Below are 72,089 nucleotides of genomic sequence, written 5' to 3' on the forward strand. Positions count from 1 at the left end.
ATTGCGCCCACACACTTTTTCCATATAGCTAAGCCAACGAAGAGCTTTAATACTTTGATTGTCACGTTCCCTGTAGCCATATGGAGGTATGATGGCGATTTTCTTTTCCTGTAAATAATGAGTTCTGTAAACTCTAATTGCAAGACTTGCAATTGTGGGGGCTACAATGAAAGGTTTCAATCCGCTAGTTTCCTCTTCAATCAAATTGGAAAACTTAATAACTGCGGCTGTCAAAATTTCTACATCGTTTTTGCAATATTCCCTCAGTTCTTTTTGAAAATCGAACTCTTTGTTTTGTGAGACACACTCTTGGTGCCATTTAATAAGCTCTTCCCGATCATCGGGGCTTCGACTGTCAGGATCAAAATATTCAAGATCCGGGAACGCACCTACATAGTCTTCATGGTCGGGCGTATTAAAGAGATAAGGAAACTCGTCCTTCTTCATGCATTTTTTCAGGCCTAGGGTTTTTGGGAGTTTCGATAATTTGACCCCTAAAAATAAATAAGTATCTCTAAAAGTAATTTTTGGTGTAGCTTTCATCTCAACAATCTGATGTCCCTGTGTTATAACTGAGGGAATTATTTTCTGTTTCTCGAGCAACGCCCTAGCCGCAAATATATTGTCGAATTTCGACCCATTGTGAGAGAGAACAATAATTTTCTGAAACTTCTCTATCGGCCGTAAAACATATTCAATAAATCCCTCCATACTATTAAATTCATGGGTACGTTGCTTGCATTCTGTACAGAATGTAATGCCATCGGAATCCTTACAAGCATAACATCTTTGCATCGCTATGACCATGTTGACAACATGCTCACGTTCTCCTTTTTCATTGGGAGGTTGAAACATTGTCTGCACATCATATACAATATAAAGATATCTCTCAATGTGTTTTAAGTTTTCCTTTTGAACAAAACATTCGTGCTCTGGACCAACATGCACACAACACATTTTGCAAAAATGCTCATCACATCGGTGTTGAACATTCTTACGTTTTCTTTTGTCTACCAGAACAAAACAATCGGTGCAAAGTTTCAGTTGCTCACATAGAGATTTCCCACGCGAAGAAGCAGTCTTATGTTGATTGTAACATTTCAACAAAGGAAAATTTCTATTGCACTCGCTACAGTGGTTTTCTGTGGTTTCGACGGGTGGTTCGTGAATTTGTTCGCAATAAGTACAATTATACTTACACTTGTGCGATTCTTTGGAATTGTAACCATCCAAGCACATTGGACAATAATATCTAAAATTTAAAAATGACTTTATAGCCAGGATCGGAGAATAATGTTTACTCTCGAAAAAATAAACAACTGTTTTGGAGCATAGTTGTATCGACAACAGTATAAAATTAGATGATTGTCACCAACTGTCACATTTCCGAAAGAAGCTCAAGAAGACGCAAGCTGTATTTGCCGACTTGTATCTCTAAATTAATAACAGGTAAGACTGCAGTAAATTGTTATAATTTTTACTGATTAATATTGAATTGCGTATTTGAGATAAAAGTTTAATGTGAATTTTGTGCATTTTGTTAAATTTTTATTAGACTAATCGCGATGATGATGATGATTATGACAATTTTAAAAAATGGCTTATCGAGTTTATTTTATGTTCGGATAGGTTAATCAGGACTGTGTCTATATTTTAAATTAAGATCCGAACCAGTGCTGTTTCTAGACCGATATTTTAATATAAGACATCGGTCGCAGTGAGGGTCCACGAGTGGGAAACGCCACAAAGATGCGAACTTGGAACTTTTTGGCACTGTATTATGTTAACCAACCGCTACGATTCGGAGAATGGTAGCAAGACATCTGAATGTCTTTCAAAATAAAATTTGTTGTGATTTTTAGTTTAGAGCAAAGATGAATTGAAAAAATTACCGAAAACACTAATATTATTTTTTCTTTTCAGATTAACACTGCAGAATCGCCCTTCTATTTTGTGTGAAGCATATTTGAAAATAAAAAAAATCGGTAAGTAAATTTTAAAAGTACATTATTTTATTTTAATTAATGATTCAGTGAACATTGCAATGAATATATTTATATTATTTCTATGCATTGATTACTGCTAAGTTGAAAAAACGAGTCAGTGTGCAATATTTTTCTACACAGAGATTCCCTTGAATACATCGCGACGATGAGGCTGAATGTTGACAAGATGAAAACTGTTTTATCAAGTTTATTTTATGCTCGCATAGGATAATTGTGACTGGATCTATATATATATATTAAATGTAGATTGTATCTAGTATGTGCAATGTTTCTACGCCAAGACACACAACACAACTATCACTGTATCATCGAGTATCAAGAGTCAAACATAAAATAGGATTTGAACTTAGATTTTTTTGGCATTGTAGCACGCAAACTATTTTTAACGATTTTGATTTTCATTGGTTGATTGATTTGCTTTATTTTACTTTGTGTTTTGTGCTTTTTGGCTAATTTACGATGATGGGGATGAGTGATGATGGGATGAAAAATTGATGAATGGACACTCACAAACATTTATGCCCAAGCAGGACTCCTAGCGTCGGAGCGCGATGTGCTAACCACTCGACCACGGAGTCCGACATTTTAACGATCTTGAATTCTATGCTTTGTAGCTAACTTCCCCGCCTGGAAGAATGTTGGCAATGTATTGTATTGTATAAATTTGTTGTTTTAAGTCCATTTTATGCACAGTAAGGCTAATCGGGACTGGACCTACAGTTTAAAGTGGGATCCGAACCACTTGTGCCTCCACCGGGTATCGAACCCGCGACCCCTTGATTACAAAGCGACAACGCTACCACTGCGCCATCGGGGAGGCCCTGTTGGCAATGCATGTAAATAATTTTCAAATACAATTTGTTGCATACGATAATCTGTTTAAATTTATTAGAGTTTTGATTAATTGAACAATGTGTCGAAAACACTAATATTATTTTTTTCTTTTCAGATTACTCGTGCGGGTCCTGTTTTCTATTTTGTTTGATAATACGAAGCGGTAAGTAATTTTTAAACAAGAACAATATTTTTTTTTTAGTTTAGTTTAGTTTTTTTAGTTTGCAAGCAAATTGAAACCACAGCGCCACACACGCTTAGAAATACTCACGAAAATTTCCGCAGGGGGGCGCCCTCTTCGAAATTTCCGTGAAGGTACATACATTTACATGGTTGACACAATATTATATTCCGATGCACATAACCTTATGCCAGAAGACAAGATTCCCAAATATCTTACCGTTTGGTGAAATGATTAGCACAGGGATCCTGTGTTCAATTCACGGCTTTTGTATTGTTGTTCTTTCATCAATTGCATCATATCATCACTTATCCTCACCGTCGCGGTTACCCAACGGTAGAAAGAAGCGACATTAGATTACAAAAGTTATTTTTTAACAATGCTGGCGCGCCAAAGGGATCCCTTGTTCGAATCCTGAATTAGGTAAAAATAATAATTGTAAATATCCCTTCATCACATCATCACTCATCGTCGCGTTTAGCAAAGCTGGCAGAAAACTAACATGAAATTAAAAAAAAAATCTTGGTACACATCAAAATAAAAAATCTTAGGTTCGAATCGTAAATGTTCAATTTTCTTCAAATTTCTCTGTTTTGCTAAATACAAATATCTATCTCTTTCAAATAATGCTAGCTTCTTGGATAGTAAAGAAAAAATCCTCATTGTAATACAAACTGTTCTATTGTGAATGTAATTAACACATTTCATCTTCCACCGCACCTCAATACGCTCAGTAGTAAACTCCGAAGCAACATCACTAGTTTTCATAGTAATAAAATAATTATATGCACTACGCTGTAACTGAAACTATTAAAACTAAAAAAAAAATATTGTTCTTGTTTAAAAATTACTTACCGCTTCGTATTATCAAACAAAATAGAAAACAGGACCCGCACGAGTAATCTGAAAAGAAAAAAATAATATTAGTGTTTTCGACACATTGTTCAATTAATCAAAACTCTAATAAATTTAAACAGATTATCGTATGCAACAAATTGTATTTGAAAATTATTTACATGCATTGCCAACAGGGCCTCCCCGATGGCGCAGTGGTAGCGTTGTCGCTTTGTAATCAAGGGGTCGCGGGTTCGATACCCGGTGGAGGCACAAGTGGTTCGGATCCCACTTTAAACTGTAGGTCCAGTCCCGATTAGCCTTACTGTGCATAAAATGGACTTAAAACAACAAATTTATACAATACAATACATTGCCAACATTCTTCCAGGCGGGGAAGTTAGCTACAAAGCATAGAATTCAAGATCGTTAAAATGTCGGACTCCGTGGTCGAGTGGTTAGCACATCGCGCTCCGACGCTAGGAGTCCTGCTTGGGCATAAATGTTTGTGAGTGTCCATTCATCAATTTTTCATCCCATCATCACTCATCCCCATCATCGTAAATTAGCCAAAAAGCACAAAACACAAAGTAAAATAAAGCAAATCAATCAACCAATGAAAATCAAAATCGTTAAAAATAGTTTGCGTGCTACAATGCCAAAAAAATCTAAGTTCAAATCCTATTTTATGTTTGACTCTTGATACTCGATGATACAGTGATAGTTGTGTTGTGTGTCTTGGCGTAGAAACATTGCACATACTAGATACAATCTACATTTAATATATATATATAGATCCAGTCACAATTATCCTATGCGAGCATAAAATAAACTTGATAAAACAGTTTTCATCTTGTCAACATTCAGCCTCATCGTCGCGATGTATTCAAGGGAATCTCTGTGTAGAAAAATATTGCACACTGACTCGTTTTTTCAACTTAGCAGTAATCAATGCATAGAAATAATATAAATATATTCATTGCAATGTTCACTGAATCATTAATTAAAATAAAATAATGTACTTTTAAAATTTACTTACCGATTTTTTTTATTTTCAAATATGCTTCACACAAAATAGAAGGGCGATTCTGCAGTGTTAATCTGAAAAGAAAAAATAATATTAGTGTTTTCGGTAATTTTTTCAATTCATCTTTGCTCTAAACTAAAAATCACAACAAATTTTATTTTGAAAGACATTCAGATGTCTTGCTACCATTCTCCGAATCGTAGCGGTTGGTTAACATAATACAGTGCCAAAAAGTTCCAAGTTCGCATCTTTGTGGCGTTTCCCACTCGTGGACCCTCACTGCGACCGATGTCTTATATTAAAATATCGGTCTAGAAACAGCACTGGTTCGGATCTTAATTTAAAATATAGACACAGTCCTGATTAACCTATCCGAACATAAAATAAACTCGATAAGCCATTTTTTAAAATTGTCATAATCATCATCATCATCGCGATTAGTCTAATAAAAATTTAACAAAATGCACAAAATTCACATTAAACTTTTATCTCAAATACGCAATTCAATATTAATCAGTAAAAATTATAACAATTTACTGCAGTCTTACCTGTTATTAATTTAGAGATACAAGTCGGCAAATACAGCTTGCGTCTTCTTGAGCTTCTTTCGGAAATGTGACAGTTGGTGACAATCATCTAATTTTATACTGTTGTCGATACAGTGGCTACTTCAACGTCATCAGTGCACAAAATTTTCCGCAAACACATTGTCCATGTTTGTCCCCATTATTAATCAGACGACACCAAATTTGGGGAAGTCAATCTTCCGAAATAGTGCGTCTCCCGTTAACACTTCAGGATATTAACAGACAATCGCAATCAAAATACAAAATACACTTCTTGTCGATGAACGGTCATAGATCCAAGAAAGTGTGTCATTACGCTATCTTTGAAACACCTTCCTGTTAGAAACCAGTTAATGTACTGGAGAAAGGGTGTCACAGTCCTATTCTAGCATTTTGAAAACAACATCGGGCATTTCCTTGTTTGGAAAAATTCAGGACACAACAACAGTTCCACGGGGGGATCAACTTTCTTGCTGATTCTTCCTATATTCTCATTAATCATCTTTCGTTTCGTTCTCGCCTTCAAACTGACCATAGGGCTCGACTCCCGAACAAAGCATGTTTTGTGTGAGTATTCTTCCATCAATTACCGTTTACTCAACTCCCCCTCTCTCCCCCTCTTTCTCATTTTCTCTTTCTTTCTTTCTCTCCCTCTTTCTTATTTCCTCTCTCTCTGTGTGTCGTGTGAATATTCTTCTATCAACTACCACTTATTCAACTCGCTCTCGCTCTCTCTCTCTCTCTCTCTCTCACACACACACACACACACACACACTCTCTCTCTCTCTCCCTCTCTCTCTCTCTCTTTCTCATTCCCTTCATTCTCTTTCTCCTGTTCATCATCTATGATCTCTCACTCACTTTATCCTCTCTATCTCTCTATATCCACTTCTCTTTTTCTACTGTTCATCATCTATGATCTCTCACTGTCTTTATCCTCTCTATCTCTCTATATTCCCCTCTTTTATCGCTTTCTCTCTCTTTATCATCTTTCTTTGAGTGGCTTCCTTTGAGTGGCTGGTGACAAATAACTACTTAGGTCAGTTCTTCGCGGTCACTCGTAAGTACAGATACGTGACTTGGGCGATGAGACGAACATACGCGATGAGCCATTCGCGGTTTCACATGAATATCAAATGTTATTAACTTTTACTACTTTGGACGTTGTTTCGGACGATTGACACAGGTGTCTCACATAACCACACGTATGTGCACGGATGCGTTGACGGCGAGGGGGAGAAGGACCCCCTGGTTCTATTCTGCTCTACTCCATGGCTCTGAAACACTCACTCGAGGAAAACAAATCCAGACCTCGGGTCCGCTTGCAACTCGCAGCTCGGTCGCGCGTAGCTCACACTCCGGTGGCGATTGTAGACAAAACTGTGTAAAACTGTCTCTCGCTATTCCAAATCATCCCTTTTATTCCAGATTTGAACGTAGTGACGCTGTACCCTCTATGATCAGGTGCTTGTTTATTGTTTCTGGTGCTTTGACCGTTGTCCTCCTATCCTGGTCAATGCTCACTCCGGTCCTTAACCTCTGGTATCAGCCCCTCGCGCAGAGATTAGGTTAAATCTTCCTCTATTGTATTCAGTCACGGAAAGCAAGGGCAACTCAGTAGGGTAGCGTCTCCCTTTCAATTCAACGATGAATCTTTAATAATTCATAACTCCCGTATTTCTGTTCTGATTAGGCTCAAACCTTGGAATCAGTACTTTCATGATGTGTTCTTTCGCTGGTTGAAATCTCATCCAATTCGGTCCATTAGTTTAGAAGTTGCATTTTTCTTGTTATTCCCATAAGAATGTATGTAAATCCGAATTCGGGCGAAAAACGGTGGTTGAGCAAGCTAGTGTTGGCTAAGGCAGTTCGCTAGACACCTGTATTCGCGACGGATATTAATATTACCAATTGCAATTAATTCCTACTAACGGGCAATTAGATTAATTACTTGTCACTCAGTATTTGACCGTTATACAATATGCACTTTAATGAATAAGTTCATGCGTTTTGATGTATCTTGTTGCATCTTTTTCGAGGATGCACTTAAAGGTTTGGTCTGAGCTACAGACTTTATCTATTTGTTTTTTTCAAATGGTGCATTTGCTTTTATATTTACATACATTTTAATAATAATAATAATATCGTCTTTATTGAGAGGGCGTATTTCGGCTTCGCGGGCTGTTATTACAACCAACCCTTAAAAAAAAAAAAACACACAAAAACATATTACAATTGATACTTTGCACTTCTTGAAAATCACTGTTTGCAGTAGAAAAATAAAATAAAACAAAAAAATAAAAGAAAAATATAACAAAAATAAAACATAAAAATAAAACTTTTCTAACGGTTGGAAGCGGCACCGGCGCCCACCCAGCGTCGAATAACATGGGTAGAGCGCCACACACGTAAATTTGCCGTTGCGTACAAACGAATTTTCGTTTCGTCTCCCTCTCTCTTAGCATCATGTGTTCTACCCTGCTCGAAAACCTTCGCTATTGTTGCCATATTGTCATTCCATTCCTGGACACACTCGCGCAAACATCATTGAAAACAATTGAATAGTGCTCCAGCTCGCGGTTCCCACCGTTCGGCAGGGACGGTAATGTGGCAATATAGCACGGCGTAGTGCTTGCTTCTTTTATGCAGTGCATGTTCATTGGCTAGCTAGTAACTAGTGTTGCCAACTGTAATAATGAAGCACGAAAGGCAGGTAAAGTGGCGGTGAGTTTTGTTGGATTGGAAGCACCATATTTTTATTTTATACTAAGTATTTGACCGGTTTGACGTTGTGTGCGTGTATTGCGTGTGTGTATGTAAAAGTGTGTGTTTGCTAATGAACGTTAAATTCCATAATGCCTCCAGTTCTGTCGAAGTTGAAATCAAAAACCTTGCATAGTCAAGCTCGGGAAATTCTAAGCAACGTGCACGCGTTCATGAAAGCCGCGTAGCTTATCGTCTAGTGGCAGTATATGTACGTACGCCTGGGGCGTCCTTGTTGACACGAGCAGCGACACATCGTGAAGCACGCACTGTATCCTGATTCTAATTTGTGCGTATTTATCCTTTTCTAGTGATCTAAGAAGAGGGGGAGGGGTGCTCGTCACATGTTCACGTTTTATACTTGTTTACCTTGCCTGTAATTATCGTTATCAATTCTTAATTTGACTACTACTGGTATTGCGATGCATACAGTAGGGGAGACCGGAGTGAGTTGAGCATGTTTTTGTTTAAATTTCTGCAGCTCTTAAAAATTGCTATCTACTATTGATGAAATGCTACGAGCAATACCTGTAGTTTCCTTGACCACTGTGAATTTTTATTACACCATGATGCTAAAACTTGTAAAGTTATTGCTTGTTTTTTCGAAGCGTGTCAGTATTGTCAATTCACCCCGTATATAGGATAGGTTGACTATATGTGCGGGGTCAGTTGACAATATGTATAATTCTACCCCATACATGGTTTGGAATATTTTATTTCAAACAATATACTGCCTTAAAAATTACGAATTACAAAAATGTTTTCAAATGAACAGTATAGCATGAGACATAAATGTTCCAAGCTTTTAAAAAAGAAGTTTACAAGAGTCCTATAATCCTAATCTAATCTATATTATTACAAACAATGTGTCTATATGCTAAGATGTTTCTGATGAAACAATTAATTGAAGGACAATTTTCTCAATAGGCCTACAGTATTGTCAACTAGCCCCTTCCTTCCTATTGTCAACTCACCCCGATCGCCATATTGGACTTTCTGGTCATGCCGCTGCTAAACATTGCAGTTTCACAAAGTATCGGTAAAATTTACCATAGTCTTCTGGATAGCCTGAGCATAAACTATGTGCTTACTTACTTTGAAAACGTATAAGAAAGAATATAGAGTGAGAAAATTTACTTCGCAAGTAAGAATTGATGTTATTTGTCATGCACTAGAAACTTTGTGAACAAGACACTCAACTTCTTAGTTGTGAGTTGGTTCTGATGATGACACATATCCACAGTAACCTGCAATGTTGCCAACTCTTGACTGGTGGGAATGAAATGGACTTTGTCAACTCGCCCCTATGGGAAACTCTCCCCGGTCTCCCCTACTCCGGGTCACGCATGTTAGATTTTTTGTACCAGTCTGCAGCCTGTATGGTACATGCTAAATTGAAAATTTATCTATTTCCAATAATTTCCCCTCTTTCAATTTTTTGCTACATGCACTAATAACGGAATTACCTATGAACAGTACTTCTAAAAACTAAGAGTGTAAATATCAGATTCATGTACGCTAATTCAAACTGTTTCATTTTTTTTCTATCTTTTTCTTACTTGCTATACATTACATTATAGTAATTTGTTGATCAAATCATTGCATTCTGCATACCTTTGAGTGCAAATTTTTCTTTTTTTATAATTTAAGTGATCAGTTCCTTTGAGAATCATCGAGCAGGTTCGGCGGAAATGCCTACATATCGCTCGGTTGGTTGGTAGATTTGGTATTTTAAGTCTATTTTATGCACAGTAAAGCTAATCGGGACTGAACCTACAATTTAAAGTGGGATCCAAACCACTATGTGCTTCCACCGGGTATCGAACCCGGGACCCCTTGATTACAAGGCGACGACGCCCCTACTGCACCATCGGGGAGGCCACATATCGCTCGGGTCCCAAACTTTGTGTGGGTGTTTTTAGATCAATTGTCACCCAAACTTTCTAAATTCTAGCCTTTTTGGAATTTTGGACCATGCTATGGGATGCATGCATGCAGTTCAGTGTCAAACGCTTATGAAAATGGGCAGGGTATGACTTCCACTTTAAATGTAATAGTCCTACGCTTTACGATGTTTTCATGCATCTGATATCTGTTTTCCGAAAACTTGGGTTATTACTGTATAACTTGATTACCCCTGTCCCTTCATACACACACACCATTGCTTGTCTTACCCACACGTGACTGAGGGAGAAGAGGTAGCCAGCAACATTTCATCAAATTCTGTTGTAATTCTAATTATCCAGCAGTGCGATATTAGTTGTAGTTTTTTTAAATATAAATTTTTTACAATACAACCATCTGCTGGCACAACATTACTGTTACTTAAAAATTAGTGGTAAATGAGTAAATCCATCAACGAATGTGCATAAAATATAAAAAAGATAAGTGCATGCTCAGTATAATTACAATGTAACACATTTTTCAGAAGTGAATAATATAATTGTATCACTGAGCACAAAATTATTTTCAATAGTCTACACGACATTACGACATAAAGGATGAATGGTTTATTTTTATAATGTAGTATTCAACATTTGAAATTTTCAAATAAGGAAATACATTACGAGGGCCACTATTTATATTTTGAGCCTTGGCAACACTGATTGAAGTTAGGCGCGATTTGACGTTTGCACGGAATCGTCTGGCATTATTGACCATAACGTACTTCAAATGTTTTGTCAATAGCTTCATTTGTGTTGTTTATGTTGCCTTGGAGATTGCACGACAACAATAAAATGGAATTAACTTGTGAACATTTTCGTGCGATGATTTTTTACGATTTTCGACGTGGATTATCAAGACAAGAGTGCATCGATCAACTTACTTTCACATTTGGCGATGAAGCCCCATCCTTTGCCACTGTGAAACGCTGGTATAACGAATTTAGTCGTGGCCGCCATTCGCTCACCGACGAGACTCGCGAAGGTCGTCCAAATCGGTTGTTGTTCAAGAAAACATTGATGCTGTGCAAAACCTAATACTGCAAGATCGTCATGTGACATACTGTGAGATTGAGGCAACCATGGGCATTAGTTCCACCAGCATATATAAAATATTACATGATCATTTAGCTGTTAGAAAGGTATGTTCTCGTTGGATCCCACACAATTTGACAAAAAGTCAAAAAGACGCTCGCGTCAATTGGTGCAAACAAATGCTCAATAAATACAATCGTGGTGCTTCAAAAGACGTATATAAGATTGTAACAGGTGACGAATCATGGATATATGCACATGAGCCGGAACGTAAACAGCAATCGACTGTATGGGTGTTTCAAGATGAACCCAATCCAACAAAAGTTGTTCGCGCTCGAAGCACATCGAAACAAATGGTCGCCTGTTTTTTCGGGAAAACTGGTCATGTGGCAACTGTGCCTTTAGAGAAACGTAGAACGGTCAACTCTGAATGGTACACAACAATTTGTTTGCCAGAGGTCTTCGGTCAAATACGGAAAACAAACAAACGCCGTCGGATCATTCTTCATCAAGACAATGCCAGCTGTCACACATCTCGTCTAACAACCGACTTTATGAACATTCAAAAAATCGAATTGATGGGTCATCCGCCGTACAGTCCTGCTTTGGCACCCAATGACTTCTTCTTGTTCCCGAATGTCAAGAATAAATTGCGTGGACAACGATTTTCGTCAGCGGAAGACGCCGTTGATGCGTTCAAAAACCATATTATGGAGGTGTCTCAAGAAGATTGGAAAAACTACTTTGACAAATGGTTCGAACGAATGCAAAAGTGTATTGACCATAAAGGAGAATACTTCAAAAAACAATAAAGCAGTTTTCAATGCCAAATTCCTGTTTTTTCATTGTTAGGCTCAAAATATAAATAGTGACCCTAGTATTAACACAATCATATCTCTCTCTGTAGATGAAGATTTTAGTGTGAAAGACTGAAATTTTGAGTAATATATTGATATTCTATGAGAGTCCAAAATCTTTTTAACACTGCACAATAGATGCATCAATTAAAATTTACTCTTTAACCACATAAACAAAGAAAATAAATAAACTAGCATTTCTAACTTTGTTAGTTTCTTGCAGTAGAAAGAAAGTCACAGAAAAAAAGGAATTTATGTAAACAAGTATTTTACAAAAAATATTTTTTAAAACTACTTCAATTGAGCTATTTTAATGAATTTCCGGCATATAATATTTCACCACACTATATTTTTTCAATTTATTTTTTGTACTTTTAGTTACCTGTTTAATATTTGCCGTCTTATTTATTACATTCTTGTTTCAAAATGTGTATTTGTTTTCAAACATAGTAATACATCGTAGAAGCGAACATCTCTCAGCGCAATGTGCTCATTCTGACAACACTCCTTCCACAGCAAAAGTCTCTCATACTGCCGTTTGCGTCATCTCATTAGAATGTGAAAAGGTAACTTGTAACACTAAAAGTCAGCTAGCACAAGCCAATACTTTAAGTACTCTCAAAATGGCACTTCATTAAAAGTGAAAGTGAGAGCGAAGCTCATCCGCAACCGATCGCGGGTTATAAATGGTAGGTTCCTGAAGTTTACTGCAGAAAATGGACGTCGATGGACTGGGTGGCTCCACGCGCCGGCTTTGGACATGCTCTCTATCAAAAATTAGGAAGGGAGCTTTGGCAGGGCAAGAGTGGCAGCTTGCATAGAGAACATGACTGAGTTCAGTACCAGATTGCAGGCGGCGAGAGTGACGCCAATTTTCCAGGATAGGAGCCGCGGGTGGCAGTTGTCGGCGAGCATCGTGGGACTTCGGCGGCCACTTCGATCCCCACAGCGAACGTATGGGGGGGAGGGGGGAACGCGTCCGTGGATACCTAACGGTGACAACCAAGCGCACAGCTCGACACTAGTGTTGCCCAGGGGGTGCTATTCCGGCTTCCCGCGCTACGGCGGCACGTGAAGGTCTTCTGCGTCTTCTGCTAGAGTGACGTCAAAAAGGGGATCCCTCAGCTGCGGGCCGCTTAATAACATGTAAAATCATACAAGTTTATCGCCTCATAGAGGCGATTACAACTCTTGGGAAGCAATGTTTATAACATGTAGTTCTTCTTCACTGCTTTCCCGTACCTTCTCAAGTTAACTGAGGATGTCAAACGAACAAATTCATGCTGAATTCAGCAAAAAGGGAATCAATGTCTTTGGTTCTTTAACACTATTTGTCTACACTTCTACACGCAGTAATAAAGTTGGTTGATTGGTTGATTTGGTGTTTTAAGTCCACTTTATGCACAGTAAGGCTAATCGGGACGACCTACATGTTAAAGTGGAATCCGAACCACCGTGTGCCTTCACCGGGTATCGACCCCGGGACCCCTTGATTACGAGAGACAGCAATGAAGTTAAATGATTATTAGATGAGTCTCATCTTGAGACGAGAACAATAGAGAACACCCGAAAAATCGTAAAGTGAAACAATTTGAAATGCCTGTGTGTGCTGGAGGGGGTGGGAGTAGAGTCTCGTGCGCATATTTTCATGCAAATAGTTTACTAACTTAATTAATTATAGCGTGGACATAACTGCAACAGGATCGAGAGAGTAAGATTGAACAGAAAGGATTAAGTAAGTCCCTCTACATGTATATATAACGGGTCTCCATGACAGCATAACGCTTTAGGAAGCCAGAGGCCCCAGTTTGAACCTTAGTAAGCATATAGCAATGTTTGTCTCATTCTCCACTCATTAGTTCATCATTCATCCTCATAGTAGCTATCAACACAGTAGAAAGTCGTCTTTAAATGAACGACACATACATAGGTATTGATTTATTATTATTTCGTTTTTCTGCTACTTCTGGCTAATCGCGAAGATGAGGATGAATGGTGATAAAATGTTGCGGATGAAGGGATAATCATAAACATGTAAGGACAACACAATATGAGCCCCACCAAGGATTAAAATGGCCACGAGTCCAGACGCCAGAGCCTTGCTAGTCGCTAGTATGCAAAGTGCACTGGTATGAGTCCTGTCGAGTTGCATCCACGGGAAGCTCCAAAATTTCGGTGTTGTGTGCGTGTGAATAACTATTATTATTATGAAGTTACAGTTAGGCAATAATAAACGTCTAAGCCGTGTGAATGCAAATATTGCCATCATTTTCAATAATACGAATGTCTATAACAGTATCCTTCTTATTTAATTTTTATTTAACACGTAGTTGTTGTTTTTTTTGATACGGAAGAAACATGCATCAAATTATGTCAATATATTGTACATATATTCTGGTAGTGTTGTATTTTAAAAATTCCCAGCAGTAGAATTTCAGCAACTTCTTTGCAGGGGCGACTTATTGTTGACAAGAATTAATAATTAAGTTACTGCTGCATAACATAATAAGTACGAGTATATTGCAAAATCATAGACAAGATGCAGTGGGTGGAGGATGTCTATGCAATTTATCCTAGTGGGGAATTTTCTTTAAGAGGATTTTCTTAACTAGAGAGATAGCATTCCAAAGCCTTTCCCTCTTTGAGCACTGCTGCCTCTCCTGTGAAAAAATCTTGCGGTCGTTCTTGTCAAATTGCGTCATTACAAGGCAAATATTTTTTTCTTATTTTTGGGTTGCTTTCCTGTAACTTTTACCTAATTGGAAGGCGAGGATGAGTAACGAATAGATGAAATTGATGGACACCCGCAAAGGGACACAATGTCGGGACTCGAGCCTTAAACCTTCGCTGGGTAGCGAGATCGTTACTGAACCAATTAACGTTCTCATCTATTTCTATTTTGAGGGCCTCCCGGATGGCGTAGTGGTGGCGTCATCGCCTTATAATCGAGGGATCCCGGGTTCGGTACCCGGTGGAGGCACTTAGTGGTTCGGATCCCACTTTAAACTGTAGGTACAATTAGCCTCAATGTACATAAACTGGACTTAAAACGCCAATTCAATCAATCTGTTTTATTATTTCACTTCGCTTTTTGACATATAGAGCAAACTAGGGCAATGAAATGAAAATGAAAGATGAAATAGATAAGACACACAATGATACACACCCATGCCTCAACCAAGGTTCGCTTCTGAGTTCATAGAGCGTTACGCTAGCGATTCCTCCAGGTAAGGGATATACGATGGACGATTTGACGTACACCGAGGGTGTTCATACCTGCAGTTAGGAACATTCAAATGGAAAGTAATTTCTTCCAGTTTCCGAAAGCGACATGGCTTTCATTGTTCGGTATAAGCCAACTTCGAGGCACAGATTTCTCCCAGATGTCAGAAAAATCTGCAGGTCCAGTAGTAGCGATCCGGTATTCGTTTACAGAAGTGCTTGTGCTGTTTGTCTTGAATATTGAAAGCGAGTAATTTTAGGTCGTATTACATTTATTCGGTGTCTGTACCATGAATAAGAGTGCCAAAGGTAAACATTCTTGTGCTGTTGCAGAGTGTACCAATTGGGGCTTTAAGGAATCTGGCACCACATCTATTTCTATTTTGAGGGCCTCCCCGATGGCGTAGTGGTGGCGTCATCGCCTTATAATCGAGGGATTCCGGTTCGGTACCCGGTGGAGGCACGTAGTGGTTCGGATATGGAAAAAGTTATTCAATTTGAGATTGTGTTTGCATCCTTCCATGGGTCAACTGTTTCCAAGCAACATAAAGTTATGGACACTCTAAAGACAGTACTTCAGTCAAAATTTCCTGAAGTTAACGAAAAGATTATTTCCTTGTATGTCAGAACAAGAACATTTATTAGAATTCGACATTTGAATAAACTAATGAAACTCAAGTCCATGGAAGCAAGTGCAGCGAGAAAAAGACGACAGTGGGTAGCATCGTCTTCAAAATCATAAGTCTCCAGGAAGGGTAAGTTGTAATGAATTTTTATTCTTACTGATATTTATTTCCGCCTCGGCCTCCACCGTATAGTGATTAACAAATCACATTGCTAAACCAAGACAGAGGCCAGGCCTGTTGTTCATGTATTTGTTGTTTGACGTCGCTTTTCACCACTCTTGGTTAATCGCGGCGATGAGTGATGATCACATGAAATTGATGAAAGGGCAGGCACAAAGAACATCAATGCCCACGACGTGACTCGAAGTCAGGAACTTCAATGACGGGATTGAAAGTCGAACACGCGGTTGACCAAATTCGCCATCGAGCTGGCACGAGTTTTCTTGAATTTATTAAGGGATTACGCTTTCCCACGACATTGCATTTTATCCATTTATTATTTATTTATTAAGTTCTAAAAAACATATTTTGATGTTACGGTTTTTTAAGCACAAATCAGTTTAGATAGAATATTTCTGCAATTTTATCACTGCGACTGCTAGGGGTGGAAAGACCGCTCCCTCAAAATTTCGAGAAACAACGAAGTTCTAGGTTCCTACACTGACACCCACTATAGCTAGAACCAGGAAAACGAGAAAGAAATGTGGTTTTGGATTCGTCCCACTCAAGAACAGTGTTTGTAACTGAAAGAAAAAAATTACTGAAAAACTATTTTGCAATATTTGTCATAAAAGTAAAATTTTCAGCAAATGTAGAACAGTTTGCCGGGGCCACGTGAACGTTTCGAGGGGCCAGTGCCCCCCCGCCCCACCTAACGACGTCCCTGACTGCGAATGTAAAGTATGTTATAAATCAATTCATTTTATGGAGTGATACGGAAATGAAATGAGCAAGATATTTCGGTAATATATGTTTTGGTTTTTGAGAAATACGCATTCAAACATTGCTGAAATTCACACCCTACGTCACTAAAATAGAAACGTTCTATGATTGGCTTCACGTTACTGAGTACTCATGATGGTATGTACTGCTTTCTGCTCGACCCTTACACTTAGAGGAGCATGGACATAAGGAATTGCAACCCCAAGAATACGAGTGTCAACTTTTTTGACATATATAATCGCATATCATTCCCAGTAATTTATTTTAATTGTTATAAGGTCGTTGAAGGATCATGGTAACTTCAAACTTAAGGAGTATTTTTTAAAGTAATGTACAAGATGTCCGGAGTAGGATTGACAGTTTTTAAAACTGCGTTATTTTAATATGGTAAGGAGTAGCTAGAAACAAAAACATGTAATTTGAAGGCAAACTCACCAAGTTTTATTGGAAGCAGTTACAGCTCATTGTAGCTCCACGTGAACTCCGTTTGTTGCACGGACAATGACCAGCCTGTGTTCTGTAGTATCCGAGGGCTTACAGAAGCAAGAACATTCCGAATACTCTGCTACAGTTCTTGTAGATCATCTACAGTATCTTTTGGACAGAACACATCATATCTTTGATGTGCCCCCAAAGAAAGAAGTCTAGAGGAGTAACATCAATCTTCTGCAGCGAATGTCGATAGCAAATGAATGTCTTATTGGCTAGTCATGTGGCTACGACTTCGTGAACAGTGGACATTGGAATTCCTAGCTGCCTGCTCGCCTCCCGTATTGACTTCCGTGGGGTACGCGTGCTTTTTCCTGAACCGACGCAATTCTTATTTGAGAGACACTTGCGCCGCCATGTGTCATGTATGAAAATTTGCTGTACCAAACTCACAAATGTACTATTGCTTTTGGAAAGCTTTGTTAACAAAATGCTCAGTTTGTTGAAATGTAATAACTATTTAAAAGTCATCCAGACACCCTGTATTTTCATAAAAAATTGAGAAAACAGGGTTGGAATATATCAGAGGGTCGAGGTTTGGTAAATGATATTATTAATAAGCTCCCATTTGAGTTACACGTGCCTGGTTACCAATACTGTGGTCCTGGAACAAAAATTTGAGAAACGGTTTAAAAAAGGGGACAGGGGGATCAATCCTCTCCATGCAGCTTGTATAGAACATGACATTGCATACAATACACATAAAGATCTGGATGCTCATCATGTGGCTGATCAAAATTGGAAGAGACTGCATTTGGAAGATTAACCAGCAGAGATGCTTCTTTGGGTGAACGAATAACAGCATTGGGTACAACAATTGCTATGAATACAAAACAAAAATTAGGATGGGGGTCTGTAATATATATATATAAATATAAATACCCTGAAATAATAATAATAATAAACAACCGAAACCTAAAGGAATTGTATACTAAATTCCATATCATGATCTTAAAAATTTAAAAATTAATCCAATTTTAACTAAAAAAACAACATGAAAAGAAGAGTCAATGTATAGCCGAAGGAAATGGAATGAAATTATTACTTAGTACACCACAATTAAAACGCTTGCAAAATACAAGAAACAATCATATAGTGGTGGATTTATATTCAGCATTCCAGCCATCCTGGCGGCTTTAGGGGCAGTGGGGAGCTTAGCTGGTTGCAGTGCTGCTATTGCCAAAACTGTAATTGATTCAAAAAAGAATAACGCAGAACTATTAGAGCAGAAGCGTCATAATCTTGCAATGGATAGAAAATTAGGCAGAGGTGTGAAGTCCAGTGCACTCAGAAAATTTAAAGAAAAAAAGAAGCGCTCACAAACCAAGACATTGAATTTTTAGTTAAAATATTTAAAATTCGACATTTCAGGGGGGTTTTCATGTCTGATTCTCTCCCTAAAGATAGTCCCCCTTTCTCACGAGAAGGTGGCGTGGTGAATTTGGACATGTCGAAAAATATCAGTACCCACTCGATATGCTATTATAAACAAAATAACAATGCTTTTATTTTCGATTCTTTTGGAGGGGTACCGCCTACAGAATTAATTCATTATTTAAAACATGTTAAGATTTATCACAACGACGAACGTATTCAAGATTTCGATCAAATTATATGTGGTCATGTTTGCATTACGATGCTCAGAATATTAAATAAAATACATAACATCAACTTAAAAGATTTTCAAAAAGCAGTGTGTAATATTAAATATGGTTATTTTTCATCTCTCCAGCGAGACTTCGGTCTTGATATTATCTATCCAAAATCCATAGCTCTGAGAGCTTTCTACAGCATGTATCTGATTCCAAATGTAACTACCTACAACAATTCTATATTTGTAGGTAATGAAAACATTATTATTCCTCCTGGACAATATAATTTATCTACTCTACAATCTGAACTTCCTAACACTATATTGCTATCTCAAAACTCTGTAACACACAGAGTAGAGATCGAATCTACCAATGAAACAGTAGACCTATCTACCATGGGCGAACGTCTAGGTTTCCCCAACCATAGCAAATTACAAGCAGGTATTAGACACATAGGTACATTTATACCAAAATTCTTAGCTATAGAAACATTGAATATTCACTGCAACATTGCCAAAGGAATGATTATAAAAGCTGAAGAAAATTCAGTTGGTAGCCACAAGGAGACAGGTATCATTGCTACATTAAAGCCAATTTGAGAATTTATGGAACCTATCATCTATTCCCCAATCCCACCAGTCTATTTCCCTGTTTCTCTTGATAAAGTTAATTACATAGAGATAACAATTACAAATGAGAAAAAGGATATCCAAGGAAGGAGATCATCGATTTTTCCGGGGCTAATACCACGGTGATAATAGAAATTAATATATAAATATATACCAATAGAAAATATCGAGAGTTATGAGTTGCAGTCATTTTCTCCAAACAGAAGAACATTTGCTAATCTTAATGAACCGATAAAGGAAATTCAATTTGATATTACAGTAGGCGATGGTTTTATTCATCCACATAGATAGGATCTGTATATAAAATTTGATATTGTAAAAAAAAAATGATGAAGAATATCCAGCTACTGCTAATGTAAAACTTATAGATAATTTTGTTCCATTTTTATTCTCTCAAATTGAAATTAGGAAGCATAGAACAGTGATTGACAGAATTGATTATCCTGGAATTATATCCACTACAGTGGGAACATTAAAATTATCCAAATCAGAGAGTGTATATTATAAAGTTGGTGGATTCGAGGCTGGAGCAAAAATCATAACAAAAAGTCACACAGTATTGTACCCCATGAGATTGCTATTTGGCTTTTTCTCTGATTATAAAGAAATTATGTGGAAAGGTGGTTCAAATATCATATTTCGCAGATCACCCAATGATCACAATTCGATAATGAGCTGCAAAACTTTGAATCCAGATGGAACAGCCAATGATGCTAGTTTACCCGAAGCTGCAAAATGTGTGATTCAGTCTATGGAGTTACGCATGCTTATAGTTGAATATGAATCGAATTATGCTCTCAAATACAAAGCCAACATTTTGAAAAATCCTCAAATTCCGATACAATTTTATACATATCAATGCATACAGAGGCCAGTGGAGGGTAAATTCTTTGAATTCGATATTACTAATCAGTTTCAATCTCTACAATACGATATGCCAGAGTTTGTAGCTGTATTGTTTCAGACAGGAAGAGATGACAATCAGGAAAAAGATAACAGCCAGTTTGATAATTGCAAAATTAAAAATGTATATCTGAAGAATGGTCGAAATGAGGTATTCCCACGTGAAAATTACAATTTAAACAATGCAGATCAAGATTATTTGAAGTTATATGAAGCCTATAGTGTTTTTAAGAGGGTAACTGAAGGAAATAGCGATATGCATTATAATCCAAACGAGTTTATAATTTACAGACCAATGTTTTTAATAAATGCATCAAAAACAAATTGGTAGTTATTAATGATCGAACAAATATTAAGTTAATATGTGAGTTTCATGAAACTTTACCTGAAGACACCATATACAATGCAATTTTAATTGTAGAGAAATCTTATATATGTGATGTAAAGAATGAAAAGACAATAGAACAATTATAATTTTTTATACTATTTAAAACTAATTATTTTTAATAGATAATAGAACAATTTTAATACTATTTACTATTTATTACTATTTAATATAATATAATAAAATTAGAACAATTTTAATACTATTTAAAAATACTTTTAATTCATAAACATTTATCACATTGTTTATTTGTATTATAATGTCCATATTCTCTAGTATGGACATTGCAATTTAATATTTGCAATTTATTATCATCCCCATTCAGGGTTATTTTGTTTCTATTGATTGTATGCACACCAGCTAAATTGCTAGTGAGATAATATGCAGACATTTTTTTGTTTTCTTTTAAATAAACATTTTTTAAATTTTTTCATTGTAAGTTTTATTGTACATGCTCGACTCACAGCCTTAACTTTTGTTAATTTCTTCTTTGCTATCAATATTTAAGCAATACATTTTTGGTCTCAGACCAGCAAATTCTGTTATTGTAGACCCTGCTGCCTCATCTTTCATTTTCCCAGGGATCATGTGGTTTTCGAGATTGTGTAATCGATATTTTTCTGGATAATTACTAAAATCAAAATATTATTTCATAGAAAACAAAACACTGTATAAATCAGGTGTTTCTATTTCATATATAAAACTATCAGTATCCATGTACGCTATTTCAATTTTGTCTTTGTATCTAGGTTTCATATCATCGTAATAAGATTTATACATCTTCAATTTAGCTAATTCTAGGGTAACACCCACAGCTATTGGTGCATTACACATTACAATGTTACTAAATCTTTCAATAAGAGTCAGATCATTAGTAATTCTTGTACAACCTTTGTGTGTGGGATCGGCAATAAGTTTCTGGAGGGTTTTTTTTTGATCGGACACCAAACTACACCTTACTCGATTTCTTTTGTTCTCTAGACATTTTCCATATATGGAGTTACGCATTAATTTCTAAAGATTTTTTTTCAACTTTCGAATTTGTTTGTATTCGATTGTCTGTATTTTTCTCAATATATTGAGCTAACCATTTTTCTTGGTCAAATTTAAAAACCTTATGAATTTTTATTAACTTCATACCATGTTTCAAATAATATTGTAACAGTCGATAATGAAGCACATAATTATTTTTGTTCTCAAATGATAAAATCAATTTTGTTTCCTCCATACCTGGGACCTTCTGAGAAACTGGTGCCATAGCTAATCCGTGGTGATCGTCATGGAGATCATATGGATATTCCAAATCAACTTTCAAGAAACAACCCTCTGGATGATCTTCAGACCAATTTAGGAAATCCCTGTCTTCAAGTTATTTCTCGCTCATCCATTCGTAATTACCGATTGGCAGTGATAGAGTCATCACATAACCATATAAATTGTTTATATCAACGTAAAATATGTATTTAGATACTTCACAAGGATTTTAGCTAGATAAATATTTTTTGTTGGCTTTTGCATATCTTAAAGGTCACTAGACTGTACTACCACGTTTAGCAGATTCAACAAACATGAACTGGTCGATATCATCAATAAGACCAATTTCAACTTTTGTATTTAAAAGCATAGCCTGCCAGGATGAACCTGGTGTTGTATACATAAAAACAGGACCCAAATTATATTTCTTAAAACAACGATCTCGAAAAATCTCGAACACATCAGCCAACAAGAGAACATCTAGAATCAAGTACTTGTCATGATAATCTCCCATTGTTTTGCAATTTAGTGTTTTCCAGATTCTCTGTGCACACTGATAATCTAACTCGCTACATTCTTCATCCTGAAGATAGTTATAAAATTTATCTCTCGATGGTAACTGTGTCTCATTAAATTTATTAAAACTATCCATGTATTGATAGGGGTAGACTCCTTTTCTCCTTAGCAATTTTATGTTATCACTACCAAAATATTCTGTTGTATGAACAAATTCATAATCGGCTAATTGACTTACCAGAGTAGCTAAACGGGGTGTAAGGGGTAATCTTCCACGTAGTACACCCAAATGTCAACCTCACTTCCACGTTAGTACACCCTGGACTGAAGACTAACGAGGCTCTGGCGACTGGCCCTATGGCCAGTATAATTTTGTTTATGTTGTCCTGTTCTTTTGTCCTTATGCGTGCTGAGTGTTCTTTGCAGACTCAGCTTTTAACGAAAGTCAGAACATTTTAATATTTTATGATTTTAATTAAGCAACGCTAGAGTTGTTATGTGTAAAGATAAGGGGCTGGACCCCGTATAGTGTGACGGGTGCAAAATAGCCTTAGTGCTGACGCACCCAAAATTTTAAAATCAAATGAAACAAAAGAGTAGCTAAACTGCTGGAAAGAAACTGATATAAATCCAGGAATCTAAGAACAACTTTTTTCCATTTTCTAATTTGATAGTTTTCTCTATGGAAATATATTTATCTTTACTGCGTGGTATAATATTAATATTCTCTGCAGCATATCCCAATTCTTTGATAAATAAATGTGCATCAAAATTTTGCAAATTGTGAATAAATACTGGAATATAATTTGGTTTCTGTATTTTCAAGTTACATGAATTACAAATTGTATGAATATATTCTCCATTAAAATGGTTGTCGTGTTTATTTTTTTCAGTATCAGAAATAAAATATATATTACAGTATTTACAACTTAAGCTATTATCATGTTCCCATTGTTGTTGTGGTGTAAGGTCGTTTATTGGTTCTGTATTATGTAAAATTGTAGCAAGAATTTCAACCCATTCTCGAAGTGTTTGAATAAATTTTTGGGCTACATCTTTGCCTCGATAAATTTATAGAGGTGGATTATTTTTTCCATTAGTATTTACTAATTTTAGTCAAAGCTACAAGCTTCATGCTTAGCTGTATGTGTTGTACTTGATACATTCGAATCTGGGATACATGTTGGTATTGGTTCTTGTATTGTTTTGAAATCTGCATCAATTACAAATTGAGGTTGTACCAATGACTTATAATTACTAAATTTTATACTTTTGGATGAAAAATTATAAGTCCCAGGAGGGTAGAGAGAACAATTTTTAATATGTTCTTCTAATTGCTGTTCGCATAATTTGTTACCCCTTCCATAAAATATTGACAGGCATCGATCACATATTGTGTAATGTTCTTTGTTTTCTCACCAATCGTGGTAGATCCTGTATGAGACAATAGTGTTTCTTGTTTCCTTTTGTAACATATAATAATCTAATAATGTGTGCACCATCTGCTGGTAGATGGTGTCTGAGTACACAAATCTCATCTTTTTTATTAACACCATAAACATGCACAGCTATTGGTCGATTGTAGTATTGTTCATATTGTCTTTCAAATTGATTGATAGCTGAGATATCTACTGGAAAGTTTATGGTTGACATAGTTTTTTTTAAAACTTTGCTATTTATTCAGAATAATTGTAATGAGAGACACGATGTTTATTGTTAGATACTGGATGAAAATAGGCTATGAGACACCTTAAAAAACATTTATTTTCATTACTTTGAATATTTATTACAGCATTCTTGTTTTCCATCTGGTTGGGTAATTCAATATAACTAGATCCACCCCCAAGAGCGTCCCACAATCGGCAGAAGTGGGGTATGGTTGGTGGACTACAATGTGATCGATCCTCCCAGCTAGATCCGAGGGATCCGCTGACCAACGACAGGTGTCCTCCATTCATATTGGGGGTTAGGCGTAGAGCTGACAACTCTGCACTGTAAAAAGACATGTCAAGAAACAAAAATATGAGGCCATGGATGTTCCCAAGGTAAAATATTCCGGAGGTAAAATAGTCCCCCGTTCGGATCTCCGGGTGGGGACTACTTTGGGAGGTCCCTGGACTAAGGATAAGATCTACATTAGGTATAAGGATATTAAATTAGGCACCTTGAATATTCTGAGCCTTTACCGGCCTGGGGCATTTCAGTGTACAGTTAATGAGATAGTTAAGTATAAATTAGATGTAGAAGCTGTCCAGGAAGTTAGGTGGCCAGGAGAAGGGAATTTTAAAACTAAAAATTATACTTTTTTCTATGGTGGTACTGAAAATCATAATTTGGAACAGGCTTTTTCATAAATAATAGAATTATATCGGCTCTTAAAACAGTAGAATTTATTAATGATAGGATATCATATGCAGTTTTACAGGGTAGGTGGTGTAAAATTATTTTAATAAACATACATGCACCAACGAAAGATAAAGATGATAATACTAAAGATGATTTTTATGCAGAGTTAGAACAGGTCTTTGATAAATTTTCTCAGTATGATATGAAAATTCTGTTAGGTGACTGTAATGCACAGATTGGCAAAGAAGAGACATTTAAACCCACGATTGGTAAAGAAAGTCTTCATGAATTAAGTAATGATAATGGTATAAGATTGATTACTTTTGCAACCTCAAAGAATTTAATTGTGAAAAGTACCACTTTTAAACATAAATATATAGTAAATATACCTGGTCTTCTCTAGATGGTAAAACTCATAATCAGATAGATCATATTCTCATTGATAAGAGAAGGCATACTAGTATAATTGACGTTCGTACACATAGAGGTGCTGACTGTGCCAGTGACTATTATTTAGTAATTGCTAAATTAAGAGAAAGACCCTCAGTGATAAATCATAAGCAACAAAATCTAAAAGTTCTAAAATTTGATACAGGAAAGTTTACTGATGAAAGAATTAAGAAAGATTACCAAATTAAACTATCAAATAGATTTGATGTTTTGCAGGATTTAAATGATGATGAAAATATAAATGAAACAGACGTAAATAAGAATTGGGAGTACATACGTAATGCAATAGAATCAGCAGCTAAAGAAAGTATAGGATACCATAAACCAAGAAAAAGTAAGCCGTGGTTTGATAATGAATGTCATAATCTAATAGAAATAAGAAATCAGGCTAGACTTAGGTGGTTAAATAACTCTGATGATACAAATCTAAGCAATTATAATAGAATAAAGCGAGAAGTTAACGTTTAGAAGTAAAAAAAAGAGATTACTTGAAAAGCAAAATTAACGAAATTGAAACCAACAGCAAAATCAAAAATATCAGAGATTTATATAAAGGTGTAAATGAATTTAGAAAGGGGTGGCATCCTAAAGTAAACTTCATAAAAGATAAAGACGGTGATATTCTAACTGACCCACGCGATATTCTAAATAGATGGAAGAACTACTTTAATGACCTTTTAAATGTTCATGTAGGAGATAAATCAGAAGTAACTGAAGTGCACACAGAAGAACCTTTAGTTCCAGAACCTAACTTGACTGAAGTTAAAGCACCTGGCATTGATTTAATACCAGCTGAGTTAATTAAATATGGTGGAAATTCGTTAATATGTCAAATTCATAAATTAATTTGTTTAATATGGAATAAAGAAGAAACCCTCAACAGTGGAAAGAATCCATAATTGTTCCTGTGTTTTAAAAAGGTGATAAAATGAACTGCAATAATTACCGTGGAATTTCTCTACTCTCAACAACATATAAAATATTATCTAACATTATTTTAACAAGACTAACCCCATATCCTAATGAAATTATAGGTGATTATCAATGTGGATTTAAACATAACAGATCAACTACAGATCAAATTTTTCACATCAGACAGACACTTGAGAAAAAGTGGGAATATAATCAAAATGTCCATCAGCTATTCATTGATTTCAAAAAAGCATATGATTCGGTCAAAAGATATAAATTATATAATATATTAGTAGAGTTTGGAATACCTAAGAAGCTTGTTACTATGATAAAAGTATGCACCAGTGAAACAGAAAGTAAAATTCGTGTGGGTACTAATGTGTCTGACAAATTTACAATTCATGATGGGTTAAAACAAGGAGATGCATTATCTCCATTGCTCTTTAATTTTGCCTTAGAATATGCTAGTGGTTGCATGAGCTTGTAGTTGGTGGTGGGGCTTGCGTACTCTGATGATCCACTAGGCTATACCAGCGGTAGCATAGCTACTGGTAGGGCCTCCCATGCTGGGCAGGCTAGTGGTTAAGAGTCAGACTAAGAAGCAACCTACTGGTCAACGCCTCCAATGGCGGAAGAAGATGGATGGCCATCTCAACGGCGAAGGAGGCGGAAGAACTAGGAATCAGGAGGAGTAACACCTCTTTTTAAAAAAATCCTTGGGCCAGCTGGCACCGGCTGGTAGTACCTTGTAAGGGCCCCTTGCCAGGGTTACATTGAAGACCTCAACGGCAACTATGGCGGAGAAGGAGACCTTTGGAACGGCATAGCTGGCGGAAGAGGCACTCATTCTCATTGAGTATAAATATGAGAAAAAACCACTGTCTTGTGGAGGAGGGATCCTAAAAGACTAGGGGAAAATACCCCGACAGAAAATTAGCCTGCTTGGAGGCTCAGGTGGCAGCCCCATCACCAAGATCGGGTGCTGTGGGCCAATAACCCGCACACTTTAAATCACACTATTAAAGAAACATCAACAAGAGGAAGCCGAACTGATTCTAAGACGACATTTGGCCTGAAAAGGACAACGAGAATCGGAATATGGAATGTAAGAACCCTGCGGGAGAGTGGAAAACTACGGCAGGCAGTGGCCTGCATGAAGAGCTATTGTCTGAGCATCCTAGGTATAAGTGAAGTCAGATGGTCAGAGTTTGGAGAGATAAATACCCATGAAGGAGTTACATTCATATATTCCGGAAGACCTGAGGGTGAAGGTGTGAGCCGTGATGGTGTGGGTATATTGATGGACAAGGAAGCAAAAAGGAGCCTTATTCAATGGTATCCAGTGTCTGCGAGGATAATTGTGGCACATTTCAAAACCAATATCAGAAACATCGTTATGATACAGTGTTATGCACCCACAGAAGTAGCAGAGCCTGAAGATAAACAAGAGTTTTATAGGCAGCTCAATGAAACAATAAAGAAGCAAAAAAGGAAGGATATCATAATAATTGGAGTAGATTTAAACGCAAAGCTTGGGCAGGACAACGAAGGCCTTGAGCATGTCATGGGTAAGCATGGTTTAGGAGAGCGAAATGAGAATGGACAACTTTTTGTGGACTTTTGTGCTATCCATGAACTAGTTATTGGTGATACTATATTTCCTCACAAGAAATGCCATAAGGTAACGTGGGTATCACCAGACCATAGAACAGAAAACCAGATAGACCACGTGGCAATTGGACGGAGGTGGCGACGTTCGCTACAGGATGTAAGAAAAAAGAGAGGTGCGAACATTGGGAGTGATCATCATTTGGTAGTGGCTAACTTTAAAATGAAAATTCAAGCTCGGAAGAAGAGAATGGAACAGACAAGGAAGCGTTATGATGTTAGTAAATTGAAGGATAAGAATCTCCAGGAAACCTTCAGGATTGAACTGAGAAATCGGTTCCAAGTATTGACCGATGAAAGTGAGCAGAATGAAACAATTGAAAGAGAATGGACAAAAATTCGATCTGCCTTCGCAGAAGTAAGTGAAAAGGTTCTGGGCTTTAAGGATAGGAGGAAAAAAGATTGGATGTCTCTGCAGACCTGGGAAAGGATTAATGAGCGAAAAGTAATTAAGGAGGCAATGAACTCAAGCAGGACAAGGGCAAGGAAGGCAGAATTGCAAACAAAGTATACAGAGAAGGACCGAGAAGTAAAGAGTAGTGTTCGTAGGGATCAAGGAAATTGGGTAGACAATCTGTCTCAGCAGGCGGAGGAAGCAGCATAAAAGATTAATAATCTTAAGGAACTATACAACATCACAAAAGTTCTGTCAAGGAAACAGATGCAGAGAAATCGACCAGTGAGAAGTGCAACCCTTAATCGCCCTGTGGATGCTCAGATAGACCATGGGGAAGAGGAAGATGATAATGATGGTGATGTTGGCCCCAGTGTAAGAATTAGGACGGATGTTCCAACAGTAGGAGAGATTAAACAGGCTCTGAGAGAGGTACGTAATTGTAAAGCAGCTGGTGTCGACAACATACCACCGGAAGTGATGAAAAGTGATATAAACACCACAGCAAATATGTTGCAGCCCTTATTTGAGAAGATATGGATAGAGGGAGTGATGCCTAAGGACTGGAGGAGTGGCCTGTTGGTGAAGCTACCGAAAAAAGGGGATACATCAAAGTGTGACAACTGGAGAGGTATAGCACTTCTCTCCATTCCGAGTAAGATCTTCACTAGAGTTATCCTAAACAGAATTAAGGAGCATGTTAACTTGAGACTCAGAAGAGAACAGGCAGGGTTTCGACCAAATCGCTCCTGTATTGATCAAATTAACACCTTGCGGATAATTTTGGAGCAATGTATAGAAGTTATACATGAAGGCCGTGTATCTGAACCAATAGATGTGCAGTCTGGAGTGAGGCAAGGTTGTATATTATCACCTACAATGTTCGTGATCGTGATCGACGCAGTGATGCGGAATGTAATAGGAGGGAAAAGACGTGGTATCCAATGGGGATTGACTAACAGACTAGAAGACCTTGATTTTTCAGACGATTTGTGCTTTTTATCTGAAGCACATGGTGATATGCAAACAAAACTAGCAGATCTGATAGAAAGTGCAAAAAAAGCAGGACTTGAGATTAACTCCAAGAAGACAAAGGCACTGAGGATTAACTCCACAAAAACAGACCCGTTTAATATTGGTGAAGAGATTATTGAAAATGTGGATAGCTTTACTTACCTGGGTAGTGAGGTGGCAAAAGACGGAGGGGCTGCACAGGTCTCAACGAATCCAAAAAGCACATGGTACCTTTGTGAGGCTCTATCCAGTATGGAAAAACAAGAAGATATCTATGAAGACCAAAGTTCGTATTTTTCGAAGTAATGTTAAGCCTGTACTGTTGTATGGATCTGAGACATGGAAAGTAACAAAAACGATTACCTCTAAATTACAGACCTTCATCAATCGCTGCCTGAGAAAAATTTTGAATATCTTTTGGCCAGAAGTGATTCAAAACCAAGAACTTTGGAGAAAATCTGGAGAAACCGAGGTGTCCATACAAATAAAGCGGCGAAAATGGAATTGGATAGGGCATACGTTGAGGAAGGAAAATGAGGCTGTCGAGAGAGAGGCACTAGACTAGAACCCGCAGGGAAGAAGGAAAAGAGGGAGGCCTAGACAGACGTGGCGAAGATCTGTTCATGCTGAGGCCTTGGAGGAAGGAAAGAGCTGGAATGTAGTAAAGAGAATTGCCGTCAGTAGGACCAGGTGGAGATGCTTTGTTGATGCCCTAGTTCCACAGGGAACAACAGGAATTAAGTCAAGTCAAGTCAAGTAAACCAAGGAGATGCATTATCTCCATTGCTCTTTAATTTTGCCTTAGAATATGCTGTTAGGAAGGTAAAAGAAACTAACGAAGGACTAAAATTAAATGGTGTGACTCAGTTGTTAGCATATGCAGATGATGTAGACTTATTAGGGGATGATATAAATACAATTAAGAATAATGCTAAAATATTTTTCAAACCTGCTAAAGAGATAGGTTTGGAAGTTAACAAAGAGAAAACTAAATATATGCTTACAGGCCGAAACCAAGTGGTAGGTAATAATCAAATTATTGATAACAACTCGTTTGAGCCAGTTTCCAAATTCAAATACTTATACAAATACAAATATTAAAAGAGGAAATAAAAAGTAGGCTTAATTCAGGAAGTGCATGTTACTTCTCTCTTCATAAACTTTTGTCTTCTCGTTTAATATCTAAGAAACTAAAAGTTAAAATATACAAAACAGTAATTTTGCCTGTAGTATTATATGGGTGTGAAACTTCGTCCCTTACATTGAAAGAGGAACATAAATTGAGAGTATTTGAAAATAAGATCCTTAGGAAAATCTTTGGACCTAAAAGGGATGAGGAGACAGGTGAGTGGAGAAGGCTACATAATTTAGAACTACATATTTTGTATTCATGTCCAGATATTATTAGAATAATTAAATCAAGAAGACTTAGGTGGGCAGGCCATGTGGCGCGAAATAGAGAGGAAAGAGGAGTTTACAGGATTCTTGTTGGGAAACCTGATGGTAAGAGACCTGTAGGAAAGCCAAGACGAAGATGGATGGATAACGTTGAGATGGACCTAAAGGAAATCGGTAGGGATGGAAAAGTATATATAGATCTTGCTCAAGATAGGGACAGATGGAAGGCCTGTGTTGCTGCAGCCATGAACCTTCGAGTTTAAGAAGGCTGGAGAGTTAGTTAGTTTAGTTAGTTAGATCCACCCCCAAGAGGGACATATTTTGCTCTTTTTAATTCTAGTTTATAGTTTGTATCACAAAGTGACCAACCCGAACCTCTTCCTTGGAACTCTTGTTGTTTTAACCAAAGTTCTTCACAAATTTTATCATAAATATCATACAAACAAAGAATATGATCAAAATGTAAAATTAACACACGGGTACGATGAATATATTGTTCGTTTTTACTATGAGAATTTATTTATATACATTGAGAATAGATTAAAATATATTTTGAGAGAACATATTTTAAGTTTATTTTGAATTGCATCTATAATTTTTTGTTTCAGTTTAGCTAGAAAATTTGGAATATCTGAGGCTTCATCATTTATGTCTGATGTGGTATATTTTCTTATATACAACATTTTTTGTTTTTGTTTAATTTAATTTTTTTTGTTATTCATTTCTTTATGATTTGTATTATAATCCTCTACGTCTCTTGTTTCCCCTTTAATACCAAAGAAGTGAGACGAGGATTGTCTTATCGGCGCAGTGGATGATCATATATTAGGTACTTAAAGTATACAATTGGAACTTAATATTCGTTAACCCAATATTTATTACAAAACATATTAGTACTTATACTTTCCAAATACAATTAATTCAACAGAAATGTCTATGGATTATCTCCCAGTTAACCTAGTTTAATTTGTCCCATTTGATGGTCAGCAGTCAGTAAGTAAAGGCTACACGAGTCAGAGCAAATCGCAACCCAGCCCAAAACCCCCCACAGTCAACATGACCCGGAGCAATCCACCTAAAAAATCTAAACTTTTCTTGCACTTTTAAGAACTCAAAATAAATCAATGGACTTTAGGTAAATTACACCCGGCCATGAGGGCCTATAAAGGGCGATAGACTGTAATGCAATATACTCAGCCTGTCCAGCCAGTGTCCAGTACGTCAGAAGTCTCTCGTTGTCGGCAAGGATCTGCCACGCTAAACATCTTGCTCGACCAGCGCAGAAGCCCAGCCAATGGCAGAACCTTCCAGAGTCACCTGTCTGTTGAGTCTCCATCCGTCATTCATGAGCAATATTACACTATGGGCTTACAAAACAACCTCTCCCCCCAAAATACAATTTTCTAGCACATAGTGTACTCCTAGTTACACATATCTTTTCAGAATTCACATTTCAAACATTCAAACATTCTCTTCATACATAACCAAGATTCAAGCTTTAGAGCGAGGTTTCGTAATAGTTATAGGGGTTTGCGCATGTCATCCCTCCAACTCCATCGCCTGTAACTTTTCAAAAAGAAAAAGAAAACAAACTGGTACCAGAACAAGTTTACAAACAAACCATTCATTCATACGATAATACAGGCAACATACACGAAATCTACAATAATTTACCTTTATATAATGGGAGAATTCTTAATTAACCTTACATATTTTCTGAGATCTTGCCGATCCATGTATTAAAATTACCTATTATTGCCTCTCCTGGGCTCCAAATATCTTTTCAATTTATTCACATGTACTTTGGAACTTACATTTTCATCATCAACTTTCTTAACCAGAACTGAATTCTCTGTTAGAAATTTACTTATGAAATATGGACCCTCGTACTTAATAGAAAGACTTTTAGTTATCTTGTCCTTGTAACCTGCTGGTTGCGTGCGTGAAGAAAAAGAACAAATTAACCTCGTGGGAAGCGTAAAAAGGTCCGGGATCTATTCAATGCACGCGCTTAAAGTAAAGCTACAACCAACAGTTACAAATTCGAATTGTTGAAGGTTACGGCCAGCCTTTTGGGCTACCCCCTCTCAGTCTCAAAAGAGAACCAATGCCTATTATCGTGCGAACTCAAATATAACGCGAGGGTTAATTATTCACCAATCAAGAGACGAATTGTAGGCAAACATAAATGATCACAAATTTTCGTGGAAAATTACACTGCTGAAATTCAGAAAAATTATCACACTAACACAAAATAACTACATGTAACAAACTACATCCTTTACTATATGCTTCGACACTAGTTCTTTTTGTTACCAATAATAGATTCGTCATTTCAATGTTTTACTTTACGCAAAGTTTATAAACAAAAGGAGAGGCACAGAATTTTATGAAAGTTTCGAAGAATACTTTTGAGTAACAAATTTATTTATATCCAATCATGAACAAGATTTTACGCAAATTACAAAAAATTCTAACGAATGCTAGTACATGCACGAGTTCCAATTGGACTCCTTTAATTGATGCTTCTAAAAAGACTGAGCATATCAAGAAATTCAAACATTACAATTTATCGATATATTAACCACTTTTACCACATATCATTTCCATTTGCTTTTGACAATAAGCAATCTAATAATTCCTATAACTATTTGATGCTCCCAATATTTACTTGTTTATTAGTGCCAATCCCGACATGAATCTTATTTTTACGTTTTTTAGGAAATCGCAATTATAAATAGCAAGTAGCCCGCGTACGCCTTGGTTTACGCTAACAATTCAGGCAAAAATGCCCCGAGTTCATTCGCGTTATTATTAACAGACAATCAAAAAAGGTAGTTTGACGCTATGGGTGAGATAAAGTACTGTAATAACGATTTTGGAAACAACTAGTGTTTTCGTCGATTCGTCGTTTAATCCAATTACACTCTTCCTTTAGATTTTCGATTCGGTTAAATTAAACATATTCCAATCTATCACTGTCCACGAACTTGCATTTTTGCAATCACCAAGGAGGAAGAAAACAACACTGTACATACCTCCATTAGATTTCACATAGGGTACCAGACGGCAATCCCTCACTACCAGGGACGGTAAGTCACTAGAAATCGTGGCTTCCTTCACGTCTCGTCTTCAGGATATTGGCGTCGCTCATAGTAACCTCTCTGAATTCGTATCCAGTCAGCAACGTGGATACCGATTCGTGTTATGGGCAAAAACACCCAAATCAAACTGGGCAGCGATCAGCTTCGTACATTCGTCAAACGCAGCCTTCCATATAGCGTATAAAACTAATCAGAGATAGGAATGAATACTGCTTCGCGATATAATGTCCAATATTCGTAGAGAGAGAAAACCAATTTATGGTGCGCGCAAAAAGCAAGAAATCAAAAGGAGGTTAAGTCTCGCCAGCGAGGCAACTTGCACACTTAACCATGCGGCGCACGGAAAATTCTCTCTCACACTCGTGACGCAAAGTCACGTCGTTCTTATCGCGAAGGTTACAGGATCGGAACTGCTGTTGCTTTTTTGCTCGGGAAGTGAGCACGGAGCGAGGGGTCGGTGGAGACCTCTAGCGTGATAAATTATAAACCAAGGAAAACAAACAAGACGCAAGGCGTACGAATAAAATGAGAAATTGTGACGTTTTTTCACACGAAAATACAATGCGTAGAAAAAAAGTCACAAACTCCCCCTTGTGGCAAAAGAAAAAGGGCACCAATTATAGTACAATGAAGAATCCAAAATTTAGAGAAGGGCACATAACTTACACTCACATGCAAATACCACCTTCTGAGAGCATCAAGGATACCTCTAAAATAATAATAGATGGTCTATAAAAAGACCCAATTAAGAAAAACACTAAGATAGAATTTACCACATGTATCATATATGACAATGGACAACTGAGTAACAATAAATATATATATATAGTGGCATACAAAACCATAATTTAAAGAGTAGAATAGAATCTTTACTCTGACTATACACTTATATAAATAATTTACACAGGGTAAATAATGCAATAATAATATAACAAGCATTAATCATGTACAAAAATGAGGCATGAAAATGATGAATTGATTGCAATCAAATGATTTTATGAACAATATGAAACGAAAATTAATTTAACCCTCTTATAATGGTTAGAATACTATAGCCAAAAAGGGAGAAAGAGGGGAAACATTTACCTGAATTTGAAGCACACAATTTCACCATACACTAAGCATAGAAATACCTGATATAAATAACAATGGTATACAAAAAAAGGTCCATATGTAATATTGTGCGGCGAGAAAAACTTTTTTTTGTTTGTTGACTAACAATATAGAAGGCGTCGCAACTATTCCATGTGTAGTCCGAGATAGCAATATATGATGCACAAATAAAGGAATTTCCAGGATGGCACACTCGACACATAAGTTTCCTCGATAAAACATGCAAAATAAAGAAAAAAAAGAGAATTAGAAAAGAAGAAGAAATAGAAGAGAAAAAAAGGATAGGAAAGAGGGGAGGAAAACCTATTGGAGGGGAATAGAATAAATAATTAGGAGCATCAATTACAAAGGTAACTTCCATCACAAATTACATATCAAAAATACAGGCAAAAATATACTATAACACATGATAGTGAATGAAATGAAGCATCAACTTTTGTATGTAATAAAAAGGCAAAATTCAAATGATATATGACACCAAAACATGACACTAAACCCACAATACATGAATCAATGAATAAAAATGTGTATACACCATTAAATGTTAGCGAATAAATACTCTTAATTGTTGCTAGATTTGCAATAGTACAATACACAATAAAGGGAGAAAAAAATCAATCCTGTGTCAAGTATACACAATACTCTGTATTATCTGCGGCGAGCAGATTCATAAGATGTATGTTGGACAGAAAGAGGGCGCCGTCGACAATGTGAATCAGAATGTCCAGCTCGAAGACAAAAATTACAATAAAAGGACTGAAATGGACGTGAAGAATGTTGTGAATTCTGATCTCGGGTGGTAGGGTACAAAAGTGAAGCCAGGTGGGAGTCCGATAAGTCCACTTCTGATGAAGCTTCCTCTCGGAGATAATATGGTTTAATATGGGAGATGTGGACCTTCCGGAGGAAAACTTCAGTTTCCGGATCCACCAAGAGAACCGTTACGGGGCCCAAAACCTTAAAAACCTTAGCAGGACCTGCCCAACGGTGCTGGAGTTTCGCCGTAACCTTGTTGAAGGCGTTACTCTGGGGAAAGGTTTTGTAGAGAACTAAATCTCCCACCTTAAATGAGGAAGGTTGTCTGTTAGGTTCATATCTATTACGTCTTTTCACCCATGCCTTCTGCAAGTGTCGGTAGGCTTGTTCCCAACATTTAGCACGATCTGTGGAAGGAGGACCAGCCAATTCCCAATCGGATTTAAATTCCCAAAAGAAGTTCATAGGTCCATCGATGTCTCTTCCAAACAAAATCTGCGCTGGGGTGGTTTGTATACTATCCTGTACCGCAGTATTGAATGCGAAAGAAATTGCATTCAAATGAACATCCCATTTAGTGTGATCGTCAGAATGATATGCAATCAGGGAGGCCTTGAGATTACGAATAAAACGTTCTGCGAGTGAAGGATTAGGATAGTAGGCGCTGGTATAGATGTGTTTGACTCGAGACTCAAATAAAAAGGAATTGAAATAGCGAGATCGAAAATATGATGCGTTGTCAGATACCAATTCACACGGCGCTCCGAACACCAGGAACAAAGACCGAAGTTTTTCTACTATGTGGTTGGATGTGGGACCTCGAAGAGGGTAAAGGGAAACCCACTTAGAAAATGCATCAACAACCACCAATATATATGTATGCCCTTTTGATGAACGTACCAAAGGACCAACAAGGTCAATGTACAGTCGCCGCCAAGGGTGCTTGATGATTTCTGATGACAAAAAACCAGGAGGTTTACGTATAGCCAATTTGGCTTTTTGACACGTATCACAAGATTTAACATATGTCTTGATATCCTGTTTACATGATGGCCACCAAAATATATTCATTATTTTCTTGGTACCTTTTTGAACACCCAAGTGGGAACCTCCCACGGGGGTATCATGATAGTAACGGCAAATAAGATGTTGTAGGGTATGAGGAACGACTACTAATGAAGATTTTGAACGTGGAGGTTGCCAAACAAGTAAGTCGTTATAAAGAGCATAATGTGTATATGATTGACCCGTTTGTAATTTCTGAATGATGGGAAGTAAAGTAGAGTATTTATGCTGAAGGTCAAGGATATCAGAATTACTAAAAGGGATAATTTGAAATTTGGGAGCAGCACAAGCAAGAGAAGTGATGGGTTGAGGAGATACCTGGAATTCATCAGGTGAATACATTCGTGATAAGCAACCGCAACAGGATTCAAACGAGAAGCAATGTGCTCAACAGAGTAAGAAAAGCGTGACAAGTAAAGCAACCAGCGACCAAACTTGCCGTATTGCTCAGGGTGGCGTAAAAGCCATGAAAGTGCTTGGTTGTCCGTCTGAAGAGTGAAATGCTTCTCGGTTAAATATGTTTCAAACTTTTTGAACCCGTAAACAATGGCACAGCATTCAGCCTCGTATATAGATTGTCGACGTTCTAGGTCTGTCCGTTTTCGAGAGGCGAAAGCAAAAGGACGTAAGGACCCATCTGGCATACGTTGGTTCAGGGTAGCGCCAAGAGCCAATCCTGAAGCATCGCATTGCAGAACAAATTCCCGTGAAAAATCGGGCAAAGCTAAGACAGTATGTTTGAGAAAAACCTTTTTGAGATTATCAAATTGTTGTTGATCTTCGTCAGACCACGTGAAGGGGAGACCCTTTTTCTTTTTATCAGTTAGGAAGGAGGTAAGGTCCGAATAGGATGGAATAAAACGCGAATAATATCCCAATAGTCCCAAAACACGTTGAAAGGCTTTGACATTTCTAGGAGAGGACATATCTTGAATGGCGGAAATACGGTCGGGGTCTAGAACAAGTTGCCCCTCACGTAAAATATATCCTAAGTATTTAACTTCGGTTTGCATCCATTTAGATTTTACGGGGTTTACAGTGAGTCCAGCCTCGCGAAAGGCCTGCAAAACCAATTTGAGATGAATCAAATGAGTCTTTTCATCTGGGCTAAAGATCAAAACATCATCAGCATATGTCACAAGGAATTTGAATTTAAAGGGTCCCAAAATTTTGTCCAACGCACGAGTCAGTAATTGTGTGCCAAGATTGATACCAAAAGGAACCCTGGTATACCGGTATTGACCGAATGAGGTGACAAAGGCCGTTAAGTCCTTGCTAGGTTCATCTAGCCTTAGTTGGTGGAAACTTTTGCAAAGATCTAAGCAAGAAAATACTTTAGCAGCTTGTAAGTGTTGGAAAATCAAATCTATACGGCTTTGCGGGAAATTGTCATAAGCAATAAGACGATTAAGATGCTTGTAACTAGAGACAAGGCGATGGCCGCCGTCCTTCTTATCAACGAGGAAACATGGGGATGCGTAAGGAGAGGCGCATTCCTCTATGATGTCCTGGTCCAACAACTCCTGGATTTGTTGGCGTAAAATGTTTGTTTGGGTAGGGTTTAACTGAAATGGTTTAGAGCGAAAAGGAACATTAGTGATTAAGGGAATTGAAACAGGTTCCAGTGTACAAGTACCCACACGTTCTGTCACAACATCATTGTATTCCCGTAATAAACTGGTAATGTTGGTCGACAAGTTATTAGCTGGAGAGCAATCAACTTTGTCAACTAGGCGTACCTGATCTTGTTTCTCGACCGGAGGTGCAGAAGAGGCGAACGGAATGGAGTCCGTAGAATAAGGAAATGAAACCACTAAATGATCAAAGGAAATATTACCCTTTGAATGGGAAAAGAAATCAGAGCCAAGAATGACGGGAAACGGTAAAGTTTCGGAAATCCAAAAAGTCCATTTCCAGGACAAGCCCTGTAATTTCAACGTCAAAATCACACGTGAATTAAGGTGGATAGACTGATTATTAACAGTTTGCAACGTACGTACAGTATCTTGAAGAGTAGATGGTATGGGACGTAAGGTATCTAAAAATCCCCTCGCAATTAATGACAGAGCTGCCAGAGTCGACCAAAAGACGACTCGGTGTAGAATTTAAGGTGGCATGTATGATAGGCATAACCTTGTCAATAATTGTCAAAGGGTGTTCTATATCAGGTATAGTTGTAACCTCTGATGGCAAATGTCTTTCTCTGTCAACAGGAGGAGATTCAATGTGCGATAAGTTAGAATTTTGCTGTGGGACGACCTTAAAAGGTAAATCTTCAGAGATCTTTACATTAGTCAAAGAAGAGGAAGAGGAAGAAAGGACAGGTAAGATTGGTAATGATTGTGGAAGACAAGAATCAATAGAATGTAACGTACATTTTTCCTGTTGTTGTTCATAGCGACGTAACTCTAAGGGCCATATCTCCCTAGATAAACAAATAAAATTAGCGATAGAAGTCGGTCGATCAAAGCCCATTAAATGCAAACGTGTGCTCTCTTGTAAACTCAGTAACATAAATTCCAATAGACCAGATTCAGACCAGTTGGTGGGTAACAAATGATAAGCCTCATAGATGTCATTCAAATAAGTGGAGAGGAATTCACCACTTCGCTGAGGACGAAGAAAATGTTTATCTAACAACCCTTGCATCGTGGAATAAGGGACGAAGCGATACCATATGACACGTATAAACATAGGCCAGGGGAATTTCTCGTAAAGAGAATCATACCAAGTGTCCCGAAGGAGTCCTTGCGTGGATGTAAATGCCATCAGCAGTAAAGATTCTAAATCTATGAGGTTTAATTTGAAAATTTTATGGAGGTTCAACAAAAAATAAAACAACTTGTCAGGATCTGAACCGTCCGTCGGTTGTAATACCCGTAAAAGATCAACAACGGTTGTGTATCTAATATAATTTGTAATATATGAATAATCAGGAGGCAACAAAAGTTCTCTGGGTGTATGTAAGTTGGGGGTTTGTAAAAATGGTGACGGTTGTATATTTACAGGCGGGAAGGGAAAAGAAGCTGACCCAACGCCATGCGAATGGCCTTGAAAGGGAGAGGACATGATATTTATCCGTCGACAAAGATGTCTAGAATGTTCAATAGGTAATAGCCAAAACAAAAGAAAGGTGAATAATAACCAAGGTACGGAATAATTGCAAGAATGCAACATCAAAATATACCGTAAGATAAAAAAGCCAATTATCAAAAAAAGGGGTGGGTACAAAGAATTCTAAAAAAGGGGGGGTAACTATTATCAAAAAAATTTATTGAACACACAAAAAAAGGAGAGAGGAGAACAAAGGGGAAAGTTATTAAACAAGAAAAATTATGAAGCGAAATGATCGTAACTTCAATATCACCAAAAAAAAAAATATGAATGACAGTAAAGGAAAAAAATTTTGTGATATTAGGGGGTGTATAAATTAATATAACCTGCTCGGCTACCAGGAAATTTGTAACCTGCTGGTTGCGTGCGTGAAGAAAAAGAACAAATTAACCTCGTGGGAAGCGTAAAAAGGTCCGGGATCTATTCAATGCACGCGCTTAAAGTAAAGCTACAACCAACAGTTACAAATTCGAATTGTTGAAGGTTACGGCCAGCCTTTTGGGCTACCCCCTCTCAGTCTCAAAAGAGAACCAATGCCTATTATCGTGCGAACTCAAATATAACGCGAGGGTTAATTATTCACCAATCAAGAGACGAATTGTAGGCAAACATAAATGATCACAAAATATCGTGGAAAATTACACTGCTGAAATTCAGAAAAATTATCACACTAACACAAAATAACTACATGTAACAAACTACATCCTTTACTATATGCTTCGACACTAGTTCTTTTTGTTACCAATAATAGATTCGTCATTTCAATGTTTTACTTTACGCAAAGTTTATAAACAAAAGGAGAGGCACAGAATTGTATGAAAGTTTCGAAGAATACTTTTGAGTAACAAATTTATTTATATCCAATCATGAACAAGAAACAGTAAATTTCTCCAATAACAACAATATAAAAAGGATAGTTTTATGACGTACAATTCTAATTTTACGTATCCTTTTAGAACTTCCCTCAAACTACAACATTAACAATTCTTACTGTGGTTCTTTCTTTTGTCACTAGTCATGGCAGTAATATATACATGCATTTTACGCAAATTACAAAAACTTCTAACGAATGCTAGTACATGCACGAGTTCCAATTGGACTCCTTTAATTGATGCTTCTAAAAAGACTGAGCATATCAAGAAATTCAAACATTACAATTTATCGATATATTAACCACTTTTACCACATATCATTTCCATTTGCTTTTGACAATAAGCAATCTAATAATTCCTATAACTATTTGATGCTCCCAATATTTACTTGTTTATTAGTGCCAATCCCGACATGAATCTTATTTTTACGTTTTTTAGGAAATCGCAATTATAAATAGCAAGTAGCCCGCGTACGCCTTGGTTTACGCTAACAATTCAGGCAAAAATGCCCCGAGTTCATTCGCGTTATTATTAACAGGCAATCAAAAAAGGTAGTTTGACGCTATGGGTGAGATAAAGTACTGTAATAACGATTTTGGAAACAACTAGTGTTTTCGTCGATTCGTCGTTTAATCCAATTACACTCTTCCTTTAGATTTTCGATTCGGTTAAATTAAACATATTCCAATCTATCACTGTCCACGAACTTGCATTTTTGCAATCACCAAGGAGGAAGAAAACAACACTGTACATACCTCCATTAGATTTCACATAGGGTACCAGACGGCAATCCCTCACTACCAGGGACGGTAAGTCACTAGAAATCGTGGCTTCCTTCACGTCTCGTCTTCAGGATATTGGCGTCGCTCATAGTAACCTCTCTGAATTCGTATCCAGTCAGCAACGTGGATACCGATTCGTGTTATGGGCAAAAACACCCAAATCAAACTGGGCAGCGATCAGCTTCGTACATTCGTCAAACGCAGCCTTCCATATAGCGTATAAAACTAATCAGAGATAGGAATGAATACTGCTTCGCGATATAATGTCCAATATTCGTAGAGAGAGAAAACCAATTTATGGTGCGCGCAAAAAGCAAGAAATCAAAAGGAGGTTAAGTCTCGCCAGCGAGGCAACTTGCACACTTAACCATGCGGCGCACGGAAAATTCTCTCTCACACTCGTGACGCAAAGTCACGTCGTTCTTATCGCGAAGGTTACAGGATCGGAACTGCTGTTGCTTTTTTGCTCGGGAAGTGAGCACGGAGCGAGGGGTCGGTGGAGACCTCTAGCGTGATAAATTATAAACCAAGGAAAACAAACAAGACGCAAGGCGTACGAATAAAATGAGAAATTGTGACGTTTTTTCACACGAAAATACAATGCGTAGAAAAAAAACGTCACATCCTCTAAGGAAGATTTAATCTTAGTCCTAACCAATACTTTGTCATTGACTTGAAACGTTATGGGTGCATATCGCTTCTTATACAATTGTTTTCTCTTTTCCCATTCCCTTTGCATATTTCTGATAGCGTTTTTCCATTTATCTTGCAAATTACCATGTGCTACATTAAAATCCATATCAGAAAATTTGCCATTGGACTTCCAATGGATCCCACAATTGTCGTCCCAAAAACAATTCCGATGGAGTATACTTCAATGTATGATGGTATGAATAATTTAAACTATACTGTATCTTTTTCAAACCTTCATGCCATTTAGTTTGATCTGCTGAATAATAACATCTCAATGCAGTTTTCAAGGTACGTATGTATCTTGCACTTAAATTGGCCTGAGGATTGCCAACAGATAATCTAATATGCTGAATTCCATGGTTAAATAAATAACTGGTAAATGCATCTGATACAAAATATGACTCATTGTCTGATACAATCTCATAACAATAGCCATAAGTCATAAAAATATGATCTAATTTATCAATCAATACCTTTGAACTCAATTTCCTAATAGGCTCAAATATACAAAATTTTGATGCTCCATCTACCAAAACAAAAATATATTTATAACCATTAGATACAGGTAATGGTCCACAAATATCTATGTACAACCTTTTCATAGGAATTGTTACAATTTCAGACGTTAATATATTTTCAGGGGTTGTGTTTTTACACTTAGCTCGTTGACATACATCACAAGATTGAACTAAATCCTTAACATCCTGAGACATATGTTCCCAAGTAACGTGTCTCTGCAGACGCTTAAGTGTTTTCAACCAATTACCATGAGATCCTGTTCGCATATTAGTGTGATAATATAATATTAAAGGATGTTTCAAATTATCTGGTACACATATCCTATATGGAAAATTCGTGGCTTTAGTTCTTTTGTATAAGAAACCTCGATGCAATCTATAATTTGGGAAATTTATACCTTGCTCCATTTGTCTCATAATATTGGCCAATTCCTGATCGTTCAACATTTCTTTCTTCAAGGTATCGGCATGAAATGGGTTTACCAACATGGCCAAATTAACATTACTAACATAATCAGAATCTAATTCTTCCGTTTGATAATCTCTCCAATCATACATACGAGATAATAAATCAGAACTCACATTTTGCTTAGAGGGTATGTGCACCACTTCAAACTTCTATCAAGAGAGTTTCTCCATCCATCTCGCATATTTGGAATATTTCCGAGATTGTTTAACCATATAACTAAGGCTCATATTATCTAATTGAATAATAAAAGGCTGAATTTTCAAACAGTATTCAAAACGTGATATGGCTTGCATTAAACTTATAAGTTCAATCTCATAAATTGTTCGTTTTCTATCAACTTCCTTTAATCTTTTAGAAAAGAACGCCACTGGTCTCAGATTATTATTTTCATCAGCTTGCAAAAGACAAGAGCCGAATCCTCTCAAGGACCCATCACATTGAATAACAAACTGTTTATTTAAGTCAGGCAATTTCAAAATTACATGTTCTCTAAATAGAGTTTTAATTTTTTCTAGTGCCTCTTGTTGCCTAGAACCCCAATAAAATTTTATTTTGGGTGTTCGGATTTCATTTAAGGGAGCTACTACAGTAGAATATTCTGGAATAAATTTAGAATAAAAATTTAAGGTACCCAATAATCTTAATAATCCTTTTAAATTTTTCGGAGAAGGGAGATTTTGAATAGCTTCAATTCTGTCTGGATCCATTTCACAATTTCCTTGCCCCACAATAAGTCCCAAGAATTTTATTCTCCTTTTCAAAAAAACAACTTTTATTGGGGGAAATTGTTAACCCATATTCTCGTAATCTCTGCAATACTAAACGTAAATGTTCCAGATGTTCTTTCTCATTAGCACTATGAACAATTATGTCATCACAAAATAAATGTAAAAACCTTCCCTTATAATCATGAAAAACTTGGTTCATAACTCGTGACATGCAACTTGACCCAATACTAATGCCAAAATGGAATGACCTTATATCTATACTGATTATTAGGAGTTACAAAGGCTGTTACATCTCTACTAGATTTACTTGGTTGAACGCTCTTTTCAAATCAATAACAGAAAATACTCTCCCCTGACTCAATTGAGCCATAGTTTCTTCCATATTAGCCACTGGGTGCGCATCATAGATTATTTTCTTATTCACTGCAGAATAATCACAAATAAGTCTTTTAGTCCCCCCTGAAGAAGGAATTACAAAGCAAGGTGCTGCGTACGGTGACGAAGATGCTTCAATAATGTTTTGTTCTAATAATTCAGTAATCACTCCATCTAGTTCCTGTTGTTTAGATGGTGGAACAAAATATGGACTCCGATGTACAGGAACATTATCATATAATTCAATTTTATACGAAAAGTTCTTTAAACGTCCTAGCTTAGAAGTAATAACATCAGAAAATTCACTTTTCAACTTACATAACTGTTGTTCAGTATCCTCTAATGCAAACTGTCCAAAAGATGCGCCAAAAACATCAGAAGATCTGGATTCGAGTCCACGCCTTCTCTCTTGTGGCCTCCACGAAGTCCTGGACTGGCTCCGAAAGGAGTTCTCACCAATGTTTACATTTCTGACGAAGTTTTCCTGGTTCGCACCTGCTGCCTGCTGGAAAGCTACATGTTGACCTTGGTCAGTTCTCGTGCGCTGATAAGACCGAGCTCCGACACCTCGGCCTGTGCTGGCTGAACCCTGGGCAGGAGAACGTACAGGAAATGAAGGACGATCTTGTCTGTCTTTGACCTATATTCTGTAAAACACGAAAATTTTTGCATAAGCTTTCAGATGTCCATTTAATAGGGATTTTCTCATCACTTCCGAAAAAACCAACAATTTGTTCTAAATAGTTAATCACCATGTGGCACTGTTTCTGAAATCTCACACCAAGCACTAAGTCTAGAGGCATGTTTTTGCAAACATGAAAAGTTGTGGTCCACGATAAATTTCCAAGACCAACATTTAACATAACTCCTTTATTAATATTCATAAGGTTGTTGTTACCAACTATCACTTGCATATCAAGATCCCATTCTCGAACAGTTCCCCTAGTCTTTATTCGATCTAAGAGACTTTCACTAACTAAACTATATGTTGACGCAGAATCTAAACAGGCCAAAAAATTCAGATTATTGATTTTACAGTCAACAAACACAGCAGTCACTTTAGTTTCACCACCTTGTCTGGGTCCTATGTCACTACGTGATCCTTGCAAAGCAAGTTGAGCACCTCTCACCTGCATCGGACACCATTGCTCAAAATGATCACTTGCTGAACATTTACGACAATATTTGGGCGTATAGTCTTTGAATGCATGACCTTTAGCCTTGAATTGTCGCTCAATTTTATGCAACCCCAAAAATCCTTGGACAAATAAGAAAGTTTTTCTAAAACTTTCAACTCTTTCTGCAATTCATTTAAAGTATTAGGTATCCCCTTTAGATACAATTTTTGGGAATACTGAGGTTTAAGTCTATCCACAAGATAACTTACAAATGTACTTTCATCAATATCATACTGCAAAATCTTAGCAGCTCGAATTCTACTTTCTAAATACTCTAATGGAGTTTCATTGTCTCTTTGAATACCCATTACATGCTTATTACATAAATACTGCCTCCCAATAGAAGTTGCATACTTATTTAAGATCATTTGAACTACATCATTGCAAGGGATATTTTCAATTATACATTTCATCCATAATTTACCCATTTCAGTATTTAATTTTGGTAAAACTGCGAGCATAATCTCGTGAGAAGGAAACATTTTTCTGTCTTTAATACCCTGCAATACATACAGAAATCTATACAGGCTTTCAGCATTAATTTCCTTAACTATAGGTACAGTAGCTATTAATTAAGTCAAATTTTCTTTGCCCATTTCCATATTTAACTTTCTCAAATCGGACCTATTATATAATACTCGTTCGTCTTCATCAGACGACGACGAACTTTCCAAAGGCTTACTTCGGCGTTTATTCACCCACCGGGGTTTACAAGGTACCTTTACGTACGTTTCTACATCTTCCCCCTCCCTTTGTCGTCCTTGGGCATTTTCAGGAGTGTGTTGAAAGGGTCCAACAAATTCATTTAACAACTGCGAAGCAGAATGTTCTCTACGAGTTGAAGAAAGTGGGGGAAAAGGCGGACCAAAATTCCTCCCATCCACTGTTCCCGTAATATCTACACTATAATAATTCCGGGAGGTAGCCATAGTACCGCACCATTTACAGTCTAACCAAACTAGAAATATTGATATATTGATAGCCAATTGTACATAAGTACCAGAGACAGAACCAACATGGAACCATGCTCTGCTCTTATAATCCTCTACGTCTCTTGTTTCTGTCTTATCGGCGCAGTGGATGATCATATATTAGGTACTTAAAGTATACAATTGGAACTTAATATTCGTTAACCCAATATTTATTACAAAACATATTAGTACTTATACTTTCCAAATACAATTAATTCAACAGAAATGTCTATGGATTATCTCCCAGTTAACCTAGTTTAATTTGTCCCATTTGATAGTCAGCAGTCAGTAAGTAAAGGCTACACGAGTCAGAGCAAATCGCAACCCAGCCCAAAACCCCACACAGTCAACACGACCCGGAGCAATCCATCTAAAAAATCTAAACTAAAACAATTTCCTTTTCTTGCACTTTTAAGAACTCAAAATAAATCAATGGACTTTAGGTAAATTACACCCGGCCATGAGGGCCTATAAAGGGCGATAGACTGTAATGCAATATACTCAGCCTGTCCAGCCAGTGTCCAGTACGTCAGAAGTCTCTCGTTGTCGGCAAGGATCTGCCACGCTAAACATCTTGCTCGACCAGCGCAGAAGCCCAGCCAATGGCAGAACCTTCCAGAGTCACCTGTCTGTTGAGTCTCCATCCGTCATTCATGAGCAATATTACACTATGGGCTTACAGTATGTATATATAATTATATATATATATTTGAAATGTTAGGTTTTATATATTTAATTTTTTTCTTTCAAAAAATGTTAGAACAATTCATACTTAATAAAAATTAATTATAAATTTATATGTTATTAGTATTCTACACACCAAGGTGCGTACATATATATTTCCATATAGCTTTTCTTCTAAAAATATTATATACATTTCAGACGTAAATTAATCAGAATATATATTTGGGAAATATTTATATATACTGCACTGCTAATAACTCAAATCAGTATCTACATGTGTATTTTTTCTTTAAAAATATACATATACATGTCAGACGTAAATTATCAGAATACATTTGAGAAATAATTATATATACTGCACTGCAAATAACTCAAATCACTATCAACACATCTATTTCTCTTAAAAAATCTGGATAATTGTAAATGTATGCTTAAAAATATACTGATTTAAGCTCGTTGGGTGAATTTTGACCTATAGAATTGAGTAATTAAACTTGGATAAAAAAACATAATTATTTTTTATGCTATATAAAAAGTAAAATTTGGATTTTTGGATATTTTCCCCTTGGAAAATTAGCTAAAATCGGGGCAAAATAAATAAATACAAAATAAATGTTTTTAAACATACCTTTCTCCCTATTGTAATTTATGTTAATTATTATATGGGCTTCGGAAGGGACCTGATAATTTCAGACTGAGGGATGTTTTTTTTGAGGAGGTATCGCAATTATGGGAGAAAATATGCCTCTTTTGCGCCCCCCCCCCTCTGGAAAAAATCACCTTGTTTGCCTCTCCCTGGAAAGAATCCTGCGGACGTCTATTGCTTCATTGACTCCTATTTCATTTCCTCTTTTCCTTGGCATGTCGAGTTGCTGATCGGAGTTTCATTTCAGTTCTGATACTGTCGCTTGAAGTTTACATATCACTTCGTTTGGTCCTGGAAGTGGCTACATCCTGCTGTCGGTGTGTCAGGTGAGTAACCCGTGAAATTACCGCTATGCCTACATGCTTCTGGGTGCAGCGTTAGACTCGCTTTAGATGGGAGCATTTTCTTTAACATTTTTGCTAGCATAAATGGCTATGTAAATGCTCTCCAAAAACTTGCTGCAGACAGTACTTTAGATGGAAGAATTTATTGTTCCGAAGCGACGATGTATTTCTGTATAAATTGAAAAATCACAGTTATTAGCGAAAAGCATGCAGCCATGTTTGTTATCATTGAGATCGCTTCTTAGTTGTCAGTGCTAATATGGCAGTAGTTACATTCTGTCAACGCACCAACTTTCACGTTCTCCGTAAAATTATTACCTTTCCGCGTTTCAAAATCGTGAGTGCTGTCTAAAGTAAATACTTTGATACTTGTGTTTGCATGTTCGAATCCAAAGTAATACAATTTTTTTCCCCAGCAAATGACATTGAAACCACTAGTAACTGTTTTTGCAATGTGATATTGATATCATATATTGAAAGATTAAAAATGGAGAATTTCGCTTAAACCATTTTTAAAATGATCATACCCTGATGTGAAGCCTAAGATGCACGATAAGAAAGCCTAAGTGTCGCATTGAAAACTGCAGACAACAATGACTGACTTATGAACAGTGAAAGGTTTTTCTATGCTTCAATGGGCTTTTAGTTATTACTATAAATAAACAAGGGAGAAGAACGCAGGTTGGTTTGATGAACTAAATTGTAAACTAAAACTTTTAATTAAAGAAAGAAGACACGTTCACGATTTAAAATATGGCATTCAATTTCAGGCACATTCCACCAACTGAAAGAGTATTTTCAAATTTAATAATATTTGGATAACCGACTAATCCAAAATTGACGTTGAGTCCGTAAAGCACTTGATAATTACAGAAATATAATTTTACTTGAGAATGCCCTTAATTTTGTTTCTTGATTGTGGAAATATGGTGTTTCAACGAGCAGCAATATGTTTTAGAGAATGTGTACTGCATGAGAATACTGATGTCTTTTTTAGTTTCCTAAGCAAATAAAGATTATTCATTGTAATCTATAAAAAGGAAAGGCTTTATTTCTTTGCAGCTGTTCATGATAGAAATTCAATTGCAAAACAATTATCAAATTAACAAATATTTCTCTTAAATATTTTTGGTATGTGCTTGCATGCTTTATACTCTGTATGTCTAGTGTGGTTTGCCTATCCCAAAATAGTAAGCTGAAGACAAACCTCTCTCGGTTGTAGCTCGTGGAACTTTTTGTTCAAGCTTACAAATCACATGAAATACCTTCGCTCGGTTCAGTGTGCTGGTCTGTATGCATAAGGTTATGTTTGACTGATAAGCAGATATCACGTGACTCCGCGGCCAACCGTCAGAACTACAGAGAACCTTTTGTAACTTTGCGAGGTTCCTTCGCATCCCTGATGAAGCGCATGCTCCGTGTGGTCCTGGCACGTTTTGCATAACTGCATAACTAGCAAGTGAGTTTGGACTCTGGATATTTTTTGATCTCAGAGAAAAGTAATGGTGTGCAGAAAAAACATTTTTTCTGTATTTTTCGATTGTGTGCTCAAATGTTGCAATAAACATAACTCCGTGACACACAAAACAACAATTACATTACCCAGTCATTTCCGAGAAAAAAAGCGCTTCAAAGATTGGAAACTTAGCAAGCGTTACTCATGAGACGAATATATTGCCCGACTGTCAGAAGACCCGGTGATGTGGTGGTAGCGTGTTAGCTTCACACGTAGAAGGTACTTGGTTCGATTCCCGTTTGATTGCCTCCAATTATTTTTCTTAACTCTAGCAACTATTTATTTCATTTAATTTATTATTATTATTCCTATTTTATTTGCTGTGCGAATTGTTGAATTTTGATTGAATTTTGTTTTCCAAACTTTTACGATAATTACTTGTGAATAGTATTATATTTATTTATGGATCATTTTCTAGAAAGAAATGTATACTTTTTGCCAGGCATAACATTTTTTGAATAAAACACGTGAGCAATTTAAGATGTAAATGTTTGTAAAATGAGAAAAGTGGAAAACTATCGTAAAAATTCATTTTCATAAACAAAATTGAAAACGGTAAAATAGAGATTTCTACCAAAAAATAAAATAAAATTTCACCTTTATTTAAATAAATTATTAAATAGAATGCAAAAATGAGTTGCTCGAGATATTTAAAAAAACTGTGCAGTAGAACGGGAATGGAACCCAAAACCTTCAGGATGTGGAAGTTATTCGCTACCATGGGGCCACCTGGCCGCTTGAATGTCGTACAATAGCTTTGCGTCATCAAGACACTTGGAAAGCATCGAATCCTTCAAGCGCTTTTTCTTGGATTTTTTCTTCTTTAAAGTCCACTTTATACACAGTAAGAAAGCTAATACCGGACTGGACCTACAGTTTAAAGTGGGATCGATCACAAGCACTTGCGTCTAAACCAGGTATCAAATTTTCCTCGGTAATTGTTGACTAGCGTGCGATATTATCAATTCTCCTTTCGAGCATGGATATTTGTGTTTGTCCCAAAGAGAATAAAGAGAACATAGAGAAAATTGACATGTGTGACAACTGAGGAAAAGTGTGAAAAACTGAGGATACTGACGAGTAGGTTTATTCCTTTAATTTAATAATAAAAAACTGCAGGGTACCCTACCACTATAAAAAGTCCCGTTCCAAACTGTAGCCTCTTATTCTTAGATGAAATGAACAAATATTCGCAGTTTGTGACTTGTGTGCCTTTTCTTGAAAAAATTACATATTTTATATTAGTTGACAATTTTAGTTCACCATTAATATCTCTCTTTCTCTTGTTTATTTATATTAATAACTAAATTCCCATTATAGTATGAAAATACATTTCACGGTTCATAACTCATGCATTGTAAACTGTTAAAAAAATAATACATTGTTAAACTGTTGAAAAATAATGCATTGTTCTCTGCAGTTTTCAATGCAACAAAAATTTGGTTTAAGCAAAATTATCCATTAATATATTTTTTTCAATATATGATATCAATATCATATTACAAAAACAGTTATTAATGGTTTCAATGTCATTTACTAGAAAAAAATCGCATTACTTTGGATTCGAACATGCAAACACAAGTACCAAAGTATTTACTTTAGACAGCATGTACGGTTTTGAAACGTGGAAAGGTAATAATTTTACGGAGAACGTGAAAGTTGGTGTGTTGATAGAATGTAACTACTGCCATATTAGCACTGACAACTAGGAACCGATCTTAATGACAACATGGATGAATGCTTTTCGCTAATAACTGTGATTTTTCAACATATACACAAATACATCGTCGCTTCGGAACAATACATTTTCATCTTTGCTGCTTTCAGATTACCGACATACGAAGTGGCATGTAATTCAAAAGGTTTTGGAAAAACCTCAGTTTTATAAATAATGTTGGATGAAATTAGACAAAAAAAAATGTTACCTTCCAGTGGGCTCGAACTTAGGTTGCCCGCATGCTAGTCCGACACGATAGCCAACACTCCAAAAGAGACAACACGAAACGTTTTTGTAAGTAGTCGACTAAACCGAAAGTTTATTTTCAGTTTGCTAATTCCCAAAGTATAACATGGCCTGGCAGGTGTGTCTTGCATTTTCTGTACTTTTGTTATTTGAGTAGCTTTGGTCTCTCCCTAAGTTAATCACGGGAATAGTGAGGAATGTTTTTTAGACGAGGATGATAAATAGACACCCAGAAATAATCACCCTCGCAAAAAAAATCCAGAGCTCGAGCCTGGAACCTTCGATGAAAGGTGTGTATCTTGTTCTAACTATATCTGTGTGCTTTCGTTAGATTCATGGTATTTCGTGAGTAGATATGAAGAAAGTAAATCAATAAGAAGAGTGGGTGAAATGGACTAGAGAATCGTAGCTACGGAACCATTGAGAAGATATCCTTCGCCAAGATAGAGAATCTCTATATCCCTTGTGATAGAGAACCTATTAGAAGAATGAAAGGACAGATTAAAATATTAACTTTGATGTTTATCCTTTCGTCAAAATGCCTAGAAAACAATATAATATAGTTGTTCAAAAAAAAAATTGCCCATGGTGGGGATCGAACCCAGGCGTCGCTGATGAAAGGTCTGCACGCTAACCAACACACTATCAATAACACTTCATTTTCTCTTCTCCAGTCAGTTTGTTTCTTCCTCAACACCTGAATAAGCAAATCCATCTTAATTTCACTGATAATTGTTTCATTATCTATTGATAGAAACCACGTATGTCAAAAATAGACGCATTCTTTCTGTTAAATATCCCATGTTTCACACATAATGCTTCTCCGTTTACTGTTATTTGGACATTCACTTGGAAGTTAAAATTTAGCTTTGTCTGTGTGTTTTCACGTGCATGTATGTGACAAGAGTGGTGTGAACGTGTGTTTGATGTTGTTCTAGGTATAATTTTCGTTCAAAGCATTAATATAATTGTGAAATATAGAACTTAGTGTAATGCAAGGAGTGAAAATATAAACCCAGTCAGTAGTGTATTTTTAGCGGTTCAAACCAATACTTGGTACCAGGCCTATTGTTTTTATTAATTTAAGCACAATGGAAAACCTATTTTGATGATGTTTTTGTCGATTTCATACTATTGCAAATCTGTGATTTTTTTCATATCATACTTCGTACGAGTGTCATAATTTCTTTCGAGTTAAAGTACGTAACACCAACACCCACCCACACCTACACTTACACCCACACATATTTACTTCCGGTCTACTTCTGGTTTACTTCACAGACACCTGTGGGTTTTTCCAGTTTTTTATAAGTTTTTATAAGTAGTGGTGATAAGGTATCTTCAAAATAATACTTGGTACGAGGCCTATTATTTTTATTAATTTAAGCACAGTGGTAAACCTATTTTGACGATGTTTTTGTCGATTTTATAGTATTGCAACTCTGTGATCTTTTACCTCGTACTTGGTACGAGTGTCATAATTTCTTACGAGTTAAATTATGTAACATTACGTAACATTGTGATGACCCATATTAAGCTCCCTTTATTGTATTTTTATAAGGTTAAACTATTGCATCATGCTTATGAAACAGGTTATTACGTACATAACATTATGCAACATTACAATGGCACAGAAGGTAACCTGTTGCATCATATTTATGCAACAGGTTATTACGCAATATTATGATGACTTGTATCTGACATGGTGTCTTCTGTTTTTCAACATGGTTTTGAGCTTAGGCTACTTAAAGAGTTTTCGCATTACAGATCAGTCAGTATCGTGAGAATAGTTAAAGAGTACGGAGGTGGTGTTGCAGTGCTCTTCATTTTTTGATAAAAGCTAAGTTTTTTAACTTATTGTAAAGCTACATACTATTTATTATTTCAAGTTTAAAGGTGTCTCAAGTGGGTTTTCTTTCATAGTAATTTTGATCAGATTTAGTTTTGATGTGATTGGATGTTATTTGTTGTCTCCGGAAAAATTCTATATAAATAACGTAGCTAAAAATTGTATCGTAATTATTAATTATTTTTTTATACTTAGTACAAATATTTATTTTATTTTGAAGGTGAGCTAAGTGGTTTTTTCACATAGATTGAATTTTGACTTAATTGTGCGTTTTTTTGTATTTTCCCGAGAAAATTTATATATAAATACCTGAGCTGAAAAATTCTATTATAAATATAACTATTGCTTTTTTAAGTTACATTCTATCAATTATTGTAATTATCTCATTGAATTTTGAGTCGATTGTGCGTCTTATTGTTATTTACTTATTTTTTTCGATTTGTGTTTTCTCTAGAAAAGTATATTTAAAAAATTGCTATCTACCAAGTTCATCAAATGTGCTATTTTTGGGAAATTAATCTCCAAAACTAATATTAGCAAGGATAGGGAAAGATGTAGCGAAACAGGTTCAACAATAACTCGTTCGTTAACTACTAAGCCTTGTCCTCAATGCGAAAAAATAATTAGCATTGCAAATTTAAGTAAACACCTGAAAATTTGCAAGGCATCAACCGGATATGGAACATTGAAAAGAAAAATTGATCATCCTGAAGCTTCTACTTCCAAACAAATTAAGTTGCCTAATCAAAAGCAACGATAGTCCAGAAAGTGGCACAAAAAGCGAGTAGAGACAATTCCGGACCCTCACCCTCGAACTCGTCGTGTTTCTTAACCAGTTCTTTGGAAATTTTAGAATAAAAGTCGTTCTAGAAGTAAATTAGTGCAATTAAAAGTGGCATGTCTTATCCCCAGGCGCAAAGGCAAAGTTCATAGCACACATATTTACCAGCATTTGAATATTATAGGTATGTCCTGCAGATTTGTTGGCAAAGCTTCCTCGCTTTTCCAATTAGAAAATAATTGAATATATCTAAACCATTTGTACGTTTTGAGCTTTTCGTGCGTGTATTGCTCGTGGTGTATGTCTGCATATACAACTGGTGGCCACAAAAACAAGTGCTTATTTCTTACTTCGTATGCTGGTGAATCTGTACTTGAAACAACGAGGACTGGTGTAAAACGGAAGTTCAGGTGGAACTGGGCGAAAAAGTCACAGCGTGGGTTCGAAGTAAGAAAGAAATCCTGAAGCGACATTGGTATTTCAAACCGACAAGCGACACAGAAGCATTCAATGTGAAGCAAACCGTTCACCAGACATGAGCAAGCAACAGACTGAGGCCAAACGACACTTGCAACTTGTCATGTCGCTTTGGTTCGGAAGGTTTCGTTTATTTCTGAAGATTGGTTTACATTAGACATGTAGCTTGAACTGGGCCGTTTTCCCAATACCTCGGTTTGTTGTTGCATGCGTGATGAGTTGCTTGCTTTACAATAAAGGGAGCTTGTGTTGCTTGTCGCTTCGGTGTGAAATCTCCGTGTCGCTTCATAGCGAACTCTCATTAATCAATGCAATCTTTCGAACCAAAGCGCTAAGGCAATCTGCACGTGTCGCTCGGATTTGTAAGTTTTCTCCATCAATCAATTATTAAGGCAGAACCATCTATCACACAATACACGTCAACCAACAACATTTTCACCTGTATTGTGTGATAGATGGTTCTGCCTTAATAATTGATTGAATGATTTGCATTTATTTTACTTCGCTTTTGTGCCACTTTTGGTTAACTTACGAAGATGTGGATGAGTGATGATATGATGAAACTGATGAATGCACACTCGCAAACATCCATGCCCAGGCCGGGATTCGAACCCGGAACACCTGGTCCTGAGATTTCGGCCTGTGTATGGGACCGGTGGCCATTCACAGTCGTGAGGAAATTGGGGAGCTACAAATGAGTAGCGTGACGACGCGGTCACGGAAACCTACAACGACTGAAGGCTTGCCTGACCACACGTCACCCCATAATTCCCACCTCAGCAGGTGAAAGTGAGGCCGGTAGTCGGTAGGTAGGACCTGGCCCTCACCAACTGTTGTGCCACGGGTTATTACACCACTCTGCAATTTGAAATATTTTTTTTGATGTTTTGGTTTCGAATGTCGTTTCCCCCTAATTTTGGGGCGCTGATTTCAAATATGTAAGCAGTAAAAACAGGACCTCAGATAAGCTTTCAGCTTATCTAGCTAGGGTCATTCTCTGATAAACACTACATATGTACTTAAAACACTCACTGTCCGTATCTAGGGCACGTACAAACTGACTCATGATACCCAATTTAATGTGTAGAGGAGGTAGAAGAACTTTTGTGGGTTCCACAAGGGGCACATGCATAACATTCTTTGTTCCGGGTATCAAGGGTCCTCTGGTTGGCCACTCCCGCCTTTGCCAGTGAATTTGTCTGTCTCGACTACCCAACTCGCACAGGAAATGGCATTTTTGTGTATCCCATTTGTAGTCCCAGTAAAAGGTTGATAACTTTGAAGTCACCACATACAACCCACCCATACTCGGAGTACTTCACACACTGCAATAGAAACTGCAAACTTTCATATGATTATTTCAAAGTAATAGAATAAGCAACTGGTACAGATACAAAAACATTGCCATTGTGGAGTAACACACCTTTCAGGCTGGTTACAGAAGAATCTATGAAAAGCTTTCATTCCGAAGTTCCATACTTTACACCAAGCCACGTTACAAGTTTCGGTATGTCATTGCAGAAGATCATAGACCTTTCTTCTGAAAATAAAGAAACTATTTCTTGTTCCCGGGATCTGTAACATGAAATTTTAGTGCCAGGTAACAATAAATGTCTGTCTTTCAGTACAGAAGCTAACAGTTCAGAACTTTCCTTTGGTAACGCAAGATCACGTACCAAGTCATTCAGTGCGGTCTGACTAAATAAGTGTGGGGTATTATCACTTGTACTGATCCACTGATGTCCGTTGTATCGCTTACAACTTCCTTTCGAGGCGATGTACAGCTTGAAGATGGACGAGAAGGAATAGGTAGACTTTCGTCATGTTTGATTGGTCTCATTGCAGATCGCAAATGTGGATACACTATGTCACTTTTGTTCTTGGCACTAAAACCTTGCACTTGAACTTGACAAAAATAACAGTCATCCGTATGGTTTAATTGTTCCCTCCATACCATTGGCAGAGCAAAATAGAATTTCTCTCTTTGTCTGTTCATCCAGAACCTCAAACCTTCAACACAAGTCTTACATACTTTCTGGGGTGCCCATGGTTTGTTTTCATCGCCAAGCAGAAGTCCAAAATACGCAAGGTTGGCTTCTTTGACGCATGGCATTATCTTTAGTCTTTGTTTACACAACATGTACTTCCCACATACTTAAGAGGAAGTGTTCGGGTCGTTTTTGCAGCCACGTGAAGACATTGTTGTCCGAATATACACAATTTGTCACTTCATGCAACCGTTCAGCACTAGGAATACAACACACTCGACCACCTGTTGCCAGACCACATACAAAGGTGTAATCACAATTTAACTCTAAATACTCTACATGCCCTCCTATGGTATATAAACGGGACTTTTAAGAAACACAAATTCCTGATTTTCTCGAAAACCTGACGTGCTAGGAAAAAACGGATTGCACCGTTGAACTCAGCGTGAAAATTCCATTTAGGAACACTCATTCATTTAAAAACCTCATTTTTGCTGCAGAGCAGTGTTATTATTATCATCATCTTCAAATAAAGCTCTATCGTTATATATTACCCGTATTTCATCGCATAATCGTTGCACCCTGTTTTTCAATCCAAGGAGACAGAGGGAGGGGGGTAGGAACACAAAATCCTTCCACAAACTACCAAGGCTCCAACAGATCGCTTGCCGGAAACAAGTTTGCGTGATGGCCTTGTCTGCTACTGCCCTCCCCCCACTTTCTTATCTATTGTAGAGATATGATGATTAAAAATACGAGAAAACCTCGTCAAGAGATTATTCTATGCTTGTTTATTCACTGGAATTGTCCGAACAGCGAGCAATCTCAAGAATGCGCAAACTTCGTAAATTCCTCGGCAATGACTGAGAGGCAAATACGTGGATCTAACATGATCCAGCGTGTTCGAAAGGTGTAATAACCTTTCGAAGCAAAATATTATAAAATCAAGCTCAGCCTGGAGCTCGCTCTCATTTCTCTTATTTTACTAGTACACATTACAACGAAATAAACTACAACGACGGTGTACGAAGCTTACGGTTGCATAAGCCTGCAGCCATTCGCGCGGGATTGATCGGAATAGTGACTCAAGGGTCACAGTATCGAACCTTGGCATCAGTCACGATTCGGTCTGCTAGAAGCATCTGGACAAGAACATAATTCGCCTACCAGGTATGAACAAGCATAAATAACCTTAAATTCAATCTTCCATATCTCCTTTCTCTTAGTCGGAGCAGGTTCAACTCACAAGTATATTTAAGCACTACCTAAATGTGTTATTGAAGCATCCCTGTGACCTCAGATCCCTGGTAAAGATGGGATTACAACATGGTGGAAGTGCTTCAGGCTCCTTTTGCAATTGAGTACCCTTCTGTACAAATTGCTTTAAATTAAATTAGTCCCAACTCCCGCTTTGGAGCATCTCACAAAATAACTTTTACAACTCTTTAATTAATTTAATACTCCCACAGTACGCTTAAGATGCGTCAGGTCCAGTAACAATTTTGTATATTACCATATGGATTACAACCCTTCTTTTCTTTTTGTGCCGTCTCCCCCCCCACAAAATCTAGTTCTTTTCCATAATATTCATTCTGTATGTGCTTAAGCATTATTCACACGGGAATGAGAACAATTGCTTGTATTTATTTGAAAAACAACATATTAATGAATTAACTAAATGCATATCCCTACTTTCATTTGTTCTTTGGTCAGCACGACGAACTTCAGTCTATGAATACGTCACAGATAACATTTCACGAACACCTAGATGCCTCCCTCGACCAAATCATAGAGTTAGCTACTGCAATTACGGCGGGCCCTGGACAATCACAACCCCTATAACCGGCCCCCTCCTCTCGACTAACACGGTTAAGATCTGCTAACAGAAACTACCCCCAATTCTTACTAGGATTAGAAACAACCAGCAGAACCCGACACCAACCCTTAGCAAGCACCCCAACTAAAATTCCTACTACCTCTAACACTACTAATAGCCCCGATAGCGAAACAGCAGAAATTTCCACCACTAACATGGCCACTCCAATCCCAACTGCGTTATATCCGACGCCTTTCAACGGAAACGACCCCAAAGAAGTCGCACCCTTTTTCCTGAGGATAGAGAATGTAGCTCACACCGCTGGATGGTAGGAAGCTAAGCGGAAAGAGATGTTGCCTTTATTTTTAACTGACACAGCTTTGACTTACTTTCACGATATACAGAAAAGATCTAACTTCACGGACTTGACATATACCCAAATCATAAATGAGCTAAGTGCCCTGTTCAAAGGTGGTTTCCTCCCCGCAGAGCCGGTCCAGATTGTTTTAGCTCGAAAACAGTTGATTATGCTAAGAAGGCATTGGTCCAACAGTATTTCCCGAACGCCACTGAAGAACAGAGTTTATCCTATATAATCACAGGACTGCGAGCTAAATACATTGGTTGTTTAACTAACAAACATTTTGCCAAAACAGAGTAATTAATAGCCCACCTACAAAATTTTGAACGCCAACAATTATTGATTAATCCAGCATGATGGAGGAGAATTATGAAATTGATCAGGCTATAGCGCAAGCAAGCTTGCATCAGACGTGGACCTCCGGGCCACTTCACAGCTGCTCGCATGCACAGGTTTGCTCTCCCCCACAAGTAATACGCCAACTCCGGCTCAGCAATTTGTAGCGTACAACCAGAATCCAACTCTCCCCCCCCCCACACCCCGCTTATCAAATCCAAAGTCTGCAATCAACTCCTGTCTTTCCCTCGTAGACAGTTCATGAAGGACACAATTTCTCCTCTCAATTATCCGTTCCACAGCCTGTTACGGCTTCCCAACCAAGTTCCCAAATTCCACACTACGCGGCGCTACCAGTTGTGGCCAGCGCTCAACCCACTGATAACACCGCCTCTAGTGACGATGTAATTAAGCTTTCCACGCAGCTTGGAAATTTGTGTCTGCACTCTCAAGAACAAATAAATCCAACCTCATTACTTAATTTTTGTGCTAATGTCTTTGAATTCGCAAAGAATGCAAATCAAAACACGCATAATAGGGATAATAGAGTTGAAAACAAGGTGAATAATAACTCCTCTTCCTACAGAGGTAATTATAGGGCTAATCAAAGAGGTAACTATAGGTTGAACTCTAGACGACAATTTAGAGGAAATAATAGGTTTCAAGGCAGAGGTCAGAATCAAAATATGGATAATCGCGACGATAGAAATACATCGGTCTGTACTTTCTGTGGTCGATATAATCACTTCAGTATTAATTGCTATTACAAACCACAAAGAGACAATAGTTTAAACTAGAATCATCTTCGACTTGCAGGAACGAAATCGAAGATATTAGTAGAATAGACAAAGTTCCCATTATTGAGAAAGATGGCTTGTATTACATCAATAGTAGTATACAAGGGAAAGAAATAGATTTACTTATTGATGTGGGTTCCCAGATATCAATTTACCCCTCCAACCTCCTCCCTTTCGAAAGAAAAACGTACAATGTAAAGTCCATAATTCAAGGTGTGTCTGGAACAAAACTGAGTGTGTCTGAAATTGTAGTCCTCCCTATTAAAATTGGAAAATATAAATATTCGCACCCCTTCAGAATTATAGATTCTACAACTCTCCCCCCACTTTTAGGAAATGACTTTTTGCGAACACAGAGGTGCGAGATGTCGTTAAAAGAAAATACAATAAATCTTCATCATTTAGGATATACTCCAAATTACAGTATTTTGAGGTCCAAGTACAAAACTCACTAGGTGTCGCATGACATATTCAACCAAATTGAAAATTCAAATGTGTATACGGGGAAAGCTACCCTTTCAAACACAATTCAGTTAAATCCACGATCCAAAACTTATATAAATTTGAAAATTACCACTACGACACATTCCACTCTAGAGCCTGTACTCTTTACCTCATCTGCTTCCCTTATGACTCAGCATGCAGTGGTCCTTCCCAATGCTACAGTAAACCCTCAATCACCTGTCATTCACATACACAACCCTACTGAAAACATAATCACATTGGAAACACACGATATTAGGCGAAATATCTACATGTGAAATTTTAAATGACGTCACTTCCATTAAGGAAAATAAAAGCGAAGATGTCAAATTTTCATTCGCTTGCAATGAAAATAGCACAGTAAAACAACACATTAGTGAAATCCAACAGAAATTTGATCCCTCCCTGCTCAAAGTTAACCCTGAAATTCCCCCAGAAGAAAGAGAAAAATCCTGAAGCTCGCATACACGTATGCAGATATTTTTCTCTGGCCAGGGGATAAATTAACTAAAACTAACGTTTTGGAATATGACATCAAGCTTACAGATGACACCCCAGTGTATGCCAAGACCTATCCTATACCATTTCATTACAGAGAACCCATGAAACAGGAAATTCAGACGTTATTAGACCAAGGTGTTATAGAACGCTGTGAAGGGAGTTCTATCGACACCCAGTCTTATTAATCAAGAAACCCAATTGGACTTATCGTTCTATTTCCGACCTTTCGCGCTCTAAATTCGATAATAGCTCCGACTTCTTTACAAACCCCATATATCTCCACTATTATGACAGAGATGGTTGGTAAGAAATTCTACTCCATCTTGGATTTGTCCAGTGAATTTTTTCAGGTCCCATTAACAGAGCGTTCTAAGGACATTACCGCCTTCTCCATTAACAATCTTGCTGGTTTTAGATATGCTCGTTTATGCCAGGGATTGAAATCATCCCCCGGTGTAATGAACCGCGTAAGCAAACTCGCCTTTAGTGGAATAGACAGTTCAGACCTTTCTATCTATACCTATGATGTAATAATTTATAGTTAAAATCTCCCACACATGATTAACATGCTGGACAAAGTCTTCCAAAACTTAAGAAAATCCCTTACATTATCACCTTCTAAGTGTAGGCTAGCCTTTACTGAAGTAAAAGTCCTTGGTAATCTGGTATCTCAAAAGGGAATTAAAATTTCTGTACATATTCTTAAAGCCATTTTGGAATATCCCACCCCTAACACCAAACGCAAGCTTCGTAGTTTTTTAGGACTTGTAAATTTTATTCAGCGATTTGTGCAAGGATTTGCAGGACCGACAGAATGTTTATTCAAGCTTCTCAAAAAGAATGTCAAGTTTTAATGGACTGACGAACACCAGCAAAGTTTCGAAACACTAAAACAAATGATAACTTCAGCCCCTATCCCCCGCCCTTATGACCCTAAGCGCCCCTCATATGTGTTCATAGATGCATGCGCAGAAGGCATTGGCGGAGCGCTGTTACAGTCTGACGAAGAAGGAAATTTACATCCATGCGCCTATTGCTCGCGATCCTTAACACCAACAGAGAAAAAAGCTGACACATTTTCCCTTGAAATTGCAGGGTGCTTATTATGTTTTGAAAACTTTCAATTTTTTTTCTTATGAATCAACGTTTTGTGGCTCTCACAGATAACAAAGGATTATCCTATGTTCGTTCGACTAAACATCCTAGTTCTATTTTGGGAAGAGTACTTTATTTTCAAAATTTTGACTTCGAAATCAGTCATATCAGCGCCAGTAAAAATGAACTTGCGGATGCACTTTCCCGTGCAAGCTTACCGCTTGAAAAGACTAATCCTGACAAGAAGGATTACGATGATGATGATGATGCTCTGTTCTTTCATCAAGTATTTCATACACAATCAGAAGATTTTGATATTGGCATAGAACAACGTAAAGACCCCTATTTAAGAGACATTATTGATATTTTAGAAAACAAAGATCAAGCTAGCAATCCTAGGCTAGAAAAACTCTCCTATTCTTATCTACTAAAAATGACGTTTTATACAGAACATCCAGAATCAAAACAGGATGACGAGATAGGCTTTGCGTTCCCCACGCATTAAGAAATCAAGTTTTCGATCTTATTCATACACATAAAATGAATGGAAGTCCCCAAGGCGCACAAAACAATATAATTTAATGCTTATGCGCTACTTTTTTCCTAACATGAAGAAATTTGTCTATGATAAGGTTCGACATTGCATCCCATGCCAGATCTCAAAGAAACCACAACGTTCTACCCCCATACCCTCCAGACATTTTCTCCTGCCCCCTTCCTTTCCAACGAATTCATCTTGACGTCTGTGGACCTCTAGTCTCTTCTAAGACGCACAAATACAAATATTTTCTATCAATAGTTGATAGTTGTACTAGATACGTCATCACAGCTCTTTTGGCTAATCATGATGTACAAAACATAGCAACAGCTCTAGTTGAGAAAGTTTTTCTAGTCCATGACCTCCCGGAAACTATTTATTTAGATCGCTCAACACCCAATTCAAGCTTCCTTTTACGGGTGTTAGCCAATATTACCGGCGTACAGCTCAAATTTATAGACACTTGTGCACATTTCACGAACGGGCTAGTTGAGAGCTCATTCAGCTATTTAATGAAAGTCATGAGAGTTTTTGTATTGGAGAAAAAGGATGCATGCTGTGACTACCTAGCTAGTGCCACGTTTAGCCATAATATTACACTCCATTCTGGATTACGCCAGAGTACATATTTTACTTTGTTTGGCTATAACCAAGGGATCCTAGTAGACGCAGTCCTCCCTTTGAACCCTGACAATATCTCCCAGACAAACGCACAAAGACTTGAACTCCTGACATCCATACGTAAGACCGCTCATGAGAATTTGCACAAGCGTTTCGAACAACAGAAACAGTACACAGACCGCACTTCTAGACAAATTCAATACTTACCAGGCCAACATGTGTGGCTCCTAGATGCCATTCCGACTCCCGGCGTTTCTAAAGCTTTTGCGTCCTCCTATAAGTACAAAGGAACTATTCTTCGAAACGTTAACGAGAATTCATATGAAGTTACTTTCATTGACGGCAGAAACAAAGAAAAAACTGACACAATCACTGTTTCTAGGTTGAAAGCCCGCTACGACTAGTGCCATGAAAACCCCGCTACAAAACGCCATCCTAATCATCGCAACATTTATAATAAATCCCTTGCCTAATAATTAATTCCCCCTGATATTTTATTGTTATTTTTATAATTTGCGATTATACGCATAGCAATAGTCAGAACATATCACTTAGCTGATTTGACTCATAAGTACTTAGCGCGTTTATGGTTCTAACTAACAAACATTTTTCGCCCATTTGCTGGTACATATACGCTCAAATGAAAACAAAACAAAAAGAAAGAAACAAAAACAAGAAAGAACGAAAGAAAGAACAAGATGAACGATTTAAAGAACAAATGAACTGCGTAGAACTTGCTGAACTTTGGCTTTTGGCCATAGCAAAATTTTTATTTACGTTCAGGTGTAACGCGAACTGCTTGTTTTGTAAGCTGCAATGGATGCGACGGAGCATCGCAACGTTTTACAACCGTCCAACTCAGAATGTCGCCCTCTCAAGCTGGCATATCCCGTTGCAGCGCACAGCGACATCATACGCTCGAGATTCCCCTTCGTCTGAATGCCATTCCTATGACGTCACGCAGAACTTCCTCGGCAAAGCCCCTCCCACCCAGTGCTTGTTGACATCGCTTGCATCACATCACGTGTTGCGCGCCGTTACCTTTTTTGGCCGCATGTGTGTTTCAGCGCTTTTGCCTCGCTCAAGTGACGTCACGCTCACGTGTTTCGTATGCGAACATTTCGTGTACATCACCAGGTTTGTGCCCACGGATGCTGTTGTATATTTTGGTGCATTTACATTTTCAAGCCCCGTGTGAGGTACGCTGCTACGATTCTTCGTTATGTTATGGCATTATTTCGTCTGCTATCGAGTGAGCCCTGCCTGTGGAGACATACTGTCTGTCGCTTTGCAAAAGTGACCATCGCTTGATGCTCCGCCCCGCAATGTGCTTGGCTTCCAGAGTGTACTTTGGACTGTGCAAACAATCAACAAACCCACGTGTGTTGTGCACAAAGTTCTTTTCGCTGTGTTATGACCTGTGTTTTCCGGCTGTTATAGTGTCTTCGTGTTTTATTCAAAACTAGTTATATGTCAATACTACACGATTCATTTATATGCCTCAAGACTTCGCTTGTTAGTGCTCCAACTATTTGAGTACACAAGAGGCTTTACCCTACAGTTTTTTTTCCTACGTGTTTTGTTCAACGGTATTTTAGTGATATGAATGTTTTGGTGAATAGTTTGGTGTATTGGTGTTCTACGGTATTGGAATTTTAACAAACGATAATTTTAAATGGTTGATCGACCATCGCAGAATGGATAGATTGACTTAACAAGGGGAATGTAGAGATATGGTGATTAAAAATACGAGAAAACCTCGTCAAGAGATTATTTTATGCTTGTTTATTCACTGGAATTGTCCGAACAGCGAGCAATCTCAAGAATGCGCAAACTTCGTAAATTCCTCGGCAATGACTGAGAGGCAAATACGTGGATCTAACATGATCCAGCGTGTTCGAAAGGTGTAATAACCTTTCGAAGCAAAATATTATAAAATCAAGCTCAGCCTGGAGCTCGCTCTCATTTCTCTTATTTTACTAGTACACATTACAACGAAATAAATTACAACGACGGTGTACGAAGCTTACGGTTGCATAAGCCTGCAGCCATTCGCGCGGGATTGATCGGAATAGTGACTCAAGGGTCACAGTATCGAACCGCGATTTCAGCAGGGTGTTTCGCGACAGAAAAGTGACGAGGGACGCGCAAGCGGGGTTCTTCGAAACGAACGAGCCCCACGTTTTCCCGTACGGTCTGCGAATGTAAGGTTGGTTCACGTGAGCGCGAATTTCTTCGGGAATGTCTTTCAGTTCGTACATCTGACCGTACACGCTGTTCATAATCAACTTCGCCGTGTTCTGTTTCGCGTCCATTTCGAGCAATTTGCCCGGCGGCAGGGCCTTGCAGTTCTTGGCTTCCTTGATTTTTTTACGCAAGGTCATGATCTTGCGGATGCACAGAGCGTTGAGCGTGTCGGGCGAGAGCCCCGCTGCCCCGCGAGAGCCCCGCTGCGACCATGACGGTCGGGTAGAGGGACGTATGAACCCCGAGAAAATTCTATATAAAATAACATACCTGGAAATTATATTCACAGTAGATTGAATTTTGATTTTTGTATTCCCCCGAGAAAATTCTATATAAAATAACATACCTGGAAATTATATTCACAGTAGATTGAATTTTGATTTTTGTATTCCCCGAGAAAATTCTATATAAAATAACATACCTGAAATTCTATAAACAGTAGATTGAATTTTTTGAGTTTTGTAATCACCCCCAAGAAATTCTATATAAAATAACATACCTGAAAATTGTATTCACAGTAGATTGAATTCTTGAGTTTTTTTGTATTCGCACCCAAGAAATTCTATATAAAATAACATACCTGAAAATTCTATTCACAGTAGATTGAATTCTAGAGTTTTGTATTCGCACCCAAGAAATTCTATATAAAATAACATACCTGAAAATTGTTTCGCTATATATACTAGACTTTTTGATTTCTGTGATTTTGGAGAAAGCAATGGCATCCACCACCAGTTTAAATCGAAAAAATAATAAAACTGTGTTACTTGTGGAAAGCTAATCTCAAGGAACAATTTATCGGTACATAGGGCAAGATGTAGCGAAACAGGTTCGAGAATTAATCGTCCGTTACCTTCTAAGTCTTGTGCTCGATGCGGAAAGATGATCAGCATTACAGATTATAGTAAACACCTTAAAATTTGCAAACCATCGACCGAACAAGGAACATTGAAAAGAAAAATCGATAATTCAGAAACGGAAGCTTCCACTTCCAAACAAGTTAAATTATCCGATGAACGAAAACCAAATAGATCTGCATTTAACCGTCATATTCAGGATTTCTCTTTTACTTCGGAACCAGGCTGCGACATTCTTAGTTTCTTGCGTGAAACGAAAACATCCGTGATAAATATTCTAAAAAATAAATTGGAAAATAATTCCATAAAAGTATACGTTGATCTATTTTCCGAATACGAAAAAGTCGATGGTACAACAAGAGTCTTTTATCATCGAACAAAAAACCAGGCTCTTCATTTGGCGGACGTCGATAATTTGGACGAATTTTATTCTGATCTTTCAAATGAGCTGGTTAAGAAACACGACGATTTCGAGGCTAAATGGTCGGGATGGTCTCTGTGTGGTAGTCCTCACACGTTAACTGTTTACGTGAACCAATTCTCGCCTCCTCGCGCTTCCAGCTACGTTCCTCTTCCACCGAACATTCAACACAAGAGGGCTGTGTTAAATATACAGAACAGCGACAACAAGTGTTTCCTTTGGTGTGTGTTGGCGGAACATCACCCGATTTATTGGTCAAATCATCCAGAACAGGTTTATCATTACAAGCAGCATGAACCTGAACTGGAAAATGCAATGGCTGGCATCGAATACCCGGTGACCATTTCTGATATATCAAAATTCGAAACACGAGCACGAGATGCAGAAGGAAAACGCTTAATCATCAACGTGTATTCCTACACGTTGGATAAACATGTCGTGCATCCCGTCAGGATAAGCAATGTCGACGATGACGATGCTCGTGTGATTAATCTTCTTCTTATTTCAAACCACAGTGTTCACCATTACTGTCTTATTCGTTCACTATCACGATTGGTCAGAAGTCAAACTACCAAGTATGCAAACAACATCGAAGTTTGCCCGAGATGCCTAACCACATTCAACGATATAAAACAAGTCGATTATCGAAAATACACCGGACGTCAGATTGCTATTGAGAAACTTGCCGAACATAAAATATATTGCGGCAACAACAGACCGGTTCAAATGTTGATGCCCGAAAAGAACGATGTGGAAGAATTCAAAATGCACAAGGCATTGTTGAAACATCCGGCCATCATCGTTGCTGATTTCGAGGCGTTCCTCAAACCACTCTCATACTGCGATCCGGATCCCGAAGTTTCTTCCACCACACCTTACCAGCTTCACGAACGAAACAGTTTCGGTTACGTTGTCGTTACAATGGTTCTAATTACGACTTTCATCCCTTAATTAGGAAACTCGGATACGACACTCAAAAAATAGATATTCTTGCTCAAAACGAAGAACGATACATCTCTATAAGTAAGAAATTTATGATTCCTGAGACTAAAAATACCATCGAGATGAGGTTTCTGGATTCGTACAGATTTCTCTCTGCCAGCCTAGACGCTCTTGCCAGCAAACTTTTAGACGAACAATTCAAAATTACAAAAGCTAGTTTTCCCAACGTAGACATAGAACTCGTTAGACGTAAAGGAATTTATCCTTACGAATATGTTAGTGATAATTCTAAATTTAATGACGACGCTAACCCACTTCCAAGAGAATTTTACAGCAGACTCAGAGAGAAAGGAATTACGGACGAAGAATACCAACACGCGCAACTCATGTGGGAGAAATTAGAATGTAGGACACTCGGAGACTACCACGATGCCTACTTAAAATTAGACGTAACGATACTCGCGGATGTTTTTCAAGCGTTCAGGAAAACGGCAACGAATATTTATAAATTAGATCCAGCGTATTTCTACAGCCTACCGGGATTAGCGTGGTCGGTAATGTTATTCCAGACAAAGGTCAAGCTGGAACTGATATCGGACGTGGACATGTTACTTTTCATCGAGAGGGGGATTCGGGGCGGGATGGTACAATGTGTACAGAGATATGCAAAAGCCAACAACGTGCACATGAAAGAAGATTATGATTCAAATCGAGCATCGAATTACATCTTCTACGCCGACGTTAATAATCTCTACGGACATGCCATGGTACACAAACTTCCTTACGGGGGATTCGAATGGGCATCAATAGATGTAGAAAATTTCGATGATAGTGAGTATGGCTTCTTCGCAGAGGTGGATATCGAATTCCCCGACTATTTACACGATCTGTTCAGCGATTTACCACCGGCATCCGAGTTCAAATCTTCGCCTCATTCTAATCAATGCAAGCTTTTATTGACTCTAGAGGGGGAAAAAGAGATACGTTGTTCATTACTCGAATCTCCGATTCTTGATCGGGAAGGGTGCTAAAGTAGCGAATATTAGAAGAGTCCTCAGGTTTAAACATTCCGAGTGGACAGTTGCCACTTCCGATTTAGACAAAGATTTTTTTTAAATTGATGAATAACGCGGTGTATGGCAAGACGATGGAAAACGTGCGGAATCATGTAGACGTGAAATTGGTTTCAGATAAAAATAAATGCATGAAGTGGGTGGCCGATCCTAGATTCAAGTCGAGAAAAATTTACAATGAGAATTTGGCACTTTTCAATCTAGATATAAAATTGATGAAATTCAGAAAACCAATTTACGTTGGCGCAACGGTTCTCGACTTGTCGAAACTTTACATGTTCGAATTTCATTATGATGTGATGAAACCCATCTTCAATGATAAGATATCACTTTTGTACACGGACACCGACAGCTTCATTTATAGCATACAAACACCTAACCTCTATGAAGACATAAAAAAATCCTTCCATGCTTGAGTATTTCGATTCTTCTGCATATCCTCAAACCAACAGATTTGGGATTCCTTCCCTCAACAAAAAAGTCCTAGGTAAACTGAAAGATGAATGTAACGGTGATATTATTGTCGAGTTCGCGGATTTGCGTTCGAAAATGTATGCCATGAGAACAGAAAGTAGCGTCACGAAGAAAGCAAAAGGTGTGTGCAAGAATACGGTGGAGAACAAACTCACCTTCCACGATTACATCGATTGCCTTTACTCACAATCGACGATACTAAGTATAGAGCAAAGAATCCAAAGTGTAGACCATGTGATTACAACAAACAAAGTTAGGAAAGTAGCATTAGATCCGCATGACGATAAAAGATGTATTTTGTCTTGTGGAATCCACACGTTGCCTTGGGGGCATTATCGTTTAGAAATTAGTAAAAATTGTAGGCAATGCAAATGAAAAAAAATAAACTTAAATAACTATAACTAAAATAAAATAAAAAACTTTCACTGTCTCACATACACAATAAATAAATAGCAAGGACAATGAATCTTTTTGGTTTCCGAAAACAGATCATCATGGAGACTGTACACCGCACGACAGATCTACCTTCCGTGTTATCTAAACTCAACGGTCTGTTGATCGTTCACCTCAACAGCATTTGGACGAAATTGGACGAGGACGTGGGTAACACATTTTACGTCTTCAACAACAATTTACATTTTTACGAAATTCCGATCGGTGGGAAACTTCGGATCACCGTGAATCCGGAGAACGAAGGGGGAAAAATCAAAATTTCTAGCGGCAAGAACATTTTTCGAATGAAGCACGACAAGGTACTTTCTAACATGGCGTACGATGTTTCTGCAAGAGATTGTTTATACGTTCAACTCCTCGGAGATTACGACAAACTTATTCCTCTCTTCGTAGAATTACGAATCACCTATCCTTTAATAAATAACCGTTAACAAAAATGCCTTACGACATTATCGGCCACACGAAGCGTGTAGATCACGCAGAAGAGATTCTTATGCTCGATGTTCGAGTTAAAAAGTTGAGGAGCGATTTGATCGCTTGGCAGGAGACCTTAAACAAAAGTTTAGAGTCGGAGATCGCTACGCTCCAAACGCAATGTCTCGATCCTATTCTGAAAATCGATTCCGAACTGAAAACACTCATAAAAAATTATGTTGACGTACCTTCTTACGACAACGTTCAAAATATACAGTTGAGCGTGGATTCGCTTCAAAATGATTTGGCCAAATTACAGCAATTTCAATCGAAAGATTTGCAAAAATTGAAACTCGAAATCGAAGAACGAACTTCCGCAATTGAAAAGAATTTCTCTGAACTTCAAACAGTCGTGAATGATATCGATGTAGAACGCATGCATGTCGTCGTTTCCAAATTAGAAGAATTCACCAGCACGTTTGAAGAAATTAAATCCAAGTTACAGACTTTGGAAGATACCATGACGAACCTACCATCGTCAGACGAAATGCAGGTCATCAGTAAAAGCGTCGCGAACATAAAAATTCAATTGGAGGCTTATCAAGATTTCGAACACATTCAAACCACCATCGCTACGCTTCAGGCGTCTTTGGAGTTGATCAACGAATAAATTAAAAATATTCACGTTCAAGCAAGCGCGTTGACGAGCATTCAGGACACGTTAAGCACGGTTCAGCAGAAGATCGAATATTTAGAAAATTTGAACGTCGAATCGAATCTTGCTCATTTTCATCACGTACTCGACAACATACAGGGTGACTTGGAATCGTTACGGACGAGCGTGCCTTCGAAGGAAGATTTGGAAAAATTGAAAACGGCGGTGACGGCATTATCCGATTCGAGTGACATCAAAAGTTCATTGAGCGATCTCGAAAGTACGGTGGCCAATCTCCCCACCTCCAAAGAATTGCACGCTTTGAAAAGGAACATATCTCGTATGCTGAAACGACTGGAAACGGAAACGGCAAACGTGGAACAGATTCGAGACGAAATTAGTTCGCTGGTATCGACGTTGCCCACTTCGCAGAGCGTCGCCGACCTTCACACGCAGTTTACAGAGATGCGAAGCATCGTGAACGATCTTACCGAGAAAAGCTTGAAATTGAATCAAGTTGAGAACCTTCAGAACATTGTCGTCAACATCAGAGATCAAGTTGGAGTGCTGGAATCCACGCAGAAATCGACGCTGGCCTCTTTCGGTGCCAAGCTGCAAGAACTGAACGAAAACTACAAGCAGTTGAACGTGGAAGTGAAAATCAAACCGTCATTTTCTGCAGTAACGGATACCATAGTCGAGCATTTGCTGCCCATTGAAAATAAACTCGGACACGTTCACAGTAATCTGCTCAGCGTCGACACTAAAATCGCCAAATTGTTCACCTTGCAAGCCATCGAAATCAACAGCGTACCCAATCAACAGAGAATCTCCACGTTCGTCGAAGGTACCAAACTAGATGTTACATCCTTATCATCCGTACTACAAGTTTCTCCTCGATGGCACGATTCAGATAAACGAATTTTCGTACTGGTCTCACGGCAGAAAAGCTAGCGTCCCCACCAAGACGTTGATATCGAATCGTGGTGTCCAGAAAGCAGGAAACATTCCTCTGGCACGTTGCAACGAAACGCACAACATATATGAAATACACGAAGACGAAGATCTTACCGTTTTCGACGTGAGTGCCGGCGATAAGCTGATCATTCAAAACACGAGCGAGGTGCCACCCTCTTTGAATCCCATCACGCTGGTGCTTCTCTTCAAACGTAATCTCTAAAAATGTCAAGGCAAGCCATCGTCGAAGAATTGCATAAACCTGCACGCCGCAAC

The 72,089-nt window shown here is 37.6% G+C and overlaps 1 protein-coding gene across 1 annotated transcript; it reads left to right on the plus strand.

Annotated features, from left to right (window-relative positions):
* Positions 1 to 27,465: 27,465 nt before the first annotated feature.
* Positions 27,466 to 28,584, plus strand: LOC145992361 (protein CFDP2-like). Its single transcript, XM_083128743.1, has one exon. The coding sequence runs from the start codon at positions 27,466 to 27,468 to the stop codon at positions 28,582 to 28,584; it is 1,119 nt and encodes a 372-aa protein (XP_082984869.1).
* The last annotated feature ends 43,505 nt before the right edge of the window (positions 28,585 to 72,089 follow it).

The sequence above is a fragment of the Lepisma saccharinum genome, chromosome 9, assembly GCF_977018435.1.
Source record: "Lepisma saccharinum chromosome 9, izLepSacc3.1, whole genome shotgun sequence".
Lineage (NCBI taxonomy): Eukaryota > Metazoa > Arthropoda > Insecta > Zygentoma > Lepismatidae > Lepisma > Lepisma saccharinum.

Bases quoted from the DNA above. Each gene is read 5' to 3' on its own strand.
- LOC145992361 (XM_083128743.1), top strand. From the start codon at position 27,466: ATGAAGAGCTATTGTCTGAGCATCCTAGGTATAAGTGAAGTCAGATGG.